The sequence below is a fragment of the Triticum aestivum genome, chromosome 4A (genome assembly GCF_018294505.1).
Source record: "Triticum aestivum cultivar Chinese Spring chromosome 4A, IWGSC CS RefSeq v2.1, whole genome shotgun sequence".
NCBI lineage: Eukaryota > Viridiplantae > Streptophyta > Magnoliopsida > Poales > Poaceae > Triticum > Triticum aestivum.
In genome coordinates this window covers 556264814-556336902 of record NC_057803.1, presented here as the reverse complement: position 1 = coordinate 556336902, position 72089 = coordinate 556264814, and the positions used below count along the sequence as shown (strand labels likewise).

Here is a 72089-nt window from a genome sequence, read left to right as displayed (position 1 = left end):
GCCCCTCTTATAGCGTTGTTAGTTGCAGGTGAAGATTGGAGTTTGTTCCTTGTTGGAACATGATATTTGTTGGGATATAATTACTATTATATCTTGTTTACTCTAATGCACCTATATACTTGGTAAAGGGTGGAAGGCTCGGCCTTATGCCTGGTGTTTTGTTCCACTCTTGCCGCCCTAGTTTCCGTCATACCGGTGTTATGTTCCTTGATTTTGCGTTCCTTACACGGTTGGGTTATAATGGGAACCCCTTGACAGTTCGTCTTGAATAAAACTCCTCCAGGAAGGCCCAACCTTGGTTTTACCATTTGCCACCTAGCCTTTTTCCCTTGGGTTTCGCGGACTCAAGGGTCATCTTTACTTTAACCCCCCCCCCCCCCGAGCCAGTGCTTCTCTAAGTGTTGGTCCAACCTGAGCGATGTCCGGCGCCCCCTGGGCAACCAGGGTCTATGCCAACCCGACGCTCATCCGGTGTGCCCTGAGAACGAGATACGTGCGAATCCTATCGGGATTTGTCGGCACATCGGGCGGCTTTGCTGGTCTTGTTTTACCATTGTCAAAATGTCTTGTAACCGGGATTCCGAGTCTGATTGGATCGTCCTGGGACAAGGAATATCCTTCGTTGACCGTGAGAGCTTGTGATGGGCTAAGTTGGGACACCCCTGCAGGGTTTTGAACTTTCGAAAGTCGTGCCCATGGTTATGGGCAGATGGGAATTTGTTAATGTCCGGTTGTAGAAAAATTGACACGTAACTTAATTAAAATGAATCAACAGCGTGTGTAGCTGTGATGGTCTCTTTTCGGCGGAGTCCGGGAAGAGAACACGGTCTCGTGTTATGCTTGAACGTAAGTAGTTTTAGGATCACTTCTTGATCTTGTAGCTTCTTGTCCGTGATTTTCTTCTCTTCTCGCTCTCATTTGCGTAAGTTAGCCACCATATATGTTAGTGCTTGCTGCAGCTCCACCTTGCTACCTCTTGAGCACTGCGTTGGATTTCCCCGAAGAGGAAGGGATGATGCAGCAAAGTAGCGTAAGTATTTCCCTTAGTTTTTGAGAACCAAGGTATCAATCCAGTAGGAGGCTATGCTCGAGTCCCTCGTACCTACACAAAAACAATAGCTCAACGCAACCAACGCTCTTAGGAGTTGTCAATCCCTTCACGGTCACTTACGAAAGTGAGATCTGATAGAGATGATAAATAATATTTTTGGTATAGAGATGCAAAGTAAAAAAGTAAAAGCAAAGCAATAATAAAGTGATGGAGATTAATATGATGAGAAAGAGACCCGGGGGTCATAGGTTTCACTAGTGGCTTCTCTCAAGAGCATAAGTATTCTACGGTGGGTGAACAAATTACTGTTGAGCAATTGACAGAATTGAGCATAGTTATGAGAATATCTAGGTATGATCATGTATATAGGCATCACGTCCGAGACAAGTAGACCGAAACGATTCTGCATCTACTACTATTACTCCACTCATCAACCGCTATCCAGCATGCATCTAGAGTATTAAGTTAAAAATAGAGTAACGCCTTAAGCAAGATGACATGATGTAGAGGGATAGTTTCATGCAATATGATAAAAAACCATCTTGTTATCCTCAATGGCAACGATACAATACGTGCCTTGCTGCCCCTTCTGCCACTGGGAAAGGACACCGCAAGATCGAACCCAAAGCTAAGCACTTCTCCCATGGCAAGAACAACCAATCTAGTAGGCCAAACCAAACTGATAATTCGAAGAGACTTGCAAAGATAACCAATCATACATAAAAGAATTCAGAGAATATTCAAATATTATTCATAGATAGACTTGATCATAAACCCACAATTCATCGGTCTCAAGAAACACACCGCAAAAAGAAGATTACATCGAATAGATCTCCAGGAGAGAGGGGGAGAACATTGTATTGAGATCCAAAAAGAGAGAAGAAGCCATCTAGCTACTAGCTATGGACCCGTAGGTCTGAAGTAAACTACTCACACTTCATCGGAGGGGCTTGGATGATGATGTAGAAGCCCTCCGTGATCGATGCCCCCTCCGGCGGAGCTCCGAAACAGGCCCAAAGATGGGATCTCGTGGATACAGAAAGTTGCGGCGGTGGAATTAGGTTTTTGGATCCGTATTTGATCGTTTGGGGGTACGTGGGTATATATAGGAGGAAGAAGTACGTCGGTGGAGCAACAGGGGGCCCACGAGGGTGGGGGGCACGCCTGGGGGGTAGGGCGCGCCCCTACCTCGTGGCCTCCTGTTACGTGCCTTGACGTAGGGTCCAAGTCTCCTGAGTTGTATTCGGTGAGAAAATCACGTTCCCGAAGGTTTCATTCCGTTTGGACTCCGTTTGATATTCCTTTTCTTTGAAACCCTAAAACAGGCAAAAAACAACAATTCTGGGTTGGGCCTCCGGTTAATAGGTTAGTCCCAAAAATAATATAAAAGTGGATAATAAAGCCCAATAATGTCCCAAACAGTAGATAATATAGCGTGGAGCAATCAAAAATTATAGATACGTTGGAGACATATCACACCTCACTACCTTTTCCTTCCCATAAACTTTAATAGTCTTGATTGCGAGGGCATGAGATTGCTGAGTCCCCGTGACTCACAGATTACTTCCAAAACCAGATGCAGGTGCCGATGATGCCAGTCCAGGGGATGCGACCAAACTCAAGTGGGAGTTCGACGAGGATTCAGGATGTTACTATGTTTCCTTTCCAGACGATCAGTAGTGGAGCCCAGTTGGGGCGATCGGGGATCTTATGCATTTGGGGTTGTCTTTATTTTGGTTCCATAGTCGGACCTTGATTGTATTCTGGATGATGTAATGCTATATTTATGTATTGTGTGACGTGGCGATTGTAAGCCAACTCTTTATCTCTTTCTTATTCAGTACATTGGATGTGTAAAGATTACCCCTCTTGTGACATGCCTACAATGCGGTTATGCCTCTAAGTCGTACTCCGACACGTGGGATATATAGCCGCATCGTGGGTGTTACATCATTAAGGGTGCATGACCATAAAAGATATTACTCATATAAATAGAACAACCATTATTCTCTGATTTAAATGAATAACCGTCTCGCATCAAACAAGATCTAGATATAATGTTCATGCTTAACGCTGCACCAAATAACAATTATTCAGGTCTAATACTAATCCCGAAGGTAGACGTAGAGGTAGCGTGCCGACGGCGATTGTTGGGGAATGTAGTAATTTCAAAAAAAATTCCAACGCACACGCAAGATCATGGTGATGCATAGAAACGAGAGGGGAGAGTATCGTTGACGTACCCTCGTAGACCATAATCGGAAGTGTTATGATAACGCGGTTTATGTAGTCGTACGTCTTCACGATCGACCAATCCTAGTACCGAAGGTATGGCACCTCCGCAATCTGCACACGTTCGGCTCGGTGACGTCCCACGAACTCACGATCCAGCAGAGTGTCAAGGGAGAGCTTCGTCAGCACAACGACGTGATGACGGTGATGATGATGCTACCGGAACAGGGCTTCTCCTAAGCACCGCTACGATATGACCGAGGTGGATTATGGTGGAGGGGGGCACCGCACACGGCTAAAAGATCAATGATCAACTTGTGTGTCTATGGGGTGCCCCCCTCCCCCGTATATAAAGGAGTGGATGAGGGGGAGGGCCGGCCCTCCTATGGAGCGCCCCATGGGGAGTCCTACTCCCACCGGGAGTAGGATTCCCCCCTTCCCTAGTTGGACTAGGAGTGGAAGGAAGGGGGGAGGGGGAAGGAAAGGGGCGGCCGCCCCAACCCAATTCGGATTGGGCTTGAGGGGGACGCACCCCCTCCTAGGTCTTCCTCTCTTCTCTCCCACTATGGCCCAATAAGGCCCATAGACCTCCCGGGGGATTTCGGTAACCTCCCGGTGCTCCGGTATATGCCCGAACTCACCCGGAACCATTCCGGAGTCCAAATATAGTCATCCAATATATCAATCTTTATGTCTCGACCATTTCGAGACTCCTCGTCATGTTCATGATCATATCCGGGACTCCGAACTACCTTTGATACATCAAAACACATAAACTCATAATATCGATCGTCACCGAACGTTAAGCATGCGGACCCTACGGGTTCGAGAACTATGTAGACATGACCGAGACATGTCTCCGGTCATTAACCAATAGCGGAACCTGGATGTTCATATTGGCTCCCACATATTCTACGAAGATCTTTATCAGCCAAACCGCATAACAATATATGTTGTTCCCTTTGTCATCAGTATGTTACTTGCCCGAGATTCGATCGTCGGTATCTCAATACCTAGTTCAATCTCGTTACCAGCAAGTCTCTTTACTCGTTTCGTAATGCTACATCTCGTAACTAACTCATTAGCTACATTGATTGCAAGGCTTATATTGATGTGCATTACCGAGAGGGCCCAGAGATACCTCTCCGACAATCGGAGTGACAAATCCTAATCTCGATCTATGCCACTCAACAAACACCATCGGAGACACCTATAGAGCACCTTTATAATCACCCAGTTACGTTGTGACGTTTGGTAGCACACAAAGTGTTCCTCCGGTATTCGGGAGTTGCATGATCTCATAGTCATAGGAACATGTATAAGTTATGGAGAAAGCAATAGCAGCAAACTAAACGATCATCGTGCTAAGCTAACGGATGGGTCAAGTCAATCACATCATTCTCTAATGATGTGATCCTGTTAATCAAATGACGACTCATGTCTATGGTTAGGAAACATAACCATCATTGGTTCAACGAGCTAGTCAAGTAGAGGCAAACTAGTGACACTCTGTTTGTCTATGTATTCACACATGTACTAAGTTTCCGGTCAATACAATTCTAGCATGAATAATAAACATTTATCATGATATAAGGAAATATAAATAACAAATTTATTATTGCCTTTAGGGCATATTTCCTTCAGTCTCCCACTTGCACTAGAGTCAATAATCTATATTACATTGTAATGATTCTAACACCCATGGAGTCTTGGTGTTGATCATGTTTTGCTCATGAGAGAGGCTCAGTCAACGGGTCTACAACATTTAGATCCATATGTATCTTGCAAATCTCTATGTCTCCCTCCTTGACTTGATCGCGGATGGAATTGAAGCGTCTCTTGATGTGCTTGGTTCTCTTGTGAAATTTGGATTCCTTTGCGAAGGCAATTGCACCAGTATTGTCACAAAAGATTTTCATTGGACCCGATGCACTAGGTATGACACCTAGATCGGATATGAACTCCTTCATCCAGACTCCTTCATTTGCTGCTTCCGAAGCAGCTATGTACTCCGCTTCACATGTAGATCCCGCCACGACGCTCTGCTTGGAACTACACCAACTGATAGCTCCATCATTTAATAAAAACATGTATCCGATTTGTGACTTAGAGTCATCCGGATCAGTGTCAAAGCTTGCATCGACGTAACCGTTTACGATGAGCTCTTTGTCACCTCCATATACGAGAAACATATCCTTAGTCCTTTTCAGGTATTTCAGGATGTTCTTGACCGTTGTCCAGTGATCCACTCCTGGATTACTTTGGTACCTCCCTGCTAAACTAAAAGCAAGGCACACATCAGGTCTGGTACACAGCATTGCATACATGATAGAGCCTATGGCTGAAGCATAGGGGACACCTTTCATTTTCTCTCTATCTTCTGCAGTGGTCGGGCATTGAGTCTGACTCAACTTCACACCTTGTAATACAGGCAAGAACCTGTTCTTTGCCTGATCCATTTTGAACTTCTTCAAAACTTTATCAAGGTATGTGCTTTGTGAAAGTCCAATTAAGCGTCTTGATCTATCTCTATAGATCTTAATGCCCAATATATAAGCAGCTTCACCAAGGTCTTTCATTGAAAAATTCGTATTCAGGTATCCTTTTATGCTATTCATAAATTCAGTATCATTTTCGATCAACAATATGTCATCTACATATAATATCAGAAATGCTACGGAGCTCCCACTCACTTTCTTGTAAATACAGGCTTCTCCAAAAGTCTATATAAAACTATATGCTTTGATCACACTATCAAAGCATATATTCCAACTCCGAGAGGCTTGCACCAGTCCATAAATGGATCGCTGGAGCTTGCACACTTTGTTAGCACCTTTTGGATTGACAAAAACCTTCTAGTTGCATCATATACAACTCTTCTTTAAGATATCCATTAAGGAATGCAGTTTTCACATCCATTTGCCAAATTTCATAATTATAAAATGCGGCAATTGCTAACATGATTCGGACGGACTTAAGCATTGCTACGGATGAGAAGGTCTCATCGTAGTCAACTCCTTGAACTTGTCGAAAACCTTTTGCAACAAGTTGAGCTTTGTGGACAGTAATATTACCATCAGCGTCAGTCTTCTTCTTGAAGATCCATTTATTCTCTATGACCTGCCTATCATCGGGCAAGTCAACCAAAGTCCATACTTTGTTTTCATACATGGATCCCACCTCAGATTTCATGGCCTCAAGCCATTTTGCGGAATCTGGGCGCATCATCGCTTCCTCATAGTTCGTTGGTTCGTCATGGTCAAGTAACATGACCTCCAGAACATTATTACCATACCACTCTGGTGTGGATCTTACTCTGGTTGACCTACGAGGTTCGGTAGTAACTTGATCAGAAGTTTCATTGTAACATCCCAAAATTATAAATTTTGGAATGTTATAATAATTAAAATATATGATTGTTGATTGATTGTTGAGTGATTGATTGAGTGAAATTTATTAGAATGTTAAACTTTTGAAGTTTTGTTGAGAGGGAATAAAAAGGACTTTCCAAAAAAATTCTGTTTGAATATATTTGAATTTGGAAATATTTCAAACTTCATGCCACTCAATGATACTCATGATTTCTTCAATGAAAGAGAGTGGGAAGTAAAGAAAAATTTCATTTTGAAGTTGTCATTTAATTTATTTATTTTAACTCAAAGTGGCATTTGAGTTTTATTCAAAAACTTTTCTGACAAAGAACACTTGAACAAAAGTGTTTAGAGGGAGTAACATGACACCCCAAAAATGTTGGAATAAATTTTCCATAGAGTTTTAAAAGTCATTTTGATTTTTGTTTGAATTTAAAAAAATGACTTTTCAAAAAGTATTTTATTTTCCCTTGGAAAATATCCCATTAAATTGGGCTTATTTTTCTGATCATTTTGATATATAATACTCCTGTATTTTGTTTTCATTTTATTTTCTAAAATGATTTTTATTCGCGGGTTATTCAACAAAAAGGGAAGGTACTATTTTCTTGGGCCAAATCCGGCCCGATCCGAACCGAATCATCTCCTTCCTCCAGATAAGATACTCACGATCTACAGCCACCGTCGGAGCATCGCCGGAATCGCGGGATTCGCGAAATCCCTCGCCCCCTCCTCCAAGACGACCTCCTCCCCCTATAAATAGCCACATCGCGCATCCATTCCCCCACCTAGTCCCTCCTCTCCTTGCCCCACGTTGCCGAGCCGCCCCGCCGGAGTTCGCCGGAGCCGCCACCGCCATTTGCTCCGCCCCACCCACCGCCGCCACCAGCTGCTCCGCCCCGCTCTTCCACCCTCGACCGTCCCTTCCCCGACGCCAGAGGGCCACCGGAGGACGTCACCGGAGCTCCACCAGGACCCCATCACCGGAACTGTTACAGTAAATCCCGACCTACTGTTTTTTTCGTTCTGTTTTTAAAACAGAATAGTTTCAATCTTGTAAAATCCATAGTTAATTATCTACGAGGTATTTTTGAGTGATTCCAACTGCCTTGGATAAAAAAATTTATGAAGTTTCTGTCAGTTCAATTTTATTTCACATTTGATCAGTTTAAATTTGTGTTTGTATGAATTTGCTCAAATCACTAGATTTGAGCTATTTTGAGTTAGGGATATTATTTTTGACCGATTCTTTTTGCTACTAGTTACTTATTAGACTAGCTACACAGTAGTTCTTAGTTTGCATGTTAATGAGTTAGTTGGATTAGCTTTTTATTGTAACAGTACTGTTTACTCTGTTTTTAGTACTGTTTGTAGTTTAATTATTATTAATTAGTTTTAATTAGTTTCTTTTGCTAGTTTTCGCCGGTGTGTCATATATTCTATTGGTTAACAGTAGGTGATTTATAGGATTTATTAGACTTAGTATTCTTGAGGTTCTAGGTGTTGTTTGTTGTATGACTAGTTGCTAGCAATAGGAATAGTGTTAGAGGTTCTAGGTACTGTTAGAATTTTATTATAAGAAAAATACTTTATGTTACATAGCGAATAATTATTTTTACCTTGTGTTAAGTATTTTTTGTTTTAGGATTTTTACTTGTTGTTAGGTAGAGTTGTTGTGGTGTAGATTAGCCCTATAAGTTTATTTGAGTGATTTGGAGTTTTCTTTGGTTTTTACCTTCGATCCTATTTCGATTTCGTTGTTATTTTGATTGTTATGATTGAGTGCTAGAATGATTGCTTATGTGAATACTATGCTTGCTTGTATAGATTTCATCGGAGAGTGATGACTAGTTTATCAAGTTTTTAAGAGCGATAATATCTTCACCAACTGGCCGGGCAAGTTCACTTTGACCATGTTTTCCATACCTATGTTTATTTGCATGTAGTATCACCCTTTTAACAGTCTCTCCAGTAGTGTTATTGAATCTTGTAGTTGAGTAGAATGCATGAGGTAGGAACCATCTCCCTGTTACCAAACCCGGGACGTTATATATTTTTAATGCTACGCTATAGTAGACGGGGTTTGGTATGAGTGCATGAGAGTGGTGTGAAGAAGGAGGACTCTACGTCAATGGCGACAACTTCATGATGGCACCGGCAAGGACTGCATCTTCAGGACTCCTCAAGATTTTGAGACTCGAGACAAGAATTCAATACACACTACTGGGTGAAGGACGGTTGACGGGCACCCTGGAGAAACCAGTGGTTGGCCGGGATGCATGGAGAAGCGCCATGACATCTTGCGGAAAGCTTCACCCAGACTCAAAGAGACGGAAGAATACTTCATGCCCGGAAGCTTACTTGTGCAACCGCAAGTCACTATGGGCTCTGGCTTGGTTGACGACTCTGGCTGGGACGGTGCTAGCAGATGTAGAACTACGGTAGGATTGGATGAGCACCGGATAGTGGTCAGAGGAACTCTTCGGAAGACCATGTTTCGGTCATCTTGTTCTCAAACACCCTGAAGTGCGAGAATGTAAAAGAGGGATCGAATCTTGCGGGTAAAGTGTACAAACCTCTGCAGAGGGTTAAAACCTAATCGATTAGCCGTGTCCCCGGTTACGGACAATTTGAGCCTCTGGACTTGGATCTATCTCGGAACTCTCAACACCGGACTGATAACTTAATTGTGGGCAACTTATGATGATTTGGGCTATGAGACATCGGTTGGCGGAACCATGTCCTGACAGAAAACTCCATAGTACAGACTCCTGATATTCCTTTGTTGTAGGAAAAATAAAACCAGCTTTTACGCAAAAACATCAGACACAGAGCCACAAAGCCATATTTCATATAGAATAGTTTTATCATCTTCTTTCCTCATATTGTGATCTTGACGGTACATTCAATGTACTGACCTACACGGCTGCAATGTCTCATGTTGCAGATATGTTCCTTCCGACGAGTAAGAGTACGGTACTGGGTTACGGTCTACACTCAACCTGCCGATGGTGTTGATGGGACTCCACACCTGATTGTTTGTTTCCGCTGAGACTTATGAGGTATATATCCGTTTTACGTTATTTATACATGTGATTGCACTTTGATATATACATTGATGTACTGTGTGTGCCAGCATACCGATCCAGGGATGGCACGGATACATAGAGGCTTAACCGTCTGAGGTTGGGTCGCTACAGATATGGTATCAGAGCACATGTTGACTGTTGGACGTGACCCTAGAAATCGGAAAGGCCTAGGACGGGAAATCTCTAAAACTTTATTTCAAAAGAATCCATTACTTCTCATCTTTTCTGATTTTATCAAATATCCTCTCTTACCTCAAATAGTTAGAATATACCCCTTTCCCTTTTGACCACACGGAGGATCAACTAAAGCCGCTCCAAGAAGGACAAGATATCGGACAACCGATGACCATTTCAGAGTAAAAGGATTTCACCATGCATTAGAAGAGTTGAAGCTACAACAGTTGAAGACTCCGAAGACTTGAAGAATCTGAAGAATTATTTGACCTTTAGAAGACCAAACCCATGTTATATACTTACGTTGGATGCAACGATTTGTGAGCTGTCATTTGTTTGATGTTTTTCCGACAGCCACAAATAAAACCCATTTTCAAAACTATTGTTTGTATTATGTGTATCCCTCCCCACCTCTCTCTTATCTCACCCTAAAACCCTTGGACCCAGTAGATGATGAATGAAGTTGGACTGGTATTCTCTGGACCGAAAACCCAGCCGGAGGCAGAGCTATGGATTCAGAACATGGAGAATCACTTCGGGAGCAATTTGGTTTCAAGGAAGAATGAAGTATCGTACGCTCTTCAGTACTTTGAAGGAAATGCTGCAACATGGTGGCAGATGCATCAAGCTATACAGGGATGGAATGGAGCAAGGACTTGGGAAGAATTCAAGAAGACTCTGACCAGATCTCGTCTTATCCGGAAGCACCATGATACCCCAAGAAATAAACCTTGTGCCTGCAAGATTTGCGGAGAAATAGGACACACCCAGGAGGAACACAAGGATGGATGCCCTCATTGTGAGGAGAAACACCCAGCTGAGGAATGCCCAACTAGTCAGGTGACTTGTTTCTTGTGTGAAGGAACCACCCACTATCCAGCTCAATGTCACATTTACCCCACAGTGCAACAAACTATTCAGAAGCAGGAAGAAGGAATGAAAGAAGCCCTCCGAGAAGTTATGAAAGAACATGTGATTAAGGAAAGTGTTGAAGACCCTGATGGAGAAAGCCTCAACAGATTTTACTCCAATGCTGTTATTCATGTGGAGAAGAAGGACATTTTTCACAGTATTGCACCAAGGAAAGAAAAGAGTATCTGGGATACTTCCCGACAGAAGCAGTGGAGTTTGATCCACAGGGAATAGAACGTTTGATCAGAACGAAGAAAACCAGGAAGAGAAAACAAAGACACCCTCAGAACAACCCAATTTCTGCAAAGAGGGACAAGAGTCATATTACCTGTTTTGAATGTAAGGACGTCGGGCATTATGCCAATGATTGTCTCGAAAGGAAGCAAGGAACTCAAGGAGCAGGCACCATCACCAAGAAGCCTCGAGACATGCCGGAAGTTATTTGTTTTCGTTGCAAGGAAGCAGGACATTTTGCTAGGGATTGTTCAAATCATGAGAAAGCTGGAGCTGAGTAGTGGAGATGTTGATATCAGTAATAAGGGTAGTATGGAAAACACTTTTCATGAGAATGCGGGGTTGAGTTATGTAATAGATTACTCAGAGATTGTAATAATTCATGACTCAATAAAGTTGATATGTCATATGCTGAAAGGCTTTAAGGAGTTGTTATGTTTTATCTTGGAAATTAATATTCTGGGTGAACATGGAAGAAAATGAGTTGTGATGCATAAACTGGATGTTGGAAATTGAGTTTGAAGTTTTGTTTGGATGATATGAATGTGTACCCAAGGAGATATGTACCTTATTCTGAGCACCATTTTTGTTTTACAACTATAGATGACGACCCTTTATGAGTCTTTCCTTAAGGGCCCGGAAACGATCATGACCCTGACAAGTGATCATGATTACCCAAAAATCCTGAAGGACATGATGAAGCATATTCACCTTGAAGGAGATGCAGTCTACAAAGGCTACCCCTTCATGCAAAAGGGAGTGGAACTTTGGTATGTGGAGGTACACCTCCACCGTATGAAAGGAGTTTGCCCAAAGATGATGGGGCAGTACTTTTCCATCTCGTGTGTACCACAAGCAACTTTCTTCGATGCTGTTCATGAAGCAGCCATGGAAGCCATACGCCAGATCGGAGATATACTTGAAGCAAGACTCCGTTATACTCAGGAATACCTAAGAGAAGTGCATGCAGAGATGATGGAGATGAAGCTCAAGGCCACCACGATGAAAAGAAGATTGAAGATTTCAAGGAGCATGTCGCCCAATTCCAGTGGGACTGAAGGATCCTCAAGGAGGAAAAATGAATAAAGTGGGAAGTAATGCTTGACCATACCAAACCATGTGGATGGCGGCATTTGTAATAAAGTATTTTTTGGAATTTGGATTTATGAAAAATGGTTAAGGAGGTAATAAAAGATTTGATATGAAAATAATATGATTTATGGATGAACTAGTGCATTTCATTTAAGTGTGGTAGTACTTCGTAAAGCCACAGAATCAATGAAAAAAAAGGCGTTGTTCATGACGGTCCATAGAAAGGAGCCGGACGAAATAAGTTGGAGTTTGATTATGATGGTTACCCCAAGAGTATGACAAAATGAAGTACTATTGGATTTAAAGGAGGTTTAATGTTGGAATATGGAACAACTGTAACTCCACGGATGAGTTAACACTATGCAAGCGCTGAAGTGGACCCATAACCCACATGCCCAGGATTTGACAAAGGCACAAGCACAATCTTGTTGAAGGAAGAATTCTGGAAGAAGCTGTGAATTGATCAGCAGACGTTACATAGGATGTTACGTAAACCCCGAGATTGTGAAGAACGATAGATGTTTTGTTCAGCTTGCAGAATCAATGGATTTACCCGAACCCAGTTCGAGGACAAGAGAAATTTCTGCAAAGCTTGTGAGGATGCCCGACTGTTAGAAATACGAGATTCGCTAAACCTTATACAGGGTAATGATCTGGGTGCGGAATGAATTGATCACCATACCGACTTACTCTTATCATTCACTCTTGATATTTGGAATGGTAAATCTGAGAGACTTACCCATAGTAAAGTGACGACGCTCGTTGAAGCCTTTCTTAAGCCTTAGAATGGTATGATGATAAACCCATGTACATGGCAGCTGTTGCCAATCGTAGATTATACGGTGAGAATGAAGCCAATGCCCTTTTTCTGCAGAAACCATTAATGGTAGGCCACCATGAGTATTTCGATAGTTGTCTAGAATGGACGCAGACCTATCAGCTAAGATCCAGTCTCGGACGAACTTCATCTTTGACGAAGCGACCAAAGATTTTGAGGAAAACGCTATGCTTCTGACAGAAGAGCATTAATGAAGGAGCTATTGTAAGATATGTGAAGAGATAGATATTGTCGGCACTCCGGAGGAAGTATCTGAGTTTATTGGAACTGTAACCTTGCTTTTAAGTGTGGTAGCACCCCTGACCTTTCCGGCCAAAATATTTGCTAGAAGACCCCCAACCCCTAACCTTTTCTTACTAGCCTCTTCGAATCTCGAGGACGAGATTCATTTTAAGTGTGGTAGTTTGTAACATCCCAAAATTATAAATTTTGGAATGTTATAATAATTAAAATATATGATTGTTGATTGATTGTTGAGTGATTGATTGAGTGAAATTTATTAGAATTTTAAACTTTTGAAGTTTTGTTGAGAGGGAATAAAAAGGACTTTCCAAAAAAAAATTTCTGTTTGAAAATATTTGAATTTGGAAATATTTCAAACTTCATGGCACTCAATGATCATCATGATTTCTTCAATGAAAGAGAGTGGGAAGTAAAGAAAAATTTCATTTTGAAGTTGTCATTTAATTTATTTATTTTAACTCAAAGTGGCATTTGAGTTTTATTCAAAAACTTTTCTGACAAAGAACACTTGAACGAAAGTGTTGAGAGGGAGTAAAATGACACCCCAAAACTGTTGGAATAATTTTTCCATAGAGTTTTAAAAGTCATTTTGATTTTTGTTTGAATTTAAAAAAAATGACTTTTCAAAAAGTATTTTATATTCCCCTGCAAAATATCCCATTAAATTGGGTTTATTTTTCTGATCATTTTGATATATAATACTCCTATATTTTGTTTTCATTTTATTTTCTAAAATGATTTTTCTTCACGCGTTATTCAAAAAAAGGGAAGGTATTGTTTTCTTGGGCCAAATCCGGCCCGATCCGAACCGAATCATCACCTTCCTCCAGACAAGATACTCACGATCTACAGTCACCGCCGGAGCATCGCCGGAATCGCGGGATTCGCGAAATCCCTCGCCCCCTCCTCCAAGACGACCTCCTCCCCCTATAAATAGCCACATCGCGCATCCATTCCCCCACCTAGTCCCTCCTCTCCTCGCCCCACGTTGCCGAGCCGCCCCGCCGGAGTTCGCCGGAGTCGCCGCCGCCATTTGCTCCGCCCCACCCACCGCCGGCCCTCCCCGCCACCCACCGCCACCACCAGCTGCTCAGCCCCGCTCTTCCACCCCCGACCGTCCCTTCCCCGATGCCAGAGGGCCACCGGAGGACGTCACCGGAGCTCCACCAGGACCCCATCACCGGAACTGCTACAGTAAATCCCAACCTACTGTTTTTTTCGTTCTGTTTTTAAAACAAAATAGTTTCAATCTTGTAAAATCCATAGTTAATTATCTACGAGGTATTTTTGAGTGATTCCAACTGCCTTGGATCACAAATTTTATGAAGTTTCTGTTAGTTCAATTTTATTTCACATTTGATCAGTTTAAATTTGTGTTAGTATGAATTTTCTAAAATTACTAGATTTGAGCTATTTTGAGTTAGGAATATTATTTTTGACCGATTCTTTCTGCTACTGGTTACTTATTAGACTAGCTACGCAGTAGTGCTTAGTTTGCATGTTAGTGAGTTAGTTAGATTAGCTTTTTATTGTAAACAGTACTGTTTACTCTGTTTTTAGTACTGTTTGTAGTTTAATTATTATTAATTAGTTTTAATTAGTTTCTTTTGCTAGTTTTCGCCGGTGTGTCATATATTCTATTGGTTAACAGTAGGTGATTTATAGGATTTATTAGACTTAGTATTCTTGAGGTTCTAGGTGTTGTTTGTTGTATGACTAGTTGCTAGCAATAGGAATTGTTAGAGGTTCTAGGTACTGTTAGAGTTTTATTATAGGAAAAATACTTTATGTTACATAGCGAATAATTATTTTTACCTTGTGTTAAGTATTTTTTGTTTTAGGATTTTTACTTGTTGTTAGGTAGAGTTGTTGTGGTGTAGATTAGCCCTATAAGTTTATTTGAGTGATTTGGAGTTTTCTTTGGTTTTTACCTTCGTTCCTATTTCGATTTCGTTGTTATTTTGATTGTTATGATTGAGTGCTAGAATGATTGGTTATGGGAATACTATGCTTGCTTGTATAGATTTCATCGGAGAGTGACGACTAGTTTATCAAGTTTTTAAGAGTGATAATATCTTCACCAACTGGCCAGGCAAGTTCACTTTGACCATGTTTTCCATACCTATGTTTATTTGCATGTAGTATCACCCTTTTAACAGTCTCTCCAGTAGTGTTATTGAATCTTGTAGTTGAGTAGAATGCATGAGGTAGGAACCATCTCCCTGTTACCAAACCCGGGACGTTATATATTTTAATGCTACGCTATAGTAGACGGGGTTTGGTATGAGTGCATGAGAGTGGTGTGAAGAAGGAGGACTCTACGTCAATGGCGACAACTTCATGATGGCACTGGCAAGGACTGCATCTTTAGGACTCCTCAAGATTTTTGAGACTCGAGACAAGAATTCAATACACACTACTGGGTGAAGGACGGTTGACGGGCACCCTGGAGAAACCAGTGGTTGGCCGGGATGCATGGAGAAGCGCCATGACATCTTGCGGAAAGCTTCACCCAGGCTCAAAGAGACGGAAGAATACTTCATGCCCGGAAGCTTACCTGTGCAACCGCAAGTCACTATGGGCTCTGGTTTGGTTGACCTTAGTGGTGACTCTGGCTGGGACGGTGCTAGCAGATGTAGAACTATGGTAGGATTGGATGAGCACCGGATAGTGGTCAGAAGAACTCTTTGGAAGACCATGTTTCGGTCATCTTGTTCTCAAACACCCTGAAGTGCGAGAACACAAAAGAGTGATCGAATCTTGCGGGTAAAGTGTACAAACTTCTGCAGAGGGTTAAAACCTAATCGATTAGTCGTGTCCCCGGTTACGGACAATTTGAGCCTCTGGACTTGGATCTATCTCGAAACTCTCAACACCGGACTGATAACTTAATTGTGGGCAACTTATGATGATTTGGGCTATGAGACATCGGTTGGCGGAACCATATCCTGAGAGAAAACTCCATAGTAAAGACTCCTGATATTCTTTTGTTGTAGGGAAAATAAAACCAACTTTTACGCAAAAACATCAGACACAGAGCCACAAAGCCATATTTCATATAGAATAGTTTTATCATCTTCTTTCCTCATATTGTGATCTTGCCGGTACATTTAATGTACTGACCTACACGGCTGCAATGTCTCATGTTGCAGATATGTTACTTCCGACGAGTAAGAGTACGGTACATGGTTACGGTCTACACTCAACCTGCCGATGGCGTTGATGGGACTCCACACCTGATTGTTTGTTTTAGCTGAGACTTATGAGGTATATATCCGTTTTACGTTATTTATACATGTGATTGCACTTTGATATATACATTGATGTACTGTGTGTGCCAGCATACCGATTCAGGGATGGCACAGATACACAGAGGCTTGACCGTCTGAGGTCGGGTCACTACATTCATGATCATCATCATTAGCTTCCTCACTTACTGGTTTAGGAATCACTGGAACTGATTTCAGTGATGAACTACTTTCCAATAAGGGAGCAGGTACAATTACCTCATCAAGTTCTACTTTCCTCCCACACACTTCTTTCGAGAGAAACTCCTTCTTTAGCAAGGATCCATTCTTAGCTACGAATGTCTTGCCTTCGGATCTGTGATAGAAGGTGTACCCAACAGTCTCCTTTGGGTATCCTATGAAGACACATTTCTCCGATTTGGGTTCGAGCTTATCAGGTTGATGCTTTTTCACATAAGCATCGCAGCCCCAAACTTTAAGAAACGAAAACTTGGGTTTCTTGCCAAACCACAGTTCATAAGGTGTCATCTCAATGGATTTAGATGGTGCCCTATTTAACGTGAATGCAGTTGTCTCTAAAGCAGTTACGACATTCGGACACACCATTACGTTGTGGTGTTCCAGGTGGCGTGAGTTGCGAAACTATTCCGCGTTGTTTCAAGTGAAGTCCAAACTCATAACTCAAATATTCACCTCCATGCTCAGATCGTAGAAACTTGATTTTCTTGTTACGATGATTTTTCACTTCACTCTGAAATTCTTTGAACTTTTCAAATGTTTCAGACTTATGTTTCATTAAGTAGATATACCCATATCTGCTTAAATCATCTGTGAAGCTGAGAAAATAACAATATCTGCCACGAGCCTCAAAGTTCATTGGACCACATACATCAGTATGTATGATTTCCAATAACTCTGTTGCTCGTTCCACTGTTCCGGAGAATGGAGTTTTAGTCATCTTGCCCATGAGGCATGGTTCGCAAGTACCAAGTGATTCATAATCAAGTGATTCTAGAAGTCCATCAGAATGGAGTTTCTTCATGCGCTTTACACCAATATGACCCAAACGGTAGTGCCACAAATAAGTTGCACTATCATTATCAACTCTGCATCTTTTGGCTTCAATACTATGAACATGTGTATCACTACTATCAGGATTTAGTAAAAATAGACCACTCATCAAGGGTGCATGACCATAAAAGATATTACTCATATAAATAGAACAACCATTATTCTCTGATTTAAATGAATAACCATCTCGCATCAAACAAGATCCAGATATAATGTTCATGCTCAACACTGGCACCAAATAACAATTATTTAGGTCTAAAGCTAATCCCGAAGGTAGATGTAGAGGTAGCGTGCCGACGGTGATCACATCGACTTTGGAACCATTTCCCACGCGCATCGTCACCTCGTCCTTAGCCAATCTTTGCTTAATCTGTACCCCTGTTTCGAGTTGCAAATGTTAGCAACAGAACCAGTATCAAATACCCAGGCACTACCGCGAGCATTAGTAAGGTACACATCAATAAAATGTATATCAAATATAGCTTTCACTTTGCCATCCTTCTTCTCCGCCAAATACTTGGGGCAGTTCCACTTCTAGTGACCAGTTCCTTTGCAGTAGAAGCAATCAGTCTCAGGCTTAGGTCCAGACTTGGGTTTCTTCACTTGAGCAGCAACTGGCTTGCTGTTCTTCTTGAAATTCCCCTTATTCCCTTTACCCTTTTTCTTGAAACTGGTGGTCTTGTTGACCATCAACACTTGATGCTCCTTCTTGATTTCTACCTCCGCAGCCTTTAGCATTGCAAAGAGCTCAGGAATCGTCTTATCCATCCCTTGCATATTATAGTTTATCACGAAGCTCTTATAGCTTGGTGGTAGTGATTGAAGAACTCTGTCAATGACACTATCATCAGGAAGATTAACTCCCAATCGAGTCAAGTGGTTGTGGTACCCAAACATTTTGAGTATATGTTCACTGATAGAACTATTCTCCTTCATCTTGCAGTTGTAGAACTTATTGGAGACTTCATATCTCCCAATCCGGGCATTTTCTCGAAATATTAACTTCAACTCCTCGAACATCTCATATGCTCCATGACATTCGAAACGTCGTTGAAGTCCCGGTTCTAAGCCGTAAAGCATGGCACACTGAACTATCAAGTAGTCATCAGCTTTGCTCTCCCAAGTGTTCATAACATCTGGCGTTGCTCCTGCAGCGGGTTTGTCACCTAGCAGTGCTTCCAGGACGTAATTCTTTTGTGCAGCAATGAGGATAATCCTCAAGTTACACACCCAGTCTGTGTAATTGCTACCATCATCTTTCAACTTAGCTTTCTCTAGGAACGCATTAAAATTCAACGGAACAACAGCACGGCCATCTATCTACAACAACATAGACATGCAAAATACTATCAGGTACTAAGTTCATGATAAATTAAAGTTCAATTAATCAAATTACTTAAGAACTCTCACTTAGATAGATATCTCTCTAATCATCTAAGTGATCACGTGATCCATATCAACTAAACCATGTCCGATCATCATGTGAGATGGAGTAGTTTTCAATGGTGAACTTCACTATGTTGATCATATCTACTATATGATTCACGCTCGACCTTTCGGTCTCAGTATTCCGAGGCCATATCTGCATATGCTAGGCTCGTCAAGTTTAACCTGAGTATTCTGCATGTGCAAAACTGTCTTGCACCCGTTGTATGTGAACGTAGAGCTTATCACACCCGACGAACTGTAGCAACGATGCATACTCAGGGAGAACACTTATACCTTGAAATTTAGTGACAGATCATCTTATAATGCTACTGTCAAACTAAGCAAAATAAGATGCATAAAGGATAAACATCACATGCAATCAATATAAGTGATATGATATGGCCATCATCATCTTGTGCCTTTGATCTCCATCTCCAAAGCACTGTCATGATCACCATCGTCACCGGCTTGACACCTTGATCTCCATCGAAGCATCGTTGTCGTCTCGCCAACTATTGCTTCTACGACTATCGCTACCGCTTAGTGATAAAGTAAAGCAATTACATGGCGATTACATTTCATACAATAAAGCACAACCATATGGCTCCTGCCAGTTGCCGATAACTGTGTTACAAAGCATGATCATCTCATACAATAAAATTTAGCATCATGTCTTGACCATATCACATCACAACATGCCCTGCAAAAGCAAGTTAGATGTCCTCTACTTTGTTGTTGCAAGTTTTACGTGGCTGCTATGGGCTGAGCAAGAACCGTTCTTACCTACGCATCAAAAACCACAACGCGGTATAGTGATTGCTTTTTGATCTTCAGAAAGAACCCTGTTCATTGAATCCGATTCAACTAAAGTTGGAGAAACTGACACCCACCAGCCACCTGTGTGCGAAGCACGTCGGTAGAACCAGTCTCGCGTAAGCGTACGCGTAATGTCGGTCTGGGACGCTTCATCCAACAATATTGCCGAATCAAGAATCAACTAGTGACAACAATCAATATGTAATTACCCACGCCCACAACTCCTTTGTGTTCTACTCGTGCATATAACATCTACGCATAAACCTGGCTCGGATGCCACTGTTGGCGAACGTAGTAATTTCAAACAAATCCTACGCTTACGCAAGATCCATCTAGGTGATGCATAGCAACAAGAGGGGAGAGTATCGTCTATGTACCCTCGTAGACCATAAGCGGAAGCGTTATGACAACACGGTTGATGTAGTCGTACGTCTTGACGATCGACTGATCCTAGTACCGAAGGTACGGCACCTCCGCAATTTGCACACGTTCGGCTCGGTGATGTCCCACGAAGTCACGATCCAGCAAAGTGTCGATGGAGAGCTTCGTCAGCATATGATGATGCTACCGGAACAGGGCTTCACCTAAGCATCGCTACAATATGATCGAGGTGGATTATGGTGGAGGGGGGCACCGCACACGGCTAAAAGATCAATGATCAACTTGTGTGTCTATGGGGTGCCCCCTCCCCCATATATAAAGGAGTGGAGGAGGGGGAGGGTTGGCCCTCCTATGGCGCGCCCCATGGGGAGTCCTACTCCCACCGGGAGTAGGACCCCCCCTTCCCTAGTTGGACTAGGAGTGGAAGGAAGGGGGAGAGAGGGGGAAGGAAAGGGGGGACCACCCAATTCGGATTGGGCTTGAGGGGGGCGCGCCCCCTCCTAGGCCTTCCTCTCTTCTCTCCCACTATGGCCCAATAAGGCCCATATACCTCCTGGGGGGGTTCCGGTAACCTCCCGGTGCTCCGGTATATGCCCGAACTCACCCAGAACCATTCCGACGTACAAATATAGTCATCCAATATATCGATCTTTATGTCTCGACCATTTCGAGACTCCTCGTCATGTCTGTGATCATATCTGGGACTACGAACTACCTCTGGTACATCAAAACACATAAACTCATAATACCGATCGTCACCGAACATTAAGCGTGCGACCCTACGGGTTCGAGAACTATGTAGATATGATCAAGACATGTCTCCGGTCAATAAGAAATAGCGGAACCTGGATGTTCATATTGGCTCCCACATATTCTACGAAGATCTTTATCGGCCAAACAGCATAATGATATACGTTGTTCCTTTTGTCATCGGTATGTTACATGCCCAAGATTCGATCGTCGGTATCTCAATACCTAGTTCAATCTCGTTACCGGAATGTCTCTTTACTCGTTCCGTAATGCTACATCTCGTAACTAACTCATTAGCTACATTGCTTGCAAGGCTTATATTGATGTGCATTACCGAGAGGGCCCAGAGATACCTCTCAGACAATCGGAGTGATAAATCCCAATCTCGATCTATGCCAACTCAACAAACACCATCGGAGACACATGTAGAGCACCTTTATAATCACCCAGCTATGTTGTGACGTTTGGTAGCACACAAAGTGTTCCTCCGATATTCAGGAGTTGCATGATCTCATAGTCATACAAACATGTATAAGTTATGGAGAAAGCAATAGCAACAAACTAAATGATCATCGTGCTAAGCTAACGGATGGGTCAAGTCAATCACATCATTCTCTAATGATGTGATCCCGTTAATCAAATGACAACTCATGTCCATGGTTAGGAAACATAACCATCATTGATTCAACGAGCTAGTCAAGTAGAGGCAAACTAGTGACACTCTGTTTGTCTATGTATTCACACATGTACTAAGCTTCCGGTTAATACAATTCTAGCATGAATAATAAACATTTATCATGATATAAGGAAATATAAATAACAACTTTATTATTGCCTCTAGGGCATATTTCCTTCAACGATCACATCGACTTTCGAACCATTTCCCACGCGCATCGTCACCTCGTCCTTAGCCAATCTTTGCTTAATCCGCCCCTATTTGGAGTTGCACATATTAGCAACAGAACCATTATCAAATACCCAGGCACTACTGCAAGCATTAGTAAGGTACACATCAATAACATGTATATCAAATATACCTTTTACTTTGCCATCCTTCTTATCCGCCAAATACTTGGGGCAATTCTGCTTCCAGTGACCAGTCCCTTTGTAGTAGAAGCACTCAGTCTCAGGCTTAGGTCCAGACTTGGGCTTCTTCACTTGAGCAACAACTTGCTTGTTGTTCTTCTTGAAGTTCCTCTTCTTCCCTTTGCCCTTCTTCTTGAAACTGGTGGTCTTGTTGACCATCAACACTTGATGCTCCTTCTTGATTTCTACCTCTGCAGCCTTTAGCATTGCGAAGAGTTCGGAAATTGTCTTATCCATCCCTTACATATTATAGTTCATCACGAAGCTCTTGTAGCTTGGTGGCAGTGATTGAAGAACTCTGTCAATGACACTATCATCAGGAAGATTAACTCCCGGCTGAGTCAAGTGGTTTTGGTACCCACACATTCTTAGTATATGTTCACTGACATAACTATTCTCCTCCATTTTGCAGCTATAAAACTTATTGGAGACTTCATATCTCTCAATTTGGGCATTTGCTTGAAATATTAACTTCAACTCACGGAACATCTCATAAGCTCCATGACGTTCAAAACATCGTTGAAGTCCTGGTTCTAAGTCGTAAAGCATGGCACACTGAACTATCGAGTAGTCATCAGCTTTGCTCTTCTAGACGTTCATAACATTTGGCGTTGCTCCTGCAGCGGGTTTGTCACCTAGCGGTGCTTCCAGGACGTAATTCTTCTGTGCAACAATGAGGATAATCCTCAAGTTATAGACCCAGTCCGTGTAATTGCTAGCATCATCTTTCAACTTAGCTTTCTCTAGGAACGCATTAAAATTCAACGGAACAACAGCACGGGCCATCTATCTACAACAACATAGACATGCAAAATACTGTCGGGTACTAAGTTCATGATAAATTAAAGTTCAATTAATCATATTACTTCAGAACTCCCACTTAGATAGACATCCCTCTAATCATCTAAGTGATCACGTGATCCATATCAACTAAACCATGTCCGATCATCACGTGAGATGGAGTAGTTTTCAATGGTGAACATCACTATGTTGATCATATCTACTATATGATTCACGCTCGACCTTTCGGTCTCGGTGTTCCGAGGCCATCTGCATATGCTAGGCTTGTCAAGTTTAACCCGAGTATTCTACATGTGCAAAACTAGCTTGCACCCGTTGTATGTGAACGTAGAGCTTATCACACCCGATCATCACATGGTGTCTTGGCATGACAAAACTGTAGCAACGGTGCATACTCAGGGAGAACACTTATACCTTGAAATTTTAGTGAGAGATCATCTTATAATGCTACCGCCGAACTAAGCAAAATAAGATGCATAAAGGATAAACATCACATGCAATCAATATAAGTGATATGATATGGACATCATCATCGTGTGCCTTTGATCTCTATCTCCAAAGCACCGTCATGCTCACCATCGTCACCGGCTTGACACCTTGATCTTCAGCGAAGCATCTTGCCATCTCGCCAACTATTGCTTCTACGACTATCACTACCACTTAGTGATAAAGTAAAGCAACTACATGGCGATTGCATTTCATACAATAAAGCGACAACCAAATGGCTCCTGTCAGTTGCCGATAATTTTGTTACAGAACATGATCATCTCATACAACAATTTATTTAATCACGTCTTGACCATATCACGTCACAACATGCCCTGCAAAAACAAGTTAGACGTCCTCTACTTTGTTGTTGCAAGTTTTATGTGACTGCTACGGGCTTCTAGCAAGAACCGTTCTTACCTACGCATCAAAACCACAACCTAGTATAGTGATTGCTTTTTGATCTTCAGAAAGAACCTTGTTCATTGAAACCGATTCAACTAAAGTTGGAGAAACAGACACCCACTAGCCACCTGTGTGCGAAGCACGTCGGTAGAACCAGTCTCGCGTAAACGTACGCGTAATGTCGGTCTGAGCCGCTTCATCCAACAATACCATTGAATCAAGAATCAACTAGTGATGGCAAGCAATATGTTTATACTCACGCCCACAACTCTTGTGTGTTCTACTCGTGCATATAACATCTACGCATAAACCTGGCTCGGATGCCACTGTTGGGGAACGCGGTAATTTCAAAAAAAAATCCTACGCACACGTAAGATCCATCTGGGTGATGCATAGCAACGAGAGGGGAAAGTGTTGTCTACGTACCCTCGTAGACCGTAAGTGGAAGCGTTATGACAACGCGTGAAAGAACATGCGGTACCCCCATGTTTGGTTTTGGTAATTGATGACAATCTCTATGGACTAATGGTTGCCTTGAGTTATATTTGAAGGTTCTGTCCATAGGCTTTTCTTGGAGTACATGTGTTGGTTTCAAGGAGAGTTTGTGTCGACCAAGGTGCTATTCAAGGAATTACCTAAAGATTGGTCTTGTGAGAGGTCGATCAAGACTAAGTTAAAGAGTGAATCAAGTTGATCAACCCACAAAGCGTAGAAGATGTACCGAGAGGGATCAAGTGATCCCATGGTATGGTAAGCATTGTCAATTACGCTTTGTGTACTAACACATGGTCTTTGTGAGGGTTCTTTGTGGGGTAAGGTTGCGGTGTGCAAGTTCAAGTGGAGCATCACGAAGAGATCAAATGCTTGAAGCTTGCTGTCCTTTGTGGTGACAATGGACTTGTGAAGATATGCGGAAGAAAGGCTCACCCATAGTGGAGTATGGGGGAGCAATCAACTAGTCTTCATCGAGCCAACACAATCAAGAAAGGTGGTCCAACTTGAGGAAGACAAGATCGTCATCATCTAGCTCAAGTGGACCATGTGCAAGGCAAAGGTTTGCCCTTGATAGGTTTTCTATTTTACCAGTCTCATGATGGTAGTTGGGAGACCGGGTTATAGGATCGTTTGCCGTACTATCAAGGGGGGCTCTTGATGAGTAGCTTGATCGTATCGTTCGTAGAGAGCTCAAACCATTGCATCCTTGCATCATCTTTCTTGGTTCTTGTTTGGTTCTCTTTGTGAGTCTTAGAGCTTATGGTCATCTTGTTGACAAGCTTGAGTTCATCGAAAACGGAGTTCGCTTGCATCTTCTATGATGTTTTCGATGTTGGAGGTTTTGCCGGTTCTTCTTGGTTGGAGGTTTCCAACAAGCTTGAGTTTGCTCAATTCGGAGCTCATATGCAGAAGTTATGGCAGTTCTGATTTTCTTGAGTGTGGTTTTTGTCAGGGTCCCAGCGGTACTACCGCTGGGTACCACGGTACTACCGCTCCGCAGCGGTAGTACCGGCGGTGACTCCGCAGCAGTACTACCGTTGGCTTACCAGGTCCCTACCGCGTCGATTCGAGGGGTCTTTTTCTGTGTCGGATTATGCGATACCTCGCTGCGGCAGTACCGCTCCTTAGCGGCAGTACCGCCCTCCCTCCGCGGTAGTACCGCCCGATTCCCTCTTTCCCTTTACCCTTTGTTCTGTGCGGCAGTACCGCCGAAGGGTGCGGTAGTACCGCCTAACCTAGCGGTAGTACCGCTGTCTCCTACGGTACTACCGCCCCAAGGTTCATGTTTTGTTGCTCCTTTTCCCTGTTTCTTCCGCCTGAGCGGTAGTACCGCTCATGGAGCGGTAGTACCGCTCGTGTGCGAGCTGAGCACATAACGGTTGGATTTTCCCGCTCCTATAAAAGGGGGTCTTCTTCCCCATTGAACCTAATCCTTTGAGCTCGTGTTCTTCCCCCATTGTTGACCTTCTTCGAGCTTGCTAACTCTCAATCCCTACATGGATTCTTGCTAGTTTTTGAGGGAGAAGAGAGAGGAGATCTAGATCCACATTTTCACCAATCACTTTCTCCTCTATGTGAGGGGAACCCCTTGGATCTAGATCTTGGAGTTCTTGGTGTTCTCTTTCTTGTTCTTCCTCTCATTTTCCTCCCTAGCATTAGTTGCTTCGGTGGGATTTGAGAGAGAAGGACTTGGGCACTCCGTGTGCCCTTGCCATTGCATTTGGTGCATCGGTTTGAGTTCTCCACGTGATATGTGGAAGTTACAAGTTGAGAAGCTTATTACTCTTGGGTGCTTGGTACCCTTGAGCTTGTTCCTCTTGGGTGCTTGGGCGCCCTAGACGGTTGTTGGTGTTCGGAGCTCAATCATTGTGGTGCAAAGCTCCGGGCAAGCGTCGGGGACTCCAATTAGGTTGTGGAGATCGCCCCGAGCAATTTGACGGGTACCGGTGAGCGCCCCCAAGGGTTGCCAAAGTGTACGGGTTCAGTGACCGCCCCCAAGGGTTGCCATTTGTACGGGTTCGGTGACCGCCCTCAAGGGTCCCTTAGTGGAATCACGGCATCTTGCATTGTGCGAGAGCGTGAGGAGATTACGGTGGCCCTAGTGGCTTCTTGGGGAGCATTGTGCCCCCACACCGCTCCAAACGGAGATTAGCATCTGCAAGGGTGTGAACTTCGGGATACATCATCGTCTCCTCGTGCCTCGGTTATCTCTTACCCGAGCCCTTTACTTATGCACTTTACTTTGTGATAGCCTTATTGTTTCTTGTCATATATCTTGCTATCACATAGTTGCTTATCTTTCTTAGCATAAGTTGTTGGTGCACATAGGTGAGCCTAGTTGTTTTAGGTTTTGTGCTTGGAAAATTAATCGCTAGGTTTATTCCGCATTTGTTCAAGCCTAAACCGTAATTATTTTAAAACGCCTATTCACCCCCCCCCTCTAGGTGACATCCACGATCTTTCAACGCGGTTGATGTAGTTGTATGTCTTCACGATCCGACCGATCCTAGCACCAAAGGTATGACACCTCCACGATCTGCACACATTTAGCTCGGTGACGTCCCACGAACTCTAGATCCAGCTGAGGTCGAGGGAGAGTTTCGTCAGCACGACGGCATGATGACGATGATGATGAAGTTACCGACGCAGGGCTTCGCCTAAGCTCTACAACAATATGACCGAGGTGGAAATCTATGGAGGGGGGGCACCACACACGGCTAAACAATCAACTTGTGTGTCTATGGGGTGCCCCCTCCCCCTTTATAAAGGAGTGGAGGAGGGGGAGGGCTGTCCCTCTCATGGCGCTCCCAAGGGGGGAGTCCTACTCCTGATGGGAGTAGGATTCCCCCTTCCCAAGTTGGAGTAGGAGAGGAAGGAAGGGGGAGAGAGAGAGAGGGAAGGAAAGGGGGGGCATCCCCCCACCCAATTCGGATTGGGCTTGGGGGCGCGCCCTCCACCTTGCCCGCCTCCTCCTCTCTCCCACTAAGGCCCAATAAGGCCCATACACTCCCCGGGGGGTTCTGGTAACCCCCCCCCCCCCCCCCCCGTACTCCGGTAAATGCCTGAACTCACCCGGAACCATTCCGATGTCCAAACATAGCCTTCCAATATATCGATATTTATGTCTCGACCATTTTGAGACTCCTCATCATGTCCGTGATCACATCCGGGACTCCGAACAACCTTCGGTACATCAAAACACATAAACTCATAATACCGATCATCATCAAACATTAAGCGTGCGGACCCTATGGGTTCGAGAAGTATGTAGACATGACCGAGACACATCTCCGGTCAATAACCAATAGCGGAACCTGGATGTTCATATTGGTTCCTACATATTCTACGAAGATCTTTATCAGTCAAACCGCATAACAACATACGTTGTTCCCTTTGTCATCGGTATGTTACTTGCCCGAGATTTGATCGTCGGTATCTCAATACCTAGTTCAATCTCGTTACCATCAAGTCTCTTTACTTGTTCCGTAATGCAACATCCCGTAACTAAATCATTAGTCACATTACTTACAAGGCTTATAGTGATGTGCATTACCGAGAGGGCCCAGAGATACCTCTCGGACAATCGGAGTGACAAATCCTAATCTTGATCTATGCCAATTCAACAAACACCATCGGAGACACATGTAGAGCATCTTTATAATCATCCAGTTACGTTGTGACGTTTCATAGCACACTAAGTGTTCCTCCAGTATTCGGGAGTTGAATAATCTCATAGTCATAGGAACATGTATAAGTTATGAAGAAAGCAATAGCAACAAACTAAACGATCATCGTGCTAAGCTAACAGATGGGTCAAGTCAATCACATCATTCTCTAATGATGTGATCCCGTTCATCAAATGACAACTCTTTGTCCATGGCTAGGAAACTTAACCATCTTTAATTAACGAGCTAGTCAAGTAGAGGCATACTAGTGACACTCTATTTGTCTATGTATTCACACATGTACTAATTCTCTGGTTAATACAATTCTAGCATGAATAATAAACATTTATCATGATATAAGGAAATATAATGTAACGCCCTGAGACCGATGTGTCAGGTGTCGTCCAGTTATTCGCTGTCGTTGCCATGTCATTTTCTTGTGTGTTGCATTTCATCATGTCATCATGTGCATTGCATCATCATGTTTTCAAAACTTGCATCCGTCCGGGTTCTCCCAGTTCCTTCCGTTGTCAGTTCTGAGCCCAGACACACTTGCACGCGCCCGCGGCATGTCCGAAATATTATTTTATAAGTGGCCTGAAAATGTTCTCAGAATTGGGTGAAAGTTGGCATGCGGTCTTGTTATAGTGTAGGTAGGCTTCCTGCCAAGTTTCATCGCATTCGGAGTCCGTTCGACGCCCCAACGGATAACTATAGCTGCAATATAGCCGGTCTAACATCGGACGTTTTCGATCTCCGGAAACAGTTGCCGGGCTGCACTCCTCTCATCTCATCTCAGCCCAACCTCTCTTCACAACCCACCTGCAGCCCACCTAAACCCCCCTCCATTCTGGTCCATCAGATCGCGATCGGAGGCTCCGAAACGCTCCAAAACCCCCCCTAAATCCCCTAACCCTAGCTCTTTTGGCTATATATGGACACCCCCTTGTCCATTTCAGGCAACCTAGCCTCCCCCTACCCTCAGCCGCCACCTCCCACCTCGTTTTCAGCGCCGGCCGCCCCTTCTCCGCCACTTGTCGGCGCCACAGCTGGCCGCGCCACCACCAGACCGCGCTCCCCTCCACTCATGGGCCTCCATGTCGCCCCTGGCCTCCTCACGCCGCCGTAGCCCGTGCGAGGCTCGCGAAACCCAGATTGGGGCCCGCCTGGGCCGGATCTGGGCCCGAGTGCCCCGCACGCACCATCCGCTCGCCCCGCTCCTCCCGAGTTTCCCCACTCGACCCCGCTGCCGCAGTTCCGAGGAGCTCCTCCACCGACCAGTCGCCGCCAGTGAGCGTAGCCGCCGGAGCCCCTAGGCCAGATCCGCCCCGCGACCTCTCCTCCTTCAGTTTTCCCTCTCCGTGTCTCTCATGGTGGCTCCTCTCTCCCTACTTAGGAATGCCAGGTTTGCCTGAAGCTTCACGCCCGCGCCGCTGGAGCTCCACTGCGCCGGAGTCGCCTCCCACCGCCGGGAATGGATCCGCCCCGCTCGGATTTGTTCGGATCCGGCCATCCTCGCTGCCTCCCGCCATCCACCTTCCCCTCCTCTTGCGCTGGCGCCACCATGGCCTCCATGTTCATGCGGGCACACGAGGAGGACGAACAGATCCGCATTCATTCGGGTGGGCCCTGCGTCGATCGGCCCATCTGCAGCTTGCTGCGGCCCAGCACCACCCCTGTTTTGGTTCAGCCGGCCTGAAGGCCCAAAGTGAGCAGCTCCCTCCAGCCACTCTCCTGAACTCTGTTGGCCCAGTCAGTTTCGGCCCATTACATTTTTTTTCTGTTCTGGGGTTTTTCCTATTTATCCAGAGATGTCAGTTTTACAGAACAACCCTCATGCTTCATGCATTTAATAACTTCACAACTGTGCATCGGATTAAAATGTTTTATATATGAAAGTTGCTTCGAATTTTGTCTAGTTTAATAATATGCAACTTTCATCTATGTTTGAAATGTTTAAAATGTTGTTTGATTAAATTTACTCCTATGCCATGCTAAAATGTTGTAATTCATAACTAAATAACCGTAGCTCCGAATCTAACAAACTTTATATGTAAATGGGGTAGAAAAATGCCTAGTTTAACATGGTGGTTTTACTTTGCATGTTTAACAACTCTAAAATAATGATTAGGGAAGAACAGTACCATAACCAAAAACATGCATATGAGGAGTTTCCGAAATTGTTGGTCGTTGTTTCCGGCCTCATTTAAACTTCACTAGATGGGTAGTTTTCATTTGCTTCACCCTCTTGCCATGTTTAACAACATTTAATATTGTTGAGTACCTAACCGGGAGAGAACTAAATAATTGATGTGGTGTTTCGTCAATATGCAACCCGTTGCATATTGAGCTCCACTTAATTTGTAGTTTTGTTTGTGCACTTTGCCATGCCATGCATATTTAAACCGGACATGCATCATACTCGATTGTGCATCATGCCATGTTCATGTCGTGGTTGTTTACCATGATTGTTTGCTTCTTTCCGGTGTGGCTTCTTCGGGTTGGTTCCGATAACGTTGCGTTTGTGAGGACCCGTTCGACTACGTCCGTTTGTCTTCTTCATGGACTCGTTCTTCTTCCTTGCGCGATCTCAGGCAAGATGATCATACCCTCGAAATCACTACTATCTTTGCTATGCTAGTTTGCTCTATCTTTTGCTATGCAAATGCTACGATGCCTACCATTTGCTTTCAAGCCTCCCAAATTGCCATGTCAAACCTCTAACCCACCTTGTCCTAGCAAACCGTTGTTTGGCTATGTTACCGCTTTGCTCAGCCCCTCTTATAGCGTTGCTAGTTGTAGGTGAAGATTGGAGGCCGTTCCTTGTTGGAACATCTTTTATTTACTTGTTGGGATATCATTATATTGCTATGTTATCTTAATGCATCTATATACTTGGTAAAGGGTGGAAGGCTCGGCCTCTCACCTAGTGTTTTGTTCCACTCTTTCCGCCCTAGTTTCCGTCATATCAGTGTTATGTTCCCGGATTTTGCGTTCCTTACGCGGTTGGGTTATAATGGGAACCCCTTGATAGTTCGCCTTGATTAAAGCTTTTCCAGCAATGCCCAACCTTGGTTTTACCATTTGCCACCTAGCCTTTTCTTTCCCTTGGGTTCTGCAGACTCAAGGGTCATCTTTATTTTAACCCCCCCCCCCCGGGCCAGTGCTCCCTCTGAGTGTTGGTCTGAACCGGGCAGCCTGCGGGGCCACCTCGGGGAAACTCGAGGGTTGGTTTTACTCGTAGCTTGACCTATCTGAGTGTGCCCTGAGAAAGAGATATGTGCATCTCCTATCGGGATTTGTCGGCACATTCGGGCGGTGTTGCTGGTCTTGTTTTAACCTGTCGAAGTGTCTTGAATTACCGAGATACCGAGTCTGATCGGAACATCTTGGGAGGAGGTCTATTACTTCGTTGACCGTGAGAGCTTGTCATGGGCTAAGTTGGGAATCCCCTGCAGGGATTTGAACTTTTGAAAGCCGTGCCCGCGGTTATGGGCAGATGGGAATTTGTTAATGTCCGGTTGTAGATAACTTGAACCTTAACTTAATTAAGATGAATCAACTGAGTGTGTTATCGTGATGGCCTCTTCTCGGCGGAGTTCGGGAAGTGGACATGGTGTTGGAGTAATGTTTGCGCAGGTTGCTCTCTAGTTTCTCGCTCGCGCTTTGCCTCCTCTTCTCGCTCTCTTTTGCGTATAAGCTAGCCACCATACTTGCTAGTCGCTTGCTGCAGCTCCACTCATATTTTACCTTGCCTTACCTATAAGCTTAAATAGTCTTGATCGCGAGGGTGCGAGATTGCTGAGTCCCTGTGGCTCACAGATTACTATTACACCAGATGCAGGGCCTGATGATTCCGCTCCAGGAGACGCGTTTGAGTTCAAGTGGGAGTTCGACAAAGACTCTCAATGTTACTATGTTTCCTTTCCCGATGATCAGTAGTGGTGCCCAGTTGGGGGTGATTGGGACCGTTGTCGCATGTTGGGTTCTCTTTTATTTTGGTGCCGTAGTCGGGCCATGAGTGTTTGGATGATGTAATGTTATTTATGTACTTGATTGACGTGGTGAGTGTAAGCCAACTATGTTATCTCCCCTTTATTATTCTTATTACATGGGATGTTGTGAAGATTGCCTAACTTGCGACATATGCCTTCAATGTGATTATGCCTCTAAGTCGTGCCTCGACACGTGGGAGATATAGTCGCATCGAGGGTGTTACAAGTTGGTAATCAGAGCATTCCCCGACCTTAGGAGCCCCATTGCTTGATCGTTTTTAGCGGCCGAGTTGTGTCTAGAAAAATGTTTCGAGTCTTTAGGAACTATATATCGGAGAGTTTAGGAATTCTTTTTACTTCCCAGTCTCCTCATCGCTCTGGTAAGGCATCCTGACGTAGAGTTTTAACTATTCTCTTCTCAAATTTCATTAAAAAAATTTAGGATCACGAGGGTATCTTGGAATCGTTCCGATGGTTTTATGATGAGAACATTGTCTTGGTGCCTCCTGTCAGGGGTTTAGTGGAAGTGTCCCGGGGAGTTGAGCTCTGAGGTGTTGTCATCATAATTTTATCGTTGCAGTTCTAGAATACCTGAGTTTAGTATGCCGACATTGAAAATCTCTTTTATGCAGTTCGTTGGTGAGATAACCTCGACGCCACCCAGTACTGGGGCGGGAGTTCGGGAGTATTGCCATAACTTGTATAACGGATGCTTTTCGAAGGTTGAGGTAGACGATTTCCGAAGGTTTCTTGGTTATGTGTTGAAGGATGGATACAGCTGGATGTAGGATTTGCTAGTTTTGGGTGAGATATTATGCTTCCCCTGTATCCCCAACACCTGATTGCATAACCGGAAAGTTTCGGGAGTTTATAAGTGGGAATTCAAGTAGCTCTTAGGATATCTTTCCGACAGATGTATGATACGAAATTGGGGTTCGACGTCTAGTGGTCCACCTATTCACGGTCAGTTTTACAGTGGTCTCATTGTGTCTTAAAGAGTCCTTCGCTATGCCGACTCGGGGACGCTTCGTATGTCATGTGCACTGCCTTGTACGTGATGGTGTTGTACGATCGAGCCCGTGTAGGCTCCACCAAGAAAACTTCGGACGAAATCTCTATCATATGTTTGTTCCAGCTTATTCTGCAAGCCAATCATTTGTTTGTTTTGAGTTGTGGTATTCGAGTTGCTTCAAGTCAAGTGTTGATTCCATACCTTTCCGAAATGGTGTTCTCATACTTCGATGTGAATACTAATCCTTTTCGATAATCGAGATCATCATGCCAATCCTTTTCAACTGGCGTGTTTCTCTTCAAGGGGATCCAATCTTTTCAACATCCGCAAGATCAACTCATAGTCTTCTCAATGGTGTTTATTTCATCCGTCTCCAAGTTGCCTTTTTTTCCCGCCCTCCCTCCCTTATTTTCTTCAAGGAACCAGATTTCTTATTCTAGTATCCATGTTATCAATGGAAGTCTCTCCATTCTTTTCTTTCAATGTTCTTACCCGATGAATTCTCGTGAAGATTCTATCGAAGCTTCAAGTTCGTCACTCTTCACTCATTTTCTCCTCCGGTGGATTCAATTCAAGTTTTGTTGTTGATCATAACCTTTTTCTCCTTCTAATACCTTCTCATGCCGGTGCACCTCATAATCATTCACTTCTCGCTATTCTTTTGTTCCGGAGTGCTCAAGATATCTCGAAGATTCGTGTTTCCACTCTGCATTCGTTCAAGCTCTTTCGAGGTTGTTATCTCATTCTAGCCATTTAATCGTACCGGTGCATTCTCTCTTTTAAATCATTCTATGGTGTTTCTTTTCAGTGGGCCCTAACCCACAGGTCTTTTTCCAGGATCTTACCTGACTCGTCTTATTCTCCCGGAGTTATTCTCAAATTCATTTCAAGTATGACGTAAGAATGAATTGTCATCAGTCAAATGCTTTTCACCAAGATCTTTCAAATTCTTTTCATCGCTGGTTTAACCTCTTCGTTTTGATTCTTCCGGAGTGTCTAAATTATTCATGGTCGTGTTTCTCGTCATCATTCTCAACATTTAAAGACCAAGGAATAATTTTCTCTTCAATCATATCTGTTCTCGTGAAGATTCGTGATTCTAGCTTGTTGCCTTCCTCTCATAATTGTTTTGATCGTGAGAATTCTTTTCACCTATCCGGAGTAATTCAGGAGTCTTTTTAGTTTGATTCTTCGAAGCCCATCATCTCATAATTATTCATTCCAGCTTTCAACTCTCGTTCTCCAAATCATACTGGTGCATCATTCAAGTATTCTTTTATCAGCTCGTGATCTCTTCGTTCTCATGTATATAAATTCCCCTTAAGTATCTTCATTTGTTCTCTAATTCTTCCCGGTGCTTCTTTATTTTTCTTCTTCGTTCATTTTCAATTCTTACGGTGGTTCGTTCAAGATTCTTCTTACCTTGTTATCATATCAATTCATTTGTTGTTTTCAATCCTACCGGTCGATTCGTCGAAGACGTTCTCAAGTTTATGTTATATCTCTCTTAATCTTTTCCACGAGAATAAGTAATATGTCAAATCCGTTGATTGTCATCAATTTAATTGATGAAGGATAAGCATAATGTAATTCTTATTCTTGTTTCATCGAGTAAATTCAATTCCTTATTCCGGAGCCTCATCAAAACTCTCGGTTTCACTTGTTTAATCTTTCTTTCCGGAGCTCAAAGTTATTTAAATTATATCATTCCAAAGATCTATCTAATCATTACAAGGTTTCACCTTGTGTTTTCAACTTCTCTTTCTTTTCGTTATCTTTTGTTTACCGGAGTTCTTCATGGAGGCTCTACATGATGGTTCATCAAGGATTTATTTCCTTCTAGAAGTTTTTCATTGAGTTTTCTTTTCTAAGGAGCTCAAGCTTTCTTCATCTTGCAATCCGGAGTGCATTTCTTTCTACCATATCATTGGAGGTGGTTTTACATCATTCTTGATATTTGAGTTCATGTTTCATGATTCATAGGTTGTTAAGAATGGGGTATTGTAAATCCATCAATCTCTTCATTGGAGTTATCTAGGGTTATATTTCACCTAAAACTTTTCCTAAGGATTGTTGCTAATTATGGTGCTTATAAAGGACCCAAGTTCTTCTTTTATCCTCCCGGTGATATAGCTTTCTCGTCTCCTTGTTCTTATCAATCCAATTCTTTTCCCGTGAGTGGCAGGTTGTCACCTCATAATTCGAGATGTATTCCATAAGACCATAGCAAACTTATTCTTTTCATTGTTGGTTTTTCAACAACTCCGTTCTAGCATTTGTTGTAACCGTGCTCTCTCAAGATATTGTTTCCCTTCGTTCCGGAGGCAGTGTTTTGTAATGGCATCAAGTATCTTCTCATCTTACCATGTTCTTATTCAATTTCTTTCTTTTCAACCGGAGTGCTGCCCGAATTTGGTCTTCCTTGATCACCTTCCTTAACCGGAGTGTTTTCACTATTTATCTTGCCCTTCAACCTCAAGGTCTTCGCAATGTTCTTTGTCCCTCTTTTCTAACTGAGTGTTTTCGACCTTGTTCACCTTTGTTGTATTTTTTTCTCGAATTGGTTCAACCTCGCAAGGTTCTTTGGTTTCACTCATTCGTCAAAGAAGCAACTTAGCTTTACCTCTTCTCTTTCTCTTCTGTTTTCCCTCCGGTGCCATTCTAGATCTCGGGACGAGATCCTCTCGTAGTGGTGGAGTGTTGTAACGCCCCGAGACCGATGTGCCAGGTGTCGTCCAGTTATTCGCTGTCGTTGCCATGTCATTTGCTTGCGTGTTGCATTTCATCATGTCATCATGTGCATTGCATCATCATGTTTTCAAAACTTGCATCCGTCCAGGTTCTCCCAGTTCCTTCCGTTGTCAGTTCTGAGCCCAGACACACTTGCACGCGCCCGCGGCATGTTTGAAATATTATTTTATAAGTGGCCTGAAAATGTTCTCGGAATGGGGTGAAAGTTGGCATGCGGTCTTGTTATAGTGTAGGTAGGCTGGCTGCCAAGTTTCATCGCATTCGGAGTCCGTTTGACGCCCCAACGGATAACTATAGCGGCAATATAGCCGGTCTAACGTCGGACGTTTTCGGTCTCTGAAAACAGTTGCCGGGCTGCACTCCTCTCCTCTCATCTCAGCCCAACCTCTCTTCACAACCCACCTGCAGCCCACCTAAACCCCCCTTCCGTTCTGGTCCATCAGATCGCGATCGGAGGCTCCGAAACGCTCCAAACCCCCCCCTAAATCCCCTAACCCTAGCTCTTTTGGCTATATTTGGACACCCCCTTGTCCATTTCAGGCAACCTAGCCTCCCCCTACCCTCAGCCGCCACCTCCCACCTCGTTTTCAGCGCCGGCCGCCCCTTCTCCGCCACTTGTCGGTGCCACAGCTGGCCGCGCCACCACCAGACCGCGCTCCCCTCCAATCATGCGCCTCCACGTCGCCCCTGGCCTCCCCACGCCACCGCAGCCCGTGCGAGGCCCGCGAAACCCAGATCGAGGCCTGCCTGGGCCGGATCTGGGCCCGAGTGCCCCGCACGCACCATCCGCTCGCCCCACTCCACCCGAGTTTCCCCCACTCGACCCCGCCGCCGCAGTTCCGAGGAGCTCCTCCACCGACCAGTAGCTGCCGGAGCCCCTAGGCCAGATCCGCCCCGCGACCTCTCCTCCTTCAGTTTTCCCTCTCCGTGTCTCTCATGGTGGCTCCTCTCTCCCTACTTAGGAATGCCAGGTTTGCCTGAAGCTTCACGCCCGCGCCGCTGGAGCTCCACCGCGCCGGAGTCGCCTCCCACCGCCGGGAATGGATCCGCCCCGCTCGGATTTGTTCGGATCCGGCCATCCTCGCTGCCTCCCTCCATCCACCTTCCCCGCCTCTTGCGCCGGTGCCGCCATGGCCTCCCTGTTCATGCGGGCACACGGGGAGGACAAACAGATCCGCGTTCGTTCGGGTGGGCCCTGCGTCGATCGGCCCATCTGCAGCTTGCTGCGGCCCAGCACCACCCCTGTTTTGGTTCAGCCGGCCCGAAGGCCCAAAGTGAGCAGCTCCCTCCAGCCACTCTCCTGAACTCTGTTGGCCCAGTCAGTTTTGGCCCATTACATTTTTTTTATGTTCTGGGGTTTTTCCTATTTATCCAGAGATGTCAGTTTTACGGAACAACCCTCATGCTTCATGCATTTAATAACTTCACAACTGTGCATCGGATTAAAATGTTTTATATATGAAAGTTGCTTAGAATTTTGTCTAGTTTAATAATATGCAACTTTCATCTATGTTTGAAATGTTTAAAATGTTGTTTGATTAAATTTACTCCTATGCCATGCTAAAATGTTGTAATTCATAACTAAATAATCGTAGCTCCGAATCTAACAAACTTTATATGTAAATGGGGTAGAAAAATGCCTAGTTTAACATGGTGGTTTTACTTTGCATGTTTAACAACTCTAAAATAATGATTAGGGTAGAACAGTACCATAACCAAAAACATGCATATGAGGAGTTTCCGGAATTGTTGGTCGTTGTTTCCGGCCTCATTTAAACTTGACTAGATGGGTACTTTTCATTTGCTTAACCCTCTTGCCATGTTTAACAATATTTAATATTGTTGAGTACCTAACCGGGAGAGAACTAAATAATTGATCTGGTGTTTTGTCAATATGCAACCCGTTGCATATTGAGCTCCACTTAATTTGTAGTTTTGTTTTTGCACTTTGCCATGCCATGCATATTTAAACCGGACATGCATCATACTCGATTGTGCATCATGTCATGTTCATGTCGTGGTTGTTTACCATGATTGTTTGCTTCTTTCCGGTGTGGCTTCTTCGGGTTGGTTCCGATAACGTTGCATTTGTGAGGACCCGTTCGACTACGTCCGTTTGCCTTCTTCATGGACTCGTTCTTCTTCCTTGCGGGATCTCAGGCAAGATGATCATACCCTCGAAATCACTACTATCTTTGCTATGCTAGTTTGCTCGCTCTTTTGCTATGCAAATGCTACGATGCCTACCACTTGCTTTCAAGCCTCCCAAATTGCCATGTCAAACCTCTAACCCACCCTGTCCTAGCAAACCGTTGTTTGGCTATGTTACCGCTTTGCTCAGCCCCTCTTATAGCGTTGCTAGTTGCAGGTGAAGATTGGAGGCCGTTCCTTGTTGGAACATCTTTTATTTATTTGTTGGGATATCATTATATTGCTATGTTATCTTAATGCATCTATATACTTGGTAAAGGGTGGAAGGCTCGGCCTCTCGCCTAGTGTTTTGTTCCACTCTTGCCGCCCTAGTTTCCGTCATATCGGTGTTATGTTCCTGGATTTTGCGTTCCTTATGCGGTTGGGTTATAATGGGAACCCCTTGATAGTTCGCCTTGATTAAAGCTTTTCCAGCAATGCCCAACCTTGGTTTTACCATTTGCCACCTAGCCTTTTCTTTCCCTTGGGTTCTGCAGACTCAAGGGTCATCTTTATTTTAACCCACCCCCCGGGCCAGTGCTCCCTCTGAGTGTTTGTCTGAACCGGGCAGCCTGCGGAGCCACCTCGGGGAAACTCGAGGGTTGGTTTTACTCGTAGCTTGACCTATCTGAGTGTGCCCTGAGAAAGAGATATGTGCAGCTCCTATCGGGAATTGTCGGCACATTCGGGCGGTGTTGCTGGTCTTGTTTTAACCTGTCGAAGTGTCTTGAATTACCGAGATACCGAGCCTGATCGGAACGTCTTGGGAGAAGGTCTATTCCTTCGTTGACTGTGAGAGCTTGTCATGGGCTAAGTTGGGACTCCCCTGCAGGGATTTGAACTTTCGAAAGCCGTGCCCGCGGTTATGGGCAGATGGGAATTTGTTAATGTCCGGTTGTAGATAACTTGAACCTTAACTTAATTAAGATGAATCAACTGAGTGTGTTACCGTGATGGCCTCTTCTCGGCGGAGTCCGGGAAGTGGACACGGTGTTGGAGTAATGTTTGCGCAGGTTGCTCTCTAGTTTCTCACTCGCGCTTTGCCTCCTCTTCTCGCTCTCTTTTGCGTATAAGCTAGCCACCATACTTGCTAGTCGCTTGCTGCAGCTCCACTCATATTTTACCTTGCCTTACTTATAAGCTTAAATAGTCTTGATCGCGAGGATGCGAGATTGCTGAGTCCCTGTGGCTCACAGATTACTATTACACCAGATGCAGGGCCTGATGATTCCGCTCCAGGAGACGCGTTTGAGTTCAAGTGGGAGTTCGACGAAGACTCTCAATGTTACTATGTTTCCTTTCCCGATGATCGGTAGTGGTGCCCAGTTGGGGGTGATTGGGACCGTTGTCGCATGTTGGGTTCTCTTTTATTTTGGCGCCGTAGTCGGGCCATGAGTGTTTGGATGATGTAATGTTATTTATGTACTTGATTGACGTGGCGAGTGTAAGCCAACTATGTTATCTCCCCTTTATTATTCTTATTACATGGGATGTTGTGAAGATTGCCTAACTTGCGACATATGCCTTTAATGCGATTATGCCTCTAAGTCGTGCCTCGACACGTGGGAGATATAGTCGCATCGAGGGTGTTACATATAAATAACAACTTTATTATTGCGTCGAGGGCATATTTCCTTCACAAACACCATAGGAACTTTAGATTCCCAGTCGGTATCCATTAATACGCAGTCTAGTTTCTCATATGTCGGTTCTAAAAGACTGTTCGCCCAAGTGAATTGTCTTCCAATCTTGAAAACATCTCTAGATCTAGAATGTCGATGACAATGTTGAAAAGAAAAGGCCAATGATTATCAAACCTATCGCTGCTTTTCTCATTTGAAAATCGAAGCAAATTGAAATCCCCACCTATAAGAACGGTATAGGGATTATCTTTTGCTAGATTAACCAATTCACGGAGAAAATCGGCCTTGAACTCATCTTGGGCTGCCCCATACACGGCGAGAGGGTCCATGTGAAGTTGTCAGCCTTGTTGCGAATATGGAGTTTAACGTGAAACTCACCATCCAAACTAGCCAAAACAACTATAGTCGTTGCATTGAAATATTTGTACAACATGATTATGGACGAAGAGTGATATTTATCTTACATATTTTAAGTACTTTGGATATAGGATTAAAAAAACAGGGACAGACATTTGGTGTATAGGACTGGATGCCGCCCCCATATCCACTACTCACGGATATGTCTAGACGTGTCCGCAGACGTTAGGGTGTCTGTTTTGATGGACGACATTGAAGATGCATTAACTCCTCAAAAGTTACTTCCGGGCCATAAATTTGAGTCTAAGAGGATCTGCTGAAGATGCTTAGTTGGCCGAATATCTAATTCTGGACCCGGGCTCATCTGCACTCGGTGAACAGTAAAATTTGAACATTTTAGAAAAAATAAAAAATGTTTTTTCCATGGGAGGTGTGTATGAGGTGCGTGCAAAAAATTCAAAGCATTTGGATATTTGAATAGCTCTTGGAAAAAAGCAAAATCGGGTCCAAACAGTAAATATTTTCATAAAATTGTCTTTTTTTTGCTGAGAGCTACTCAGACATTCAAATGCTTTGAAATCTAGCACGGACACACACTCACATCTTTCTCCATAAAAAACAGAACTTTTTGGATTTATTTAGTATTTTTAATGATTTTTTTGTTTATTGCTGGGCTCATTTGATCCGATATGTGCGGGTCCATCATCAGCCCTCTCTGCACTTTCGTTTGTTTTCGTCGCAAAACATGTCATAAGCTGGACCCTACGGATGATACCGAACAGAGCGTCAACATATCAACATACCAACTGACAGCTAGAACAAATAAGTCCAAGTTCAGCTACCAGCTTAAGGAGAACACCATCAGGAAAGCAGATGGCGTATGAAGGACCGATCGCTGTTGGGGAAAAGGCAGTCAAAAGAAGAAGAAACACTGAAAGCGAAGATGGCAAAGACGATCCCCGTAAACTGTGTATCGTATGGCATAAATTTCTGCCAGCAAAAATGGTGCATTAGTGCAGAATGCGATCTAGGAGTACTCTCAGATGCGTCACTGCTGATCACTATCTACGGTTGATCATTTCCCCAGTTATAGAACAGGACTATACAGAAAGCAGTTCACACAGTAACTAACTTGTCAGTTACAACATTTGATTTGGAAGTTGCATGTAGGTGCTCGAATTAGGCCGGCACCCTCCAACAATCATCCGACCGTAGGCCGCAAAGGCATTTTCAGGGCTGCCAGAAACACTGTACCCTCGGATAAGGGCGTTGTATGTGAAAACATTGGGCTTCCAGCCTTTCGCCAGCAGTTCTTCGTACATTTTGCCGGCTTCAGCGGCCTTCCCTGCTTTTCCCAGGTAGAGGATCAGTGAGTTGTACGTGTACAGGTTCGGGGCGATTCCTTTTGTCTCCATGTCATTGTAGAGGGAGAGTGCCTCCTCTAGTCTTCCAGATTTACCTAGACCGTGTATGAGCAAGTTATAGGTGATGAGGTCAGGCTCAAGTCCCATATCTGTCAGCTGTTTGAAGTAAGACAGGCCATCATTCAACCGCCCGTCTGCGCAGAGGGTGTCGATGACAACTGTGTATGATTTTATATCTGGGTTTATCCCCTGCTCCACCATGTTCTCAAAGAGCTCACAAACTTTCTCTGTGTCACCTGCTAATCGATATCCATTGAGCAGAATGTTGTAGATGGCGCAATTGGGCTCGCAGCCACACTCCACCATCTCATCGAAAAGAGCTTCTGCATCTTCAACATTTCCATCTTTCAACAGCCCATCAAGAAGAGGACCATATGTACATGGGGTGGGAGAGAAGCCTTCGCTCATCAGCTGGTAGTATAAGTTTATAGCCTCGTCCAACATTTTTGATTTTACAAGACCCGAAATGATTGTGTTATAGGTAACATAAGTTGATTTGTATCCCTTGTTATGCATCTCTTCTTGGACTTTCAGCATATCCCCAATCCGCATTGACTTCCCCATGGCATCGAGAATCAAATGGTAAGTAAACTCATCAGGGTCACATCCGAGTCTCTTCATCTCAGAGAACAACTCTTCAGCGATATCAATCAGGTCTTCATCCACAAGGCCGCAAATAAGAGCATTATATGACCCAATTTTTAGCGAAACACCAAAATTCTCAAACTTCTTGGCAAGTTCATGTGCCGCCTGAGCCTCCTTATGCTTGCAAAGGTGCCTAATTATTGGGCACAAAAACAAATCATCCAGAAGAATGCCACTTGATGCTATGTTTTCAGCAAACTCAATTGACTTCTCTGTACCATCCCTCTTCAGTATCCCTTCCATCAGTGATTGGACCGAAGATCTATCCACTTTAGAATCAGGTTGAAGAATATATTCTTTAACAATATGCAGAGCTTCCTTCATTAATCCACTCCTCACAAAACTCGGGAGGATAGTACACACTGTTGCGTAATCTGGAGCAAGAACCTTTTTCATCTGACAAAACATCCAGAATGCCTCATCAAATCTGTCCTCTTTAACAAGACCATGCATCACAGTGTTGTAAGATGAAAGGTCAGGCATGCAACCGTTCATCGTCATACTGTAAAGCATGCCCAGTGCATAGTTCACCTCCCCATTTTTGCAGAGACAATCCAGAACAGTATTGTACGTTATTATATTAGGTGGAAAGCTATTAGAGTTCATTCCTTCAAGCAGTTGCATTACCTCCTTGACTTTACCTTCTCTTCCTAATCCTGCCAAAAGTGTGTTGTAAGTACAGTCAGTGGGTTCAAGGTTCATTTCTTTCAGTTCATAGAAGATTTTCCAGGCTTCATTTCCCCTGCCTGCCTTGTAGAGCATATCAATCAAAGAATTCATTGCAAGAACATCAGGAGCACATCTGTTCTCGATCATTTCAGAGAAGATCTTCATGGCCTCATCAGCATTCGATGCCTTGCTGCAACACTTGATCATCATCGTGTAGGTGATATTATCTGGAGAAATTCCCATAGCTTTCAATTCATGGAAGACCCTTTTTGCCATTCCCAGCCGCCCAGATTTAGCAAGACCATACAATACAGCATTACCAGCAACAACATCGGGAATAATTCCTTTGCTCTTCATAAGCTCATACCTTTTAAGTGCTTTCAGAGATTCGCCAGATTTTCCATAGTAATTTATGAACAGAACATGTGTGTAGCCATTAGGAGTAGGACCATGAATATTCATATGGTTGAACAGCTCCAGAGCACGGTTAAACCTATCAGCTTTAAGAAATCCAGATATCAAGGAGTTGTATGAATACTGCTGAGGTACGATACCCTTTTGTTTCATCTCATCGAAAACATCTGAGGCTTCATCGACCCTCCCAACTTGGCACAATGCATCGACAGCTGCAGTATAAGCAACAACATTGTCGTTATACCCATCAGCTTTCAAAGCATTCCATATTTCACTTACTGACCGCGAGTCACCATTGTCGCCGCACTTGTCTAGGAGAGTAATGTAGGTCACTCTATCAGGTTTTTGGTCACTCGCTTTCATCTTCCAAAATACATCCTTGGCATCAGCAAGTCGCCCGGCATCACAGAGAATCTGTATAAGCACAGTATTGGTGACAACATCGGGCTTGCACCCCTCTTCCTCCATTTTGCGAAGAATCCTGTACGCCTCCTCTAATCTTCCAGCTTGTCCAAGAACCCGGATGCAGATGGTGTAGCTGTACACATTTGGCCTCACTCCACGAGCCTCCATCTCGCCCAACAGCCCAACAACAGTCTCAGCGTCCCTCCTCTTCCCAAACGCCAGCATCAGCACGGAGTAGGTCCTGACAGTCGGCACGACGCCATCCGCCGCCATGGCCTTGTACACCTCCATGGCCTCCCCGTCGAAGCCAGACTTGACGAGGAAATAGATGAGGCCGTTGTAGGTGTAGGCGTTCAAGGCAATCCCGGCCTCCTTCATCACCGGCAGGGCCACCGGCGCGCTCCGGAGGCCCCCTTCGACGCCGACCGCCCCGAAGACGGTGCAGAAGGTGCCCACATTGGCCTTGACGATCTGCCTCTGCATTAGGTCGAACACCTGGGCCACGTCCCCGACCCGGCCGTGCGCGCGCATCAGCTCGAGCATGTAGTTGCACGACTCCGTGGTGTGGGCGACCCTGGGCTGCCGCGCGACGGACCTGAACAGCTCGAGGGCCTCCTCCGGGCCGGCGGCGGCGGCCGAACTGAGCATGTGGATGACGTTGCCCGCGTCGCCGGGCCGGCCCACTCGTTCGCCGCAGGGCGGCGCCGCGAGCTGGCGGCAGCCGGCGCGGCTGCTCGGCCGCCTGCTGGGCGGGGCAGTCAGGAACCCGGGAGGAGTCCTGGGTTTCTGTGCCCGAGGTGTCCCGGCACCGGCCCCGCCGCCGCCGCTTGCGACCCCCGAGCAGCAGAGCTCCATGGCGCCCGCCCGCCCCCCGTTCTCCTGTGGCAGCGGAAGCAGGCAACAGCTGGGAATTTCAGAGGACGAGATGAATACTGGGTTGGGAGATTGCAGTGCGGGTCTTCAGTCCCCGTGAGCTCACCTGGTGGCGCTGGCGGTGGAAATGGAGGCTGGCGGTGGACGGAGGTGGGAGACGGCGGGGAGATAACGAACCAGGAACCAAACCTCACCGGGAAGCCACACGACGAGGATGTTTTTTTCCTCTCCTTTCAAGAAAAAACTTGGATTCTGGTCCTCTAGGATATTTCTCTTGGGCCCAGGACAACCATGGGTCCATCGTGGATATGATTTTCAGGAATTGGTGTTCGAAGCTGCGATTATAGAACATAGGAATAAAAATCATTGCCTCGAAAAAAATAAGAATAAAAATCAAAAGACATTTTCTAGAAACATCGATTACAATATGGATGCATGCACCCACACTCACATCACCCCCACGCACTCTGCCGAAGGTCGAATCGGACTTACAGAGTTTAAAGATCGATGAAGTCACCATAAAAGCCTCGCTATCGTCTGGGTTGTCGTTTCCTACTAAAGAAATAGTCGTCTTTATTAGTGAGATACCAAAACATCGATACAAACTCGCAATTTAACACAACGGGTCTTCACATACTGAAAAAACAATTTAATGACATCGTCCATCACTTGTATCAACAATTACTGCTCAAGTAATATAGCAAGCCATTTACGCAAAGCTACAACAAGAAATGACATTTGTGCCTTCTATAAAGTTATGGTATACCTTTGACATGGTACTCTTGAAAAAAAGGTTGAGAAGAGTCATTACTTCTCCTCCAGTAGAAGATCTAAGATGAAATAATAGTAGGAAGATGGTTGAAATCTAAAATTGTAGACTATGTAAGGAGAGAGAAAAATGGTTGAAATCAATATTCCTTGAACACACGACCTTGTGCCTGCAAACACAATTATATTTATGTAACAAATATATGGTATGCAGTTTTTTAATATCATAATTTTAATATATGACTAATTTAGTTATTATTGTGAACAAGCATATCAGGTAGTTAAGTTTCTTGTGATAGAATCTGCCCATCAGGATTCAAGTCCTAGACTTAATACAATGTTGGCGATATTCTTTCAAAGATATGACGTGTTCGTCAACTACGAGGTGCCATTCCGGCTTAAGTTTCCCGGAGATCAAACCCACTAAGGCAGAGTGAAAGGGCGGACAGTCAGATTAGCCACGGTAAAAAGTTTTTTATTTTTTAAAATTATTTTTGAAAAATGAAAGTGAGACTGTTTTTCCCTTTGAGAAAAGTTTCTAGTTTTCTTCGATGGATACCACGCGATGCGAAAAAGTTTTCTTGTTTGAGATAAAGATGAAGAAATGCGCACACAACTTCCGCTGTTCGCATAACAGGCCCAGGCGCCTAGCCACTAGTGCTTATAGGCATAGTGTGTGTGTGTTCGTATGGTGAGCGTGCATACACATTTGTAAGCAGCTGCATCTGTATTGTGTTTCTAGAAAAGTTATCACTATTTTTTTTTGCCAAAATGATAGTGTACACCATGACCTAATGCTTGCCACTCGTCATACGCAGGTAAAAATTCAGATTCCCCAATGAGATTCCAAAAGAAAAAAGGAAAAAACCTGACCAACATCATACATAAACTGGGGCAAAGCCGCCGTCCCGCCGTCCGGGCTAAGACATAGAGCGTATTTGATTGCTTTCGCTGCCGGGCCTGACTTATAGGGAAAAAACGAGTCAGGCTGAGAAGGGCCTAGTAAGCAAAAACAGGGCAAAAAACGTAGATGACCTAGTGATTGGTTGCCTGCATTAGGGGTATTGTTATGGAGATGCAATTTGCACCCAGCGTTTGGTTACATATATGCATATGATTACCAGCGTTAACAACAAAACTTAACAGCCATCAGGTTTACCTGATGGCAGGGCAGTTTTACTTGGGGATGCCATGGATATCCATGTGTACAACCCTAATTCACCCATAGATAAATTTGTGTTGTAAAAGCAACCTCATCAGGAAAGTCCTCTTCTGCCCCAAAATTAATGCTCCCTAACAAAAAGTAAAATAAGAAAACCTGGATTTCTTTTGGCAGACAAATTTCAGCGCAAAATGGCATTCGTGTAAGTCACGGCAAAAAAACAATCACCACTCCAAAATACTTCCAAAACTAGCATTTTTAAAGCATCATTTTTTTGCCACAACTTCCAAGAATGGCATTTTTGATAAATTTTTGTAACACACATTTGTCAAAGTTATAAAAAAACAGAATTTTTAAATTTTGCTTACTTTTCTTTTATTTTACTGTTCATGAAGGAGCATTCGAGCTTGGAGAAGGATACTCTGTGTCCCCTCATCAGACAAATTACGTCAAGAGAAAATACTATAGAAGCACTGTTTAAATTTACTTTAAAACCATGTGTAAATTTGCCTCCATAATACGAGTACTTTTGTTGGATCTCATGAACTACAAAATTATAGGGGGAACTTGAAGGGGCGGTATGTACAGCCCAGCCGAAACAAGCTCAATCTCAGTATTACAGAATGGTGCTCCATATGCTAACTCGCTCTTTTGCTTTGCCTGACAAATGAGAAACTGTCTGAGTAGAACCCTATTCAACACAGTTCATGAGTGTAAGCTCTGGCCGAGCAATCTATTTCGTCTGTTGGCTGTACAGATCTCAATGTAAAATCTGGGAGGGCAGTTTCCCATTATTTCGCAGTGAACTTCAGGTCAGCATCCACTTGGCGGTGAAGTCGGCTCTTGTGCCGAGAGAATACCATCACCATTCTCAGTTGCTGGTGGTGACTGCTCGCGCATCAGCCTCGCCGCTTCTTCCAGGGACGCGTGTAGCTCATCGTGCATAATCGATCTCTGGAAGGTGAAGGTGGTGCCGTTTATACATGGACTAGACCATGGTATCGCCTTGTCCTCGAGTATCCGTTTGACAGCCTGCAACCAATCGAAACAAAAGGCAGGTGGTTGACGTTTAGTAAATTTGAACAACTGAATTTGAAACCACAAAATCTTGGTTAAATCAGAAACGGAATCTGAGCCATATGGCCCTTATCCTCTATGAACCTCAACAGCAGGTCTATTTTGGGTGAAAACCACTCGGACCAACACAACTGTTGACCATGAAATATGTGTCCAATTTATCATACATTCCTTAATCCTTGTGAAATGAGCAAAGATGAACCCTATATAATACATAACTGATGTTGTGCCACCATACACCAATTTGCAGTGTATAATATCAATACATTTTAGGTAACAGCAGACACATGACTGTTAAATGTAAAAGTAATACCAAAGTATTGTTTGGTAAAACTTACTAAGCTCTACCAAGTTTGCACTATTATATAAAGAGTTACCACACAGGTTAACAATCCTTGAGGGGATCAAATTTGCCAATGTGGTACCATTAGGGAAGCTGAATTGGGGTATTTTGCTGCTTGGTTTCCTGGCAAACAGGGTATATATAGAAGGTAAACATGATGCAAAACTGAGCAAATGTGGACTGACCGTGCATGGGAAAAACAGATAGGAAGATAAGCCAGCAGTAAAATACCGGGAGCTGGGCAGTTTCTGATTGCTTTCATGGTTCCCTGCTCCTAGATGAGGTCACTCAGGCCTGAGATTTTTGTAGAATTTGATACTATTTACCCCGTAACCAATTCATTCCCTAATAATTCCATTAGAGACGCCTCTCATTGTTTCTTTTTTATGATATGACACATGGAACTCTAGGAAAATCCATTCAGATCATCTTAACAGATGAATCGTGATACCCACTCATGTTTTATCTCAATAATATGCCACTTTTCTCAGTGTATCCCTGATTTATTATTAACACCATCTACATGCTATCATCTGAAAACCTAATAACCTAGCAATGATCGCTTTTGGATAAACTGTTCCCCTTTGGACAATTGGCATTGGTTCAAGGGCGCCTTGGATATGGAGCCAGTGAACTGTAGAACTCCATGGCTGAGTACGCCATTTGTCTTATTTTCACCCGCTTCCTGGCATTATCTTCTGTCTTAAACATGTAATGTTTACACAGAGCTGACCACACAGTATGTTTTTGTTTTTTGTTTTTTGAAATGGAGCCACACCATATGTAATGCTAATGCGCAGCGAGAACATCTTTCAGAGAGCATATTTGGATAAACAGGCTCAAGAAAAGGTCTAGGTCCCCAATAATCCAACCTGATCTAGATTTTGGTCATTCAATGAGGGAAAAGGTGTTAAAATCCAAATGTAACCAATAGGGAGTAGATCACAAGAGTTGAATGGTAACTAATCAATTTTACTAATTTGAGTGACATTTATAGAGTAACATTTCTTTGACGTCTGCTTACGGTCTTGACCCAGAAGGATGAATTTGGTCTGCTCTTTCTTTTACAGTAGGTACAGCTTACAATGCTGCTGAAAATTTCTCTAGCATCACAGGATTTAACCAGAAGTTTTATACCATGATGACCATATCGCTCCAATCACACATGTTTCTTAACAATCAACCAATGCTCCACACCGAAATGCTATTGATGAAAATGCATGTATATATTTCAGGAAGTTCTAGGATGTGGCTTGTTAAAGCTACTATTTTGGATCCCATTTAATTGATCGGCCGCCAGGTGCTTTCCCAATGAACAGAAAAATTGAGCACTGATGTCTGGAAAGAGTGCAAACCTGCAACATCTTGGGATGGAAGGTGGGAACGCCGACTTGGGAGACAGCAGCTGCGCCGAAGAAGTTACCAAGCAGCGCGGCGTCCGTAGCTGAGAGCCCCCAAAGCAGACCGGCCGCGAAACCGGCGAGATAGCTGTCTCCGGCACCTGTAGGATCCACCTGGACGGCGGGGAACGGCGCCACGCGTGCCTCCCCGCCGTCCCAATAAAGCCGGCACCCGTCCCTCCCCTCCGTCACGATCACGCAGCAGCGCCGTCTCGCCGTCTCCACCCCCACGTACGGCGCCTCCTCCGACGACGCCTTGAGGAACGCCACCCGCTGCAGAAGCCGCGCGTACGGCGTGCCCTCCAGCGCCACGTGGCGGACGGCAGCGCCGCTGCCGTCGCCCTCGGCGCCGAAGGCCCGGATCAGCGCCTGCGCGTCCACGAGCACCGCGCGGCAGAGCCGAATCATCCGCTCGAGCGTCTCCGGCAGCACCTCCCCGGCGACGCCGACGGCGAGGCCGTAGGCGAAGCGGCGGTCGGGGAGGTCATCGGGGTAGATCGGATCGCAGGCGTGGACGCGCCTGAGCTGCCTGTCGGGCGCGTGCGCGGACGCGGCGGCGTCGGAGAACCGGGCGTGGAAGGAGGTGGTGGGCCGCGCGGGGCAGAGCAGCGGGGGGTGCCGCGCGGGCGCCGGCGCGGAGGCGTAGGCGAAGTCGGGCCCGACCTTGGACACGACGGAGAAGGAGGCCTCCGGGGGCGAGGCGGCGTCGAGCACGGTGGAGACGAAGGCCGCCGCCCCGCCGAGCGTCTCGCCCACGACGCGGCCGCCCTGGAGGAGCACGTCGTGGCAGTAGCTCCCCACCACGAGGCCCTCGAGCGCGGGCCCCGCCTTTGGCTGCTGCTGCCCCGCCCCCTCGTCGTCAGGCTCCGGCATCGTTGCGGCGACGGCGACGGCGGCGGGGGGCGGCGCCAGCGTGGGACGGGCGGTGTCGGACGGGCGGGGAGGCGGGCGTGGGAGGAGAGGAGGGGCGCGACGGCATGGCGCGGGGGGAGGACGGGAGGGGAATAAATGCGCGGGGTGGTGGGGCGATTCCGGGAGGCGACAAGGGCGTCTTTACAGATGCCGCGGCGGTGATTGGCGCGGGGCGACACGTGGTGGCGGCGCACGTGTGAGCTGGAGCGGCGGCGGCCGCTGACTCCGCTGCGTGGAAGGCCGGAGGGCTTCAGGCCGATAAGCCAGGATCACCGGCTTCACCAACCCTGTGGCTTCTCTTGCTCTAGGGAAATTCGGGGGGCAAGGTCTAGCTTTAGCTGAGATCAATGAAATCAATTTTTTCAATTTTTTGAAAGAAAAAATTGTAGACACACATCAATGTTAGTACAACATCAAACAATTTGAGCTCCTAATTCGACTTGCACTTTTCAAATTTTTTGAAAAGAGGCGCTTGCCCGGCCTTAAGAATGAGGCCCTTAAAGTACAAATAGTCAGTAGAGAACATAGTCAAGCAAAAGCAAAAAAGCAGGGCTACAAGGCATAGAGGCCCAAATAGCAACGCAGGGCCGGTCACGGGCAAGGGGGAACCGCTCCAGGAGCGGTCTGGGGTCGGAGGAGGGCGGCACGCCTGCCGTTGCATCCCTCTATCCGACACGCCAAAGTTCAGCACACTTGGCCTTCCATCGGGCGATGAGACGATCCACGCCGAGCCGGCCCCGCTGTCTCGTCAACCCCTTCCAGAGCTGCAATAGAACGACCAATTTATACACAACATTAGCCGGATGACTGAAGAAAATTCCCTCAATGATAGCTTTGTTCCGTGTAGTCCAGAGAGACCAAGCAAGCGCCCCCACGCCAAGCCAAGCTAGCTTACGATCCTGGGCATTACTAGTCATGATGAGCCCATACAGCTCAGCGAAACCATTCGGGTTCCAAGTACATCCAGTCGCCTCTCGAAGTGAGCTCCACACCATCCGAGCACAATGCATCGGAAGATTATGTGGCCGCTAGATTCCTCTTCTATGCACCAAACACACATGCCGTCACCCGGGCCGTGTCTTCTTTGGATCTGGTCACCGCTAGGAATCCGGTTCCTAGCCAACTGCCGTAAGAAGATTTTAATTTTTGCTGGCATTCTTGCTTTCCAAAGCGAACGCAGATCATAGACTGGGGGGCTTTGAAGATTTCCTTATACAATGAGCCGGTAGAGAAGCCTCCTGATGGCTCTAACCGCCAAAGGACCTCGTCGCGCTCAGCAGATAAACGCATAGAGGCCAGGGCCTCCCGTAGATCCTCCCATTCCAGGGCTTCGCTAGGCCCAAGGGGTCTCCTGAAAGAAGGCCGAAGGCGCCCATTAACTCATGTATCTACAACTCGCGCCTCATGTTGTCCCGCGATTGCAAAGAGATTGGGGTATGCCAGGTCAAGCGATCGCTCACCCCACCAAACATCTTTCCAAAATAGCGTCAATTCTCAGTTATGCACAACAAATCTCGTCCCTAGCCGCAGCAAAGGTAGAAACTTGCGGATATCATTCACAAACTACGACCCTCTGACCCGCAGCCGAAAGGTCATCCCATCGTCCTTAAGATATTTAGCCTTGAATATGGAGAGCCAGAGACCTCCTTGTCCCGTCAAAATTTTCCACGCCCACTTCGTCATAAGGCACCAGTTCATAACTCTGGAGTTAATGATACCTAAACCACCCACCTCTTTAGGAGAGGCAATCGCATCCCATTTAACCATATGGTACCGTTGTTTTTCATTTTCCTTAGCCCAAAAGAATCTGGATCAGATCTTGTCAAGTTTCTCATGGATCCCGTTGTGCAAAAGATAAAAACCCATGACAAACATAGGAATGTTTGTCAGGCAATCGTTGATAAGCACTAGCCGGCCACCCGAGGCTAGTAGCTTGCCTTGCCATGGTTCCACTCTTTTAGCCGCCTTGTCCACCATTGGCTCGAAATTAGCCATGGACAGAGCCCGATCCGAAATGGGCATGCCCAAATACTTGAAGGGAATAGATCCCAACTCGCAATTCATCATGTGGGCTGCTTTGAGCTGAGACTCCAAGTCACCTCCCGTGACAAAGGCCTCACTCTTATTGAAGTTTATCTTAAGTCCCGACATGGCCTCAAAGCACGTGAGAAGAAACGTAAGGTTAGCAATCACCTCTTCAGACTTCTTGATGAGAATGAGGGTATCGTCAGCATATTGAAGGTGGCACAACCCTCCTGGTACCACCCTTTCCGCAACACCCAAGATGTGGCCGGCAACTTTGGCGCTGTCTAGAATCGAAGCCAGCGCGTCCGACACAATATTGAACAGAAGGGGAGAGATTGGGTCGCCCTGCCGTAGTCCCCTTCCGTTGCGCAAATATGGGCCAATCAATCCATTAATATTAATAGCAGTTTGCCCACCCCCTCACGATTATCCGCATCCAGCTCACCCATTGCGGGTCAAAGTTTTTCTTGTGTAACACCTCCTCAGTGAAGTCCCATCGGACCCGGTCATAGGCTTTCTCAAAGTTGAGCTTAAGAATGAACACCTCTTCCTTGGAATTCTTGATCTCATGAAGCACCTCATGGAGCACCGCTACCCCGTCCAGTATGCTCCTCCCTTTAATAAAGGCAGTTTGCAGATTATCAATAATCTTGTCTACCACTGGAGCAATGCGGGAGGCAAATCCCTTAGCAATCAGCCTGAAGCTGACATTTATGAGGATGAGGGGGCGGAACTGCCTAATTTGGTTTGCACCCGGCATCTTCGGAATCAAAGCCAACACCCCATAATTTAGGCGTTTAATGTCTATTCGGCCCCTGGTGAATTCATTCACAAGGTGAGCGAACTGTGGTCCCATTATATTCCAAAACCGTTTATAGAAGATGACCGGGAAACCATCAGGCCCGGGCGCCATGTTCACCCTCATCTAATTTAGGTTTTCTGTGATCTCATCAAGCGTGAAAGGCCTAGTGAGGATGGAGTTATCAGCTTCAGAGGCCAATCGCTCATTATCCCAGATCGAGTCCTGAAGTGATGCTGATCCCACCCAGAAGAACCCAATAGCTCCCGGTAAAACGCATAAATATGGGTTTGAAGGGCACCATCTTCAGTGATAACATTATCTCCATCGCGGAGAACACGGATCATACATCTCCGACGTCTCCCATTTTCCACAGCATGAAAGAATTGGGTACTCGCATCCCCCTTGAGCACCCAATTTTTTGACCCCTTTGTTTCCAATGAATCTCCTCGCAGGTCAAGATAAAGATCATCTCATCCTCAATCGCATACCTTCTCGCCCATTCATCCTGCGATAGGCCGCTCAAATCTGCCTTGGTGTCCAAGGACGACACTTCGCTCATCAGTGCCTCTTTTCTAGCTTTCAGTTGGCTACCCATGTTCGCGCCCCAACCATGGAGGTGGCGACGACTCAAGCGCACACAATGTTGCCAAATGTCCATAGCATCGCATAAACGGGCCATACCGGTGAGGGGGACGATCCCTAGCCTCTATCCAAATCGAAGAAACTCGCTGCACAAAGCCTGGCTGAAGGAGCCATTGCTTCTAAAAAAAGAAGCGCTTGGTGGTGCGGTGGGGGGCTTCTCTAGAGTTGAGGACAAGCGGGCAGTGATCGGAGCCCAGCCTTGGTTCCGCCACTAGCGAGCATCCCGCAAATTTGGCCTCCCAGTCAGTGGAAACAAAGACCCGGTCTAGCACGCATCTAATCGGGTCATCCTGATTATTACACCAAGTAAATCGAGCCCCCACCCTAGGCATCTCAATGAGGTCAAGGTCAGCCACCCACTCATTGAAGGTATCTACCAGCCTATGGTCTGAAATATTACCATTACTCTTGTCCATCGCACCCCGCAAGAGATTGAAATCCCCACCTATGACAATAGGCCATGGGGAAGTCGTGATCTTAGTATAGATCTCTCGGAGAAACTCAATTGATCGATCATGGTCCGCTGGGCCATACACCACAACTAGCTCCCATCTAAAATCGTTATTCCGCTGAATAACGTCCGCTGCAAGGAAAAAGGATCCGTGCATAAAACCCACCACCTCAAAACTTTCCGTCTTCACCCCCAAAAGGATCCACCTGATCGGCCCAAAGCCGGAAGCCATTCCCATCGGAAGTTGAACGCGCCACCTATGGCTTCAAGCTCATATGGTTCAAAGGAGGACCAAATGGTTTCCTGGAGACCCACGAAGTCGAGATTTTGGTCACGGATGTATTCGATAAGTTGTCGCCGTCTATCTCGTTGACCAAAACCCCTCATATTCCAGATTAGGCCTTCCATTGCATACCCGTGGGGGATCGGGCCCCTGCCCCATCAAAGTTCTCCTCCCTGGCAGAAGCAGCCGACCGACCTCTCCCACGGCCATGCCCACGCCCACGCCCCGGCCACGGCCACGACCATGTGTAGGCCTAGCATCCACGGAAGCCGTATCCTGAGCTGCCGATGCTGCATTCTCCCTTGCAGCATCAGCAGCTGAAGCAGCACGCATCTCAGCCGCCACGGTCCGGGCAATGTGCTGACAAGCCTTGGCCTCGACCACCGTAGCCTGAACAGCTCCTGGGCCCGAATGCTATCAAGCACCTCGAGAGGGGTAGAAATCTCTGAACCCAGAATCACATGGCTGTCTATGGCCACCTTGAGGAGGTGGCAATTTGAAGCAAAAGCAAGAACCTTGAATGAAGACATAGAGCAAGTTATTGGTTTATTACCTTCCAGATCCTTGCCGGCCTTGAGGGACATCGCCTTGGTCATCATGTCGAAGGCCTTGGTCTCCGCGGTGCGCATGCTGGACCTGGTGGCTGATACGTCTCTGTTGTATCTATAATTTTTTATTGTTCCATGCCAATATTATACAACTATACTTTTGGCAACTTTTTATACTATTTTTGGGACTAACATATTGATCCAGTGCCCAGTGCCAGTTCCTGTTTGTTGCATGTTTTTTTGTTTTGCGAAAAATCCATATCAAACGGAGTCCAAACGGGATAAAAACTTATGGAGATTTTTTTGGAATATATGTGATTTTTGGGAAGAAGAATCAACATGAGATGATGCCCGAGGGGACACAATGCAGGGGGCACGCCCCTGACCCTCGTGGCCACCCCATAAGGCGGTTGGTGCCCTTCTTTCTCCGCAAGAAAGCTAATATCCGGATAAAGTTTGTGTTAAAATTTCAGCCCAATCGGAGTTACGGATCTCCGGGAATATAAGAAACGGTGAAAGGCTAGAATCTGGAATGTAGAAACAGAGAGAGACAGAGAGACAGATCCAATCTCGGAGGGCCTCTCGCCCCTCCGCCGTGATACGTCTCCAACGTATCTATAATTTTTGATTGCTCCATGCTACTTTATCTACTGTTTTGGACTATATTGGGCTTTATTTTCCACTTTTATATTATTTTTGGGACTAACCTATTAACCGGAGGCCCAGCCCAGAATTGCTGTTTTTTTGCCTATTTTAGTATTTCGAGGAAACAGAATATCAAACGGAGTCCAAACGGAATGAAACCTTCGGGAACGTGATCTTCTCACCGAACGTGATCCAGGAGACTTGGACCCTACTCCAAGAAGTTTCCGGGGAGGTCACGAGGGTGGAGGGCGCCCCCCTGGGCGCGCCCCCTGCCTCGTGGGCCCCTCGGAGCTCCACCGACGTGCTCCTTCCTCCTATATATACCTACGTACCCCCATTAGACCAGAGACGGAGCCAAAAACCTAATTCCACCGCCGCAACTTCCTGTATCCACGAGATCCCATCTTGGGGCCTGTTCCGGAGCTCCGCCGGAGAGGGCATCCATCACGGAGGGCTTCTACATCAACACCATAGCCCTTCCGATGAAGTGTGAGTAGTTTACTTCAGACCTTCGGGTCCATAGCTAGTAGCTAGATGGCTTCTTCTCTCTTTTTGGATCTCAATACAATGTTCTCCCCCTCTCTCGTGGAGATCTATTCGATGTAATCTTCTTTTTGCGGTGTGTTTGTTGAGACCGATGAATTGTGGGTTTATGATCCAACTTATCTATGAATAATATTTGAATCTTCTCTGAATTCTTTTATGTATGATTGAGTTATCTTTGCAAGTCTCTTCGAATTATCCGTTTGGTTTGGCCAACTAGATTGGTAGTTCTTGCAATGGGAGAAGTGCTTAGCTTTGGGTTCAATCTTGCGGTGTCCTTACTCAGTGACAGAAAGAGTTGCAAGGCACGTATTGTATTGTTGCCATCGAGGATAACAAGATGGGGTATTTATCATATTGCATGAATTTATTCCTCTACATCATGTCATCTTGCTTAAGGCGTTACTCTGTTTTTAACTTAATACTCTAGATGCATGCTGGATAGCGGTCGATGAGTGGAGTAATAGTAGTAGATGCAGGCAGGAGTCGGTCTACTTGTCACGGACGTGATGCCTATATACATGATCATACCTAGATAACCTCATAACTATGCTCAATTCTATCAATTGCTCAACAGTAATTTGTTCACCCACCGTAGAATATCTATGCTCTTGAGAGAAGCCACTAGTGAAACCTATGGCCCCCGGGTCTATTCTCATCATATCAATCTCCATTACTTTATTTTACTTGTTTTGCTTTTACTTTTCACTTTGCATCTTTATACCAAAAATACCAAAAATATTATCTCTATCAGATCTCACTCTCGTAAGTGACCGTGAAGGGATTGACAACCCCTAAGCGTTGGTTGCGAGTTGCTACCGTTTTGTGCAGGTACGAGGGACTTGCGCGTGACCTCCTACTGGATTGATACCTTGGTTCTCAAAAACTGAGGGAAATACTTACGCTACTGTGCTGCATCACCCCCTCCTCTTCGGGGAAAACCAACGCTAGCTCGAGACGTAGCAAGAAGGATTTCTGGCGCCGTTGCCGGGGAGGCCTACGCCAAGTCAAGTCAAGATTTACTCTCCCGTCAACGAGCCATTTCTGGCGCCGTTGCCGGGGAGGCCTACGCCAAGTCAAGTCAAGATTTACTCTCCCGTCAACGAGCCATTTCTGGCGCCGTTGCCGGGGAAGCCTACGCAAAAGTCAACATACCAAGTACCCATCACAATCTCTATCTCTCGCATTACATTATTTGCCATTTGCCTCTCGTTTTCCTCTCCCCCACTTCACCCTTGCCGTTTTATTCGCCCTCTCTTCCAATCTCCTCCTCTTTTCCCTTTGCCTTTTGTTTGCTCGTGTGTTAGTTTGCTTACCTGTCGCTATGTCGAATTCCTTATCCGCTCCTATGTCTCCCGAGTTTGAAGTTCTTCACTTCAAGCAACGGCAAGGAGAAAACTTAAAAGATGCTTGGTATAGGATGATGGAATCTTATCGTAAGTGCACCCTAGAGGTGAACTTTAGAATTCTTCTTCGCAATTTTTATGTTGGGTTAAACATGACGCATAGACAACTCTTGGATTGCATGGCCAAGGGAAATTTCATTAATATTGATCCCGGTATTGCGCATGAGATTATAGAGGGAATAGTGGGAACACCACCCCAAAAGGGAGGATCTCATCCTACCCAGGAAGAAACCCAAGTGTTTGAGAAGATTTGCGAAGTAACAAAGATTTTACAAAAGTCTCTTGAGCCTCTTAAAAATATTAGCGGAAATCTTAACCGTATGAATATGTTGATTACTCTTTGCAATAAACGGTTGGATTCTTTAGATCTAAAAATTTCCGAGTATGAAGGGAAGAGGGAAGAACCCCCCGGATTCGAGCATGACTCCGCTAAAAAGTTGAAAATTAAAGATGGCAATACCTAGATCTATCCTTGCTTTTATGCCTAGCTAGGGGCGTTAAACGATAGCGCTTGTTGGGAGGCAACCCAATTTTATTTTGTGTTTTTTGTTTTTGGTTCTGTTTAGGAATAAATAATCCATCTAGATTCTGTTTAGATGTGGTTTTATCTTTTAATTAGTGTTTGTGCCAAGTTAAACCTATTAGATCTTCTTGGAAGATAGTTATTTGATCTTGCTGTAATTTCCAGAATCTTTGCGCTCAGTGCCCGAATTGTCAAAAATCACCAGAACGTGATAAAATAGTGATTCCAATTGCTTCTGATCAATAAACAAATTGCCCAGGTCGTCTAATTTTGGTAGAATTTTTTGGGTTCCAGAAGTTTGCGTTAGTAACAGATTACTACAGACTGTTCTGTTTTTGACAGATTCTGTTTTGCGTGTGTTGTTTGCTTATTTTGATGAATCTATGGCTAGTAAAATAGTTTATAAACCATAGAGAAGTTGGAATACAGTAGGTTTAACACCAATACAAATAAAGAACAAGTTCACTACAGTACCTTAAAGTAGTCTTTTGTTTTCTTTCTCTAACGGAGCTCACGAGATTTCTATTGAGTTTTGTGTTGTGAAGTTTTCAAGTTTTGGGTGAATTCTTTTGATGGATTATGGAACAAGGAGTGGCAAGAGCCTAAGCTTGGGGATGCCCATGGCACCCCCAAGATAATCCAAGGACACCAAAAAGTCAAAGCTTGGGGATGCCCCGGAAGGCATCCCCTCTTTCGTCCACTTCCATCGGTAATTTACTTGGAGCTATATTTTTATTCACCACATGATATGTGTTTTGCTTGGAGCGTCTTGTATTATTTGTGTCTTTGCTTGTTAGTCTACCACAATCATCCTTGCTGTACACACCTTTTGAGAGAGCCATGTATGAATTGAAATTTGTTAGAATACTCTATGTGCTTCACTTATATCTTTTGAGCTTGATAGTTTACTCTATGTGCTTCACTTATATCTTTTTGAGCGTGATAATTTTTGCTCTAGTGCTTCACTTAGATCTTTTAGAGCACGGTGGTGGTTTGTTTTAAAGAAACTTGATCTCTCATGCTTCACTTAGATTATTTTGAGAGTCGTTAATAGCATGGTAATTTGCTTAATGTTAATATACTTGGTATTCAAGATATGTGAAACTTTCTTTTTAGTGGGTTGAATACTAAGATAAGTTTGATGCTTGATAATTGTTTTGAGATATGGAGGTGATAATATCATAGTCGTGCTAGTTGAGTAGTTGTGAATTTGAGAAATACTTGTGTTGAAGTTAGCAAGTCCTGTAGCATGCACGTATGGTTAAAGTTGTGTAACAAATTTGAAGCATGAAGTGTACCTGGCTTGTGCATCCTTATGAGTGGCGGTCGGGGACGAGCGATGGTCTTTTCCTACCAATCTATCCCCCTAGGAGCATGCGCGTAGTACTTGATTTTTGATGACTTCTAAATTTTTGCAATAAGTATATGAGTTCTTTTGACTAATGTTGAGTCCATGGATTATACGCACTTTTACCTTTCCGCCATTTGCTAGCCTCTTCGGTACCGTGCATTGCCCTTTCTCACATTGAGAGTTGGTGCAAACTTCGCCGGTGCATCCAAACCCCGTGATATGATACGCTCTTTCACACATAAACCTCCCTATATCTTCCTCAAAACAGCCACCATACCTACCTATCATGGCATTTCCATAGCCATTCCGAGATATATTGCCATGCAACTTCCATCATCATCATCATCATCATCATGACATGCTTTACTTTTGTCATATTGCCATTGCATGATCTTGTAGTTGACATCGTATTTGTGGCAAAGCCACCATGCATTATTTTTCATACATGTCACTCTTGATTCATTGCACCATCCCGGTACACCGCCGGAGGCATTCATATAGAGTCATATCTTGTTCTAGTATCGAGTTGTAATCATTATGTTGTAATCAATAGAAGTGTGATGATCATCATTATTAGAGCATTGCCCAATCAAAAAAAAGAGAAAGGCCAAAAAGAAAAAAAGAAAGGCCCAAAAAAAGAGAAAATAAAAAGGGCAATGCTACTATCTCTTTTTCCACACTTGTGCTTCAAAGTAGCACCTTGTTCTTCATGTAGTGAGTCTCATATATTGTGCTTCAAAGTAGCACCATGATTTTCATATAGTGAGTCTCATAAGTTGTCTTGTTCATACTAGTGGGAATTTTTCATTATAGAACTTGGCTTGTATATTCCAACGATGGGCTTCCTCAAAATGCCCTAGGTCTTCATGAGCAAGCAAGTTGGATGCACACCCACTAGTTTTCTTTTGTTGAGCATTCTTAGCTCTAGTGCATCCGTTGCATGGCAATCCCTACTCCTTGCATTAACATCAATTGATGGGCATCTCCATAGCTCATTGATTAGCCTCGTTGATGTGAGACTTTCTCCTTTTTTGTCTTCTCCACACAATCCCCATCATCATATTCTATACCACCCATAGTGCTATGTCCATGGCTCGCGCTCATGTATTGCGTGAAGGTTGAAAAGTTTTGAGATTATTTGAGTATGAAACAATTGCTTGGCTTGTCATCGGGGGTATAGAAGTTGGGAACATCTTTGTGTGACGAAAATGAAGCATAGCCTAACTATATGATTTTGTAGGGATGAACTTCCTTTGGCCATGTTATTTTGAGATGACATAATTGTTTGATTAGTATGCTTGAAGTATTATCATTTTTTATGTCAATATGAACTTTTGTCTTGAACCTTTCGGATCTGAATATTCATACCATGATTAAGAAGATTTACATTGAAATTATGCCAAAGTATCACTCCGCATCAAAAATTCTCTTTTTATCATTTACCTACTCGAGGACGAGCAGGAATTAAGCTTGGGGATGCCTGATACGTCTCCAACGTATCTATAATTTTTGATTGCTCCATGCTACTTTATCTACTGTTTTGGACTATATTGGGCTTTATTTTCCACTTTTATATTATTTTTGGGACTAACCTATTAACCGGAGGCCCAGCCCAGAATTGCTGTTTTTTGCCTATTTCAGTATTTCGAGGAAACAGAATATCAAACGGAGTCCAAACGGAATGAAACCTTCGGGAACGTGATCTTCTCACCGAACGTGATCCAGGAGACTTGGACCCTACTCCAAGAAGTTTCCGGGGAGGTCACGAGGGTGGAGGGCGCCCCGGCGCCCCCCTGCCTCGTGGGCCCCTCGGAGCTCCACCGACGTGCTCCTTCCTCCTATATATACCTACGTACCCCCATTAGACCAGAGACGGAGCCAAAAACCTAATTCCACCACCGCAACTTCCTGTATCCACGAGATCCCATCTTGGGGCCTGTTCCGGAGCTCCGCCGGAGAGGGCGTCCATCACGGAGGGCTTCTACATCAACACCATAGCCCTTCCGATGAAGTGTGAGTAGTTTACTTCAGACCTTCGGGTCCATAGCTAGTAGCTAGATGGCTTCTTCTCTCTTTTTGGATCTCAATACAATGTTCTCCCCCTCTCTCGTGGAGATCTATTCGATGTAATCTTCTTTTTGCGGTGTGTTTGTTGAGACCGATGAATTGTGTGTTTATGATCCAACTTATCTATGAATAATATTTGAATCTTCTCTGAGTTCTTTTATGTATGATTGAGTTATCTTTGCAAGTCTCTTCGAATTATCCATTTGGTTTGGCCAACTAGATTGGTAGTTCTTGCAATGGGAGAAGTGCTTAGCTTTGGGTTCAATCTTGCGGTGTCCTTACTCAGTGACAGAAAGAGTTGCAAGGCATGTATTGTATTGTTGCCATCAAGGATAACAAGATGGGGTATTTATCATATTGCATAAATTTATTCCTCTACATCATGTCATCTTGCTTAAGGCGTTACTCCGTTTTTAACTTAATACTCTAGATGCATGCTGGATAGCGGTCGATGAGTGGAGTAATAGTAGTAGATGCAGGAAGGAGTCGGTCTACTTGTCACGGACGTGATGCCTATATACGTGATCATACCTAGATAACCTCATAACTATGCTCAATTCTATCAATTGCTCAATAGTAATTTGTTCACCCACCGTAGAATATCTATGCTCTTGAGAGAAGCCACTAGTGAAACCTATGGCCCCCGGGTCTATTCTCATCATATCAATCTCCATTACTTTATTTTACTTGTTTTGCTTTTACTTTTCACTTTGCATCTTTATACCAAAAATACCAAAAATATTATCTCTATCAGATCTCACTCTCGTAAGTGACCGTGAAGGGATTGACAATCCCTAAGCATTGGTTGTGAGTTGCTACCGTTTTGTGCAGGTACGAGGGACTTGCGCGTGACCTCCTACTGGATTGATACCTTGGTTCTCAAAAACCGAGGGAAATACTTACGCTACTGTGCTGCATCACCCCCTCCTCTTCGGGGAAAACCAACGCTAGCTCGAGACGTAGCACGCCGCCATGGAGGCCATGGACTAGAGGGTAAACCCTTCTCCCATCTAGGGAGAAGGTCAAGGAAGAAGAAGAAGAAGAAGAAGAAGAAGAAGAAGAAGAAGGGGGGCTCTCTCCCCCTCTCTCCCGGTGGCGCCAGAACGCCGCCAGGGCCATCATCGTGTGACGACGATCTACACCAACACCTCTGTCATCTTCACCAACATCTTCATCACCTTCCCCCATCTATCTACAGCGGTCCACTCTCCCGAAACCCGTTGTACCCTCTACTTGAATATGGTGCTTTATGCTTCATATTATTATCCAATGATGTATTGCTATCCTACGATGTCTGAGTAGATTTTCATTGTCCTATTGGTAATTGGTGAATTGCTATGATTGGTTTTAATTTGCTTGTGGTTATGTTGTTGTCCTTTGGTGCCCATCATATGAGCGCGCGCATGGATCACACCATAGGGTTAGTTGTATGTTGATAGGACTATGTATTGGAGGGCAAGAGTGACCGAAGCTTCAACCTAGCATAGAAATTGATGCATACGGGATTGAAGGGGGACCAATATATATTAATGCTATGGTTGGGTTTTACCTTAATGAATGTTAGTAGTTGCGGATGCTTGCTAATAGTTCCAATCATAAGTGCATAGAATTCCAAGTCAGGGATGACATGCTAGCAGTGGCCTCTCCCAGATAAAACTTGCTATCGATCTAGTAACGTAGTCAATTGCTTAGGGACAATTTCGCAACTTCTACCACCACTTTTCACACTCGCTATACTAACTTTATTGCTTCTTTACCTAAAACAGCCCCTAGTTTTTATTTACGTGCTCTTTATATTCTTGCAAACCTATCCCGTTACACGTACAAAGTACTTCTAGTTTTATACTTGTTCTAGGTAAAGCAAATGTCAAGCGTGCGTAGAGTTGTATCGGTGGTCGATAAAACTTGACGGAATATTTGTTCTACCTTTAGCTCCTCGTTGGGTTCGACACTATTACTTATCAAAAGAGGCTACAATTGATCCCCTATACTTGTGGGTTATCAAGACCTTTTTCTGGCGCCCTTGCCGGGGAGTTATAGCGTGGGGTGAATATTCTCATGTGTGCTTGTTTGCTTTATCACTGAGTAGTTTTTATTTTGTGCTCTTGTTTTCTATCTTTAGTTATGGATAGGAAATGCAAAATACCAAAAAATTAGTTGTACCTACTACACCAATGGTTGAAGAACCACTCAAAATCTATCACACTCCTGAAGCTTTTTACTTGGATCATCTTCGATCCCTATGTGCTCGTGCTGAAACCCCAACTAGCTTAGCTGAGGGCAAATCTTTAGATGAGAATGCTCGTTATGTGCGACACCGCTTATCTCAAAAAGGGAAACTTTTACTGGATCAAATTCATCGTTTGCAGTGCTATGCTTGGAATTTATGTGAAATATATGATTGTACTTGTTGTTCTAAAGACCCTAAGAAACACCTTCCTTACCAATGTGGGTTTAGTGATAATGGAATTGTATCTTCGTATACTAAGGGTGTTTATAATTACTATGATGTTCAACAAATTGAAGAATTTGTTGCTTTTAGGGGTACTTGTGAAATTGCTTCTTTTATTGAAGAGTGTGATACTACTCTCTACAAATCTAAAAATTTGGCCATATTTAAATATTGCTATGATAATTATGCTTCTAATCCTTATATTAAACCATATATTGAGGACTCCTCCGCTGTCCAAGAAGAGACTAATATTTTGCAGGAGTCTGTGGAAGAAGAAATTAATGACATTGTGAGCTCATTGGATGAAAAAGACGAGGAGGAGAGCGAAGAACAAAAGGAGGAAGAGCGGATTGATCACCCATTCCCACCATCTAATGAGAGTAACTCTTTATCCATACGTTGTTTAATTTCCCTTTGAATTTACCGAAGGATGAATGCTATGATGATTGTTATGATCCCGTTGATTCTTTTGAAATATCCCTTTTTAATGATGCTTGCTATGCTTGTGGCCAAGATGCCAACATGAATTATGCTTATGGATATGAACTTGCTATAGTTCCTTATGTTAAACATGAAATTGTTGCTATTGCACCCACGCATGATAGTCCTATTATCCTTTTGAATTCTCCCGACTACACTATATCGGAGAAGTTTGCCCTTATTAAGGATTATATTGATGGGTTGCGTTTCACTACTACACATGATGATTTTGATAGATATAATATGCATGTGCTTGCTACTCCTACTTGCAATTATTATGAAAGAGGAACTACATCTCCGCCTCTCCATGTTTCCAATATGATAAAATTGCAAGAAACTGTTTATACTATGCATTGGCCTTTACTATGTGTGCATGAATTGTTCTTTTATGACATGCCGATGCATAGGAAGAGAGTTAGACTTCATCATTACATGATATATGTTACTTTGTGCTCACTACTAAATCATAAATCATTGTTAATTAAAATTGGCGTTGATATACCTTGGGATCTGGGTGGATCCATTACTTGAGCACTATATGCCTAGCTTAATGGCTTTAAAGGAAGCGTTGCCAGGGAGACAACCCGGAAGTTATAGAGAGTCATTTATTTCTGTTGTGTGCTTTTATAAAGTACAAATCCATTGTATCATAAAAATAATGTGCCAAGATTGCCTTTAGGATGTTTACATTGCTTGTTCGTTCGTGCGGTGCAAAATAGAAACTTTGGCTGTAGTGCGTGATTTTACATTTTTACTGGAACGTCAAACGGTTCTAAAACTTTTTGCACTGTCTTTCTATACAAATTGTTGTTTTTCAGAATTTTTGGAGTACCAGAAGTATGGTGAATGCTCAGATTACTACAAACTGTCATGTTTAAGACATATTTTGTTTTTCATGCATTGTTTGCTTGTTTTGATGAAACTATCAATTTCTATCAGTGGATTAAGCCATGAAAAAGTAATATTATAGTAGCTACAGTGCAAAAAATATTAATTGGTTTGCAACAATACTTAGAGTAGTGATTTGCTTTATTATACTAACAGATCTTACCGAGCTTTCTGTTGAGTTTTGTCACTTTGTGTGGATGAAGTGATCAAAGACCGAGGAGGTCTCGATATGAGGAGAAGGAGGAGAGGAAAGAGCTCAAGCTTGGGGATGCCCAAGGCACCCCAAGTAAATATTTAAGGAGACTCAAGCGTCTAAGCTTGGGGATGCCCCGAAAGGCATCCCATCTTTCTCCAACAAGTATCGGTATGTTTTCTGATTCGTTTCGTTCATGCGATATGTGCAAATCTTGGAGCGTCTTTTGCATTTAGTTTTCACTTTTCTTTGATGCACCATGCTGGTATGAGATAGTCCATGGTTGATTTATAGAATGATCTTTGCACTTTACTTATATCTTTTGAGTATGGCTTTATAGAACGCTTCATGTGCTTCACTTATATCTTTTGAAGTTTGGATTGCCTGTTTCCCTACACATAGAAAACCGCCATTTGTAGAATGCTCTTTTGCTTCACTTATATCTGTTAGAGCATGGGCATATATTTTGTAGAAAGAATTAAACTCTCTTTCTTCACTTATATATATTTAGAGAGATGACATGAATTGGTCATTCACATGGTTAGTCATTAAATCCTACATAAAACTTGTAGATCACTGAATATGATATGTTTGATTCCTTGCAATAGTTTTGCGATATAAAGATGGTGATATTAGGGTCATTCTAGTGTGTAGTTGTGGATTGTAGATATACTTGTGTTGAAGTTTGTGATTCCCGTAGCATGCACATATGGTGAACCGTTATGTAACAAAGTTGGAGCATGAGGTATTTATTGATTGTCTTCCTTATGAGTGGCGGTCGGGGACGACGATGGCCTTTTCCTACCAATCTACCCCCCTAGGAGTATGCGTCTAGTACTTTGTTTTGATGACTAATAGATTTTTGCAATAAGTATGTGAATTCTTTATGACTAATGTTGAGTCCATGGATTATACGCACTCTCACCCTTCCATCATTGGTAGCCTCTTCGGTACCGTGCATTGCCCTTTCTCACCTCGAGAGTCGGGGCAAACTTCGCTGGTGCATCCAAACCCCGTGATATGATACGCTCTATCACACATAAGCCTCCTTATATCTTTCTCAAAACAGCCACCATACCTACCTATCATGGCATTTCCATAGCCATTCCGAGATATATTGCCATGCAACTTCCATCATCATCATATACATGACTTGAGCATTTATTGTCATATTGCTTTGCATGATCATAAGATAGCTAGCATGATGTTTTCATGGCTTGTCCATTTTTTGATTTCATTGCTACTCTAGATCATTGCACATCCCGGTACACCGCCGGAGGCATTCATATAGAGTCATATTTTTGTTCTAGTATCGAGTTGTAAGTAAATAAAAGTGTGATGATCATCATTATTAGAGCATTGTTCCATGTGAGGAAAGGATGATGGAAGCTATGATTCCCTCACAAGTTGGGATGAGTCTTCGGACTTTACAAAAATAAAATAAAAGAGGCCAAAGAAGCCAACAAAAAATAAAAGAGGCCAAAGAAGCCCACCAAAAAACAAAAAAAAAACAAAAAAATGAGAGAAAAGAGAGAAGGGACAATGTTACTATCCTTTTACCACACTTGTGCTTCAAAGTAGCACCATGTTCTTCATAGAGAGAGTCTCCTACGTTGTCACTTTCATATGCTAGTGGGAATTTTTCATTATAGAACTTGGCTTGTATATTTCAATGATGGGCTTCCTCAAATGCCCGAGGTCTTCATGAGCAAGCAAGTTGGATGCACATCCACTTAGTTTTCAGTTTGAGCTTTCATGCACATATAGCTCTAGTGCGTCCGTTGCATGGCAATCCCTACTCCTCACATTGACATCAATTGACGGGCATCTCCATAGCCCGTTGATTAGCCGCATTGATATGAGACTTTCTCCCTTTTTTGTCTTCTCCACACAACCTCCATCATCATATTCTATTACACCTATAGTGCTATATCCATGGCTCACGCTCATGTATTGCATGAAAGTTGAGAAGGTTTGAGAACATCAAAAGTATGAAACAATTGCTTGGCTTGTCATCGGGGTTGTGCATGATTTGAATATTTTGTGTGACGAAGATGGAGCATAGCCAGACCATATGATTTTGTAGGGATAACTTTCTTTGGCCGTGTTATTTTGAAAAGACATGATTGCTTTATTAGTATGCTTGAATTATTATTGTCTTAATGTTAAATGATAGACTATTGATTTGAATCACTTGTGTCTTAATATTCATGCCATGATTAGATTACATGATCAAGATTATGCTAGGTAGCATTCCACATCAAAAATTATCTTTTCTATCATTTACCTACTCGAGGGCGAGTAATAATTAAGCTTGGGGATGCTGATATGTCTCCATCGTATCTATAATTTTTGATTGTTCCATGCCAATATTATACAACTATACTTTTGGCCACTTTTTATACTATTTTTGGGACTAACATATTGATCCAGTGCCTAGTGCTAGTTCCTATTTGTTGCATGTTTTTTTGTTTTGCAGAAAATCCATATCAAACGGAGTCCAAACGGGATAAAAACTTATGGAGATTTTTTTGTAATATATGTGACTTTTGGGAAGAAGAATCAATGCGAGACGATGCCCGAGGGGGTCACGAGGCAGGGGGGCGCCCCTGACCCTCGTGGCCACCCCATAAGGCGGTTGGTGCCCTTCTTTCTCCACAAGAAAGCCAATATACGGATACAAATCGTGTTAAAATTTCAGCCCAATCGAAGTTACGGATCTCCGGGAATATAAGAAACGGTGAAAGGCCAGAATCTGGAATGCAGAAACAGAGAGAGACAGATAGACAGATCCAATCTCGAAGGGGCTCTCGCCCCTCCGCCGGCATGGAGGCCATGGACCAGAGGGTAAACCCTTCTCCCATCTAGGGAGAAGGTCAAGGAAGAAGAAGAAGAAGGGGGGCTCTCTCCCCCTCTTTCCCGATGGCGCCAGAATGTCGCGGGGGCCATCATCGTGTGACGGCGATCTACACCAACACCTCCGTCATCTTCACCAACATCTTCATCACCTCCCCCCATCTATCTATAGTGGTCCACTCCCCTGAAAACCGTTGTACCCTCTACTTGAATATGGTGCTTTATGCTTCATATTATTATCCAATGATGTGCTGCCATCCTATGATGTCCGAGTAGATTTTCGTTGTCCTATCGGTAATTGGTGAATTGCTATGATTGGTTTAATTTGCTTGTGGTTATGTTGCTTTCCTTTGGTGTCCATCATATGAGCGCGCGCGTGGATCACACCATAGGGTTAGTTGTATGTTGATAGGACTATGTATTGGAGGGCAAGAGTGACAGAAGCTTCAACCTAGCATAGAAATTGATGCATATGGGATTGAAGGGGGACTGAGGGAGTCCTGGATTAGGGGGTCTCCGGACAGCCGGACTATTTCCATTGGCCGGACCGTTAGACTATGAAGATACAAGATTGTAGACTTCGTCTCGTGTCCGGATGGGACTCTACTTGGTGTGGAAGGCAAGCTAGGCAATACGGATATGGATATCTCCTCCTTTGTAACCGACCTTGTGTAACCCTAACCCTCTCCGGTGTCTATATAAACCGAAGGGTTTTAGTCCGTAGGACAACAACCACAACATACAATCATACCATAGGCTAGCTTCTAGGGTTTAGCCTCTCTGATCTCGTGGTAGATCTACTCTTGTACTACCCATATCATCAATATTAATCAAGCAGGACATAGGGTTTTACCTCCATCAAGAGGGCCCGAACCTGGGTAAAACATTGTGTCCCCTGCCTCCTGTTACCATCCGGCCTAGACGCACAGTTCGGGACCCCCTACCCGAGATCCGCCGGTTTTGACACCGACATTGGTGCTTTCATTGAGAGTTCCTCTGTGTCGTCACCTTTAGGCCTGATGGCTCCTACTATCATCAACAACGATGCGGTCCAGGGTGAGACCTTTCTCCCCGGACAGATCTTCGTGTTCGGCGGCTTTGCACTGCGGGCTAATTCGCTTGGCCATCTGGAGCAGATTGAAAGATACACCCCTGGCTATCAGGTCAGATTTGGAAGTTTGAACTACACGGCCGACATCCGTGGAGACTTGATCTTCAACAGATTCGAGCCACAGCCGGGCGCGCCGCACTGTCACGATGGGTATGACCTAGCTCTACTGCTGAACAGTACCCCAGAGGCCGCGCCCGCATCAGCTCCGACCCTTATCTCGGAGTCAACTGCGCCAATCGAGGATGGGTGGCTAGACACCGCATCAGGGGCTGCAGTCTCAACGTCGATCGAGCCGAACACCAGCCTAATCCTCTGCGAAGCCCGTGACTCCAAGGTGCCGGACTCTTTTCCGGACTCTGAACCGTCCGCGCCCCTGCCAATCGAATCCGATTGAGCGCCGATCGTGGAATTCACCACCGCGGATATCTTTCAGCACTCGCCCTTCGGCGACATTCTGAATTCACTAAGGTCTCTCTCTTTGCCAGGAGAGCCCTGGCCGGACTATGTCCAACAGGATTGGGATGTGGACGACGAAGAAATTTGACGCCCACCCACCACCCACTTCGTAGCCACTGTCGATGATTTAACAGACATGCTCGACTTCAACTCCGAAGACATCGACGGTATGGACGACGATGTAGGAGATGAACATGAACCAGCGCCTATAGGGCACTGGAAAGCCACCTCGTCATATGAAATATACATGGTGGATACACCCAAAGAAGGCAATGGCGATGAGATAGCGGAGGATGACCCCTCCAAGAAGCAAACCAAGCGCCGACGTCAGCGGCGCCGCTCGAAGTCCCGCCAAAGCAAAAGTGGTGATATCGGCACAGGAGATAATAACACTCCGGATAGTGCAGAAGAGAACAACAATCCCCTCCAGCAAGATTCAGAGCAGGAGGATGGAGGAGCCAGCTCTCCTGAGAGAGCGGCAGATGGAGAGGAGGAGGATGACAATTACATGCCCCCTCCGAAGACGAGGCAAGCCTCGGCGACGATGAATTCGCCGTACCAGAGGATCCCGTCGAACAAGAGCGCTTCAAACGCCGGCTTATGGCCACGACAAATAGCCTGAAGAAAAAGCAGTAGCAGCTTCAAGCTGATCAAGATCTGCTAGCTGACAGATGGACTGAAGTCCTCGTGGCCGAGGAATATAAACTCGAGCGCCCCTCCAAGAATTACCCAAAGTGCAGGTTACTACCCCGACTGGAGGAAGAAGCGTATGATACGGCTGATCGGCCACCTCGTGGCCGCGATAGAGAGGCATTCCAGCCAAAAACTCAGCCTCCACCCCGACGCCATTCAAATAAAAAGGCATGGGGAGATACGCCAGACCTGCGAGACATATTGGAGGACAAAGCAAAGCATGCAAGATCAATCTACGGATAACGAGGGCGCACTACTCTGCGAGACAATAAACGTCACGCTGGATACATCAAAAGCAAATCCGGCCGGGCCGAACACAGCGGGCAAGACCCATTCGAGCTGCGTCGCGATATAGCCCAATACAGAGGCGCCGCACACCCCTTATGCTTCACAGACGAAGTAATGGATCATCAATTCCCAGAAGGTTTCAAACCTGTAAATATTGAATCATACGACGGCACAACAGATCCCGCAGCATGGATCGAGGATTTCCTCCTCCACATCCACATGGCCCGCGGTGATGACTTACACGCCATCAAATACCTCCCACTAAAGCTCAAAGGACCAGCGCGACATTGGCTTAACAGCTTGCCAGCGGACTCCATTAGCTGTTGGGAAGATCTGGAAGCCGCATTCCTCGACAACTTTCAGGGCACTTATGTGCGACCACCAGACGCCGATGACTTGAGCCACATAATTCAGCAGCCAGAAGAGTCGGCCAGGCAATTCTGGACTCGGTTCCTTACAAAGAAAAATCAAATCGTCGACTGTCCGGATGCAGAGGCCTTAGCGGCTTTCAAACACAACATCCGAGACGAGTGGCTAGCCCGGCACCTTGGTCAGGAAAAGCCGAAATCTATGGCAGCTCTCACGACGCTCATGACCCGCTTTTGTGCGGGAGAAGACAGCTGGCTGGCTCGCAGTAATAACATATCAAAGAACCATGGTACCTCGGATACCAAGGACGGCAATAGCAGGTCACGTCGCAACAAACATAAGCGCCGCATTAACAGCGAAAATACCGAGGATACGACAGTCAATGCCGGATTCAAAGGCTCTAAACCCGGTCAGCGGAAAAAGCCATTCAAACAAAGTACGCCGGGTCCGTCCAGCTTGGACCGTATACTCGATCGCTCGTGTCAAATACACGGCACCCCAGACAAGCCAGCCAATCACACCAACAGGGATTGTTGGGTGTTCAAGTAGGCCGGCAAGTTAATTGCCGAAAATAAGGACAAGGGGCCGCATAGCAATGACGAGGAGGAGCCCCGGCAGCCGCACACTGGAGGACAGAAGAGGTTTCCCCCGCAAGTGCGGACGGTGAACATGATATACGCAACCCACATCCCCAAGAGGGAGCGGAAGCGTGCGCTCAGGGACGTATATGCGTTGGAGCCAGTCGCCCCAAAGTTCAACCCTTGGTCCTCCTGTCCGATCACCTTCGATCGCAGGGACCACCCCACTAGTATCCATCATGGCGGATTCGCCGCACTAGTCCTAGACCCAATCATTGACGGATTTCACCTCACTCGAGTCCTTATGGATGGCGGCAGCAGCCTGAACCTGCTTTATCAGGACACAGTGCGCAAAATGGGTATAGACCCCTCAAGGATCAAACCCACAAAAATGACCTTTAAAGGCGTCATTCCAGGTGTTGAGGCCCATTGCACAGGCTCAATTACACTGGAAGTGGTCTTCGGATCCCCGGATAACTTCCGAAGCGAAGAGTTAATCTTCGATATAGTCCCGTTCCGCAGTGGTTATCA

At 44.7% G+C, this 72089-nt stretch overlaps 2 protein-coding genes across 2 annotated transcripts; both read right to left on the bottom strand.

Annotated features, from left to right (window-relative positions):
* Nucleotides 1-40871: 40871 nt before the first annotated feature.
* Nucleotides 40872-44492, bottom strand: LOC123086933 (pentatricopeptide repeat-containing protein At4g31850, chloroplastic-like). Its single transcript, XM_044508798.1, has 2 exons — nucleotides 44353-44492; nucleotides 40872-44252 (listed from the first exon to the last, which is right to left on the bottom strand). The coding sequence occupies exon 2, from the start codon at nucleotides 44226-44228 to the stop codon at nucleotides 40956-40958; it is 3273 nt and encodes a 1090-aa protein (XP_044364733.1). The 5' UTR covers nucleotides 44229-44252; nucleotides 44353-44492; the 3' UTR covers nucleotides 40872-40955.
* A 2166-nt stretch (nucleotides 44493-46658) lies between these two features.
* On the bottom strand, nucleotides 46659-50012 carry LOC123086934 (inositol 3-kinase). The gene is made up of 2 exons (XM_044508799.1): nucleotides 48952-50012; nucleotides 46659-47208 (listed from the first exon to the last, which is right to left on the bottom strand). The coding sequence occupies exons 1-2, from the start codon at nucleotides 49867-49869 to the stop codon at nucleotides 46990-46992; spliced, it is 1137 nt and encodes a 378-aa protein (XP_044364734.1). The 5' UTR covers nucleotides 49870-50012; the 3' UTR covers nucleotides 46659-46989.
* Between the last annotated feature and the right edge of the window lie 22077 nt (nucleotides 50013-72089).

What these genes read in the sequence shown, in the direction of transcription:
- LOC123086933 (XM_044508798.1), bottom strand. Translation starts at nt 44,228, where the DNA reads ATGGAGCTCTGCTGCTCGGGGGTCGCAAGCGGCGGCGGCGGGGCCGGT.
- LOC123086934 (XM_044508799.1), bottom strand. Translation starts at nt 49,869, where the DNA reads ATGCCGGAGCCTGACGACGAGGGGGCGGGGCAGCAGCAGCCAAAGGCG. An exon ending in TCCATCCCAAGATGTTGCAG is followed by an intron (nt 47,209 to 48,951) that starts GTTTGCACTCTT and finishes GATTGGTTGCAG; the next exon opens with GCTGTCAAACGGATACTCGA.